General features: G+C 39.6%; 1 protein-coding gene across 2 annotated transcripts; it reads right to left on the reverse strand.

Moving 5' to 3' along the window:
• Positions 1-6615: 6615 nt before the first annotated feature.
• Positions 6616-55417, reverse strand: EFEMP1 (EGF containing fibulin extracellular matrix protein 1). Of its 2 annotated transcripts, XM_051615559.1 has the most exons (12): positions 55282-55417; positions 54878-54968; positions 54696-54783; positions 51695-51743; positions 51256-51516; positions 19183-19305; positions 15712-15831; positions 13258-13377; positions 11679-11798; positions 10041-10164; positions 9716-9911; positions 6616-7853 (listed from the first exon to the last, which is right to left on the reverse strand). In XM_051615559.1, the coding sequence occupies exons 3-12, from the start codon at positions 54774-54776 to the stop codon at positions 7695-7697; spliced, it is 1353 nt and encodes a 450-aa protein (XP_051471519.1). In that variant the 5' UTR covers positions 54777-54783; positions 54878-54968; positions 55282-55417; the 3' UTR covers positions 6616-7694. The 2 variants fall into 2 exon arrangements, with proteins under 2 accessions (XP_051471519.1, XP_051471517.1); XM_051615557.1 differs by lacking the exon at positions 54878-54968 and having other exon boundaries at positions 55282-55358.
• Between the last annotated feature and the right edge of the window lie 16672 nt (positions 55418-72089).

Below are 72089 nucleotides of genomic sequence, written 5' to 3' on the forward strand. Positions count from 1 at the left end.
GTGCCAACAAGCTGCCAGCTTAGAGATGTGTTTTAATTACCTTGGTACCTTGCAGGCAGGTGGATTTGAGTGAAATTATGTGGGTACTGGCTGTCTCATTGTTTTGTTAGATCTCAGCATGGCATGTATGTATCATACATTTGTAACAAGTATGTGTGCATAATATTTCAGGAGACCTTTATTTTCATTGACCGGCATGGTGTGCATGTGGTGCCTTTCTAGAATTTCTTTATGCTCATATGCAAACAGCCTTTGTGCAAAGTACAAGTTGAAGCTTCACAAGATTTTCACTGTGGTCTCTTAATCCCTGCCAACTCCAGAAATGGGGGGGAAAAAAAATCATAAACTGAGCAAGGAAACGTATTTCTGAAAAATATTTACTTGTGATAGAACTGGGCAACTTTCAGCCTGGTGTGATGGACATTGCAGCAGCAGTAATGCCTCTACTGTATAGCCTGGGGAAAAAAGGGTTGTTTGAGAGGGGCAGCTTCCTGATAAGAGTGGGAAGCTGAACCCTAGTCAGTTTGCTCAGAGGTGGAGTGGAATCTCAAAATGTGATGCTCTTGCAAAGGTTTCCCTGTGGTTTGTCTGATGTTTCCCAGTACGAGTGGGGAAAATTATGCAGGAGGCTGGCTTGCAGTAAGACGTAAGCATTTGTCAGCTTGATGTGCTCTGTGTTCACAGAAAACAGCAGCAACTGTGGCCTTTTGTGATAGATTAGAAGAAACTGCTGCTTGATTGTCCATGAAATTTTAGTGCTTTATTGGAGATGTTCACTGTATAATTTAGGTCTTCCTTCTTCAGCATACCAGAGCAAAAGCAGAAATCTTCTGATCCCATGAAAGTTTCATGTTACTATTTTCATCCTTGTGATTTGGTTTTTAGTACAAAATCACCAGCCTTGCAGTGAGCACTCGGCATGTTGCTTCACGTTTTCCACTGCCTACCCACCTTTGCCAGTTTTTAAAGCTCTCTCTCATGGAAAAAAACAGCCCTACTAAATAGCAGAGGGTAGTCTTTAGAATTATCCAGGGTTGCAAAATTGTCAGAACTTGGTTCATTATGGGAGGAGACAGCAGAAAACACAAACTTCAGTCTCAGGCTTTGAATCAGGGTCAATTCATGTCTAGTAAGTGTGTCCAGAAACGGCGTTCCTAGAAACACCATTATTTGCAATGATCTGGTTCCTGCTACCTTCCCCCACACAGTGCCTTTAAACTGGACAGAAGTTAATTTTTTTCTCCGTTGAAGCTGCTGTTTTTCCATGCATTTGCTGCTCATAGAGTTTGCTTTCATGCTTTTGTGGCCACTGCTGAGCTGGGTGCAATGGTGTAATTTTCAGTTTTTAGGCATTTGGCATGGTAACACACTGCTGATGGCAGAGCTTCTGGCAAGGGTGTGTAACAGCTTTGGAGCTGCTAACAGCAAACTGCAAATGCTTCCCCTGTGCCCACAGGTGCCAGGAGAAGAGGTCCTGTCCAGGAGAGACATGTATTTTAAGGCTCTCAGGAGGCTTTTCTGTGAATTTGTTCAGTTGTTTTTCAGGCTGATCTGAGCTTTAACTTTGCCAACATCCTGCTGTCAGTGGTAACCAGAGGAATGGGACCCAAAGTGCATGCTGTCTTTGAGATGTAGTGGATTTACACGACTGTGTAAAGGTTTGGCTTCGTTCCCTGCTCCATCCCCAGTTATTCCTGATGCTGGATTTGCTTTCTGGAGCAGTAGTTTCCTTTGAATGGTCTGTCATGACCATTTTCCTCCATGACACTTTCCTCCTGAGAGGTAATGGTCAATTGATAGGCCTGTGCTGTTCAAATGAAGCTGGCGTAACTTTTCCTCCATGTGCATCTCTTTACATTTATCCCCTTTGCTTTTATTTGGCATTTTTTGCTCAGTATTTGGAGCACTGTAAAGGCCATGCTTTCCAGAGGATGTTCACCTGAACAACTGGATATTATTAGCAAGACTTGCTGTTCCCCCTCTTCTGTCCATGTCTTATTTTGGGGCAAATCCTTTGATGCATTGCCTGTAAGAACAGCTTTGGCATAGTCGTATTGCCAAATTCCTCTTCCAGGAACGCGATAGAAAGTTTCACTTTATTTTTCTGCCATGGCATTATCCTTTTTGCTCATTCCCCTCATGTGTGGGTCACCCCTTGGCCCTGTCAGCCTCCTGGGAGAGCTGCTTCTGCTGTGATTGGAAGAGGTTTAATTTGCTAGTCCGGGCGTTTGCAAGTTGCTCCTTTGGCCTGCCTTGTTTGTTTTTACGTGTGACCTTTCAGATCTCAGGAACATTTCTATTTTCCTCACTTGTATACATCTTCAGCTTCTCAGAGGATGACTTACTGATTTTAATAATGCCTTTTACCCTGCTGTTTTGGTATGTTGGCTTCCCCTCTGCAGCCCTTACTCTGAGCTTCCAAAATCTGTTTGTTTTCCTAGTTTCCATGCCGCCTGCAAGAATTTAGCTCTTTTGACTTCCCACTTGGGTGTTTGTTGTATATATTCTGTATAGAAAACATTCCTATATATTGCATACAGATACACCAGAAACACTGAGTGCAAGAAGAAAATGTGACCCTCAAGAGGAGGTGGTCACAGGTTCACATGTTTCTGGAGTGGCAGCAGCAGGATTTAGACTTATGTTGTCTGTGTAACTTTAGTGATCATGATTTCAGAGTTTAACAGCATAAATGTTACTTTTGTCAACCCAGCTGGCAGGCTGCTAAATTTGAAAGCTGTTCTGTATGCCTGTTTGGGTGTATGGATGGGGATGGTGTGTGCCTTTGCATATGGATTTTTTGTAGACCAGGACTGCAGAGGCTTTAGGAATTATCGTCTTCTTGGGGGAAGAAGGAAAAAAAAAAAGAATATTTCATTAAAGCTATGCAGTAAAGTGCACCAGAGCATGTGTTTGCAGGGCAGGAGCTGCTGAAGTGCTTCACTGAGAGCTGCACTTTTCACTTTCAAAGGTGTGATATGAAGCATGTTAGTGGGAATATCCCCTGTTTGAATACATAAGTATTGTGTGGTTATGCAGAAATGTAAAAAAAATTATATTAAAATAAAAAACTACTAATTATCCAGTTGTATTACTGTGAGGGAGCAGAGATGCAGAAGGCTGGTGGCCCTTCTCGGACTGTTGGCATTCTGGATCAGAAAGTGAAATAAACTCTCAAGTGAGAGCAGAAGCAGCACGTGACAGAGCGTAGCCACATTTACAAACAAAACCTGGAGCTCACCTTAGTGTTGTATTTTGATTTTCAGGAAGCTTTGCTGTGTCTTTTCTGAGATACCAGAGAATAAATCAGGGGAAGTGTGTAATACTGCTTTGTCATACTGTTGTGACACAGTATGCAGGCACAGTTTGCATGTTTTTTGCTGAGCAAACAAGCACAATAAATGGGAAGCATTAAAAAGTTAACTTTGAAATCACTTAATTTAAGAAAAATTACTTGCTTGATGTACATAATCTATATCAATATAAAATTAGGCTATTATTTTCCCATGCAAAAATGGCAAAAGCCCTTGTACTTTCCTTCAAATTTGCTTTGGCAACTAGAAGCCAACCCCATTTTATTAAAGAGCTCTCTTTCCTCCTAATGTATACAGAAATGTTTGCAGTATAAACATCTTAACTAGACATCTGCTTTTCCCCAGATATAAAACACAGTTAACTTTTGGCCCTCTTTCTGCTCACTGGGGCTGATAACTTTTTTTTCTGCTGGCCAGATGAAATAAGATTGGTTTTTGTACCAGATGCAGCACAGTTCGGTTTTGCATTACGCAGGTGTTCCCCCAGCTGGGAAGTGTGGAAACGTGCCATTTTGCTGAGATGATGGTGAGGTTTAGAAATGTGAGGGCGTTAAAAATAATTCTCCCTGTTAACAGTGGGCTTTGTCCCTGGTGGGCTCCATATGCCGAACAGCTGACTGGGGCAGCAGCTGTTCTATATTTTAATAGGAGAGTTATAAAGTTAGAAACATGGATGATCATTCAAAACATAAGCAACTCTTTGCAGTCATGGAAACGGGATTCAACAATAAACTTGCATTTGTGAGCTTTCCAAACAAAATAATCCCACTGCACTGTGTTCAGGTGGTCTTAGGGAAGTGAATGAACTTGCATTTCTATTTCCTCAAGTTCTGTTTACTCAAAGTCCTATTTTTTAATTTCATTATTTTTTTCTCCCTGTTTTCTGTTTCTGAGAAGATAATTAAACTTTGCATATGATTCTCATTTAGATTCTTCTCCAACAGTGACAGAGATTTATATGAGAAACTTTCCTGGAGTGTTATTGATAGGATATAGCAAAGGCTGGGCAAACACTTTGCTGTCGTATAATTTCTTGGGATTTCAGTGTCCCTTTTAAACCAAGTAGCTTTTAAAACTCTTGCTGCATGTTTGCTGCAGCTCTGTATCCTTTGCAAGGAACATCCAAAGTCCTGCTTTCCTGGAGAATCAGATGAACCTGCAGGTTTCTCTCTAACAGCACACAGGTTTCCTGGCACAGCATGGTGTACAAAAGCTTTTCCTTCTTCAGGCTCTGAACCATCTTCTCATTCTGATGACAGGCTTCTTTTGGAAACTCTTACACTCAATCACATACCCCACCCCTATCCAAAACAATACCAACCACCTCCTTCCCGATTCTGCACAGTTTCTGTAGTCCCTGACTTGTCTTTCTTTTGTTTTGGTTTGGAGGGGCTGCTGTTATTTCAGCTCCCCACTTCTATAAAAGCACTGTGATTAATGTCATGCTCGGAGAGTGGTGCCCAAACCCAAGGACTGTGTTTAGATCTCAGCCAGCATGTTGGCTGGATCTGTGCTCCTGGGCTGGATGATAACCTCTGGCTTCGCTGCTGTGGCCTGTAAGTGGTCTTATGTAGGCCTGAATATTGCAAACAGATAGGGAGCAGGGTGGTTGGCAGGTCAGTTTGTGTGAAAAAATAGGTTAAACGGAGAATCTGAGCACAATGAGATGTGGGGGAGTGAGCAGGCTGAATATGGGGTAAGCACGTGTATGAGCCACACCTGCCTCTTCTGTTTGTGTCATTTGATAAGTATATTGATGTTATTTTTCACTGTATATAAAGATGAATTTCTGACAATTGTCAGATGGTTTAAAAGGAAGTAATGATGTGATGTCAGGTCATCACTTACACAACAGCACACACACAAAGTGATGTTAGATGATTTAAAAGGAAGATTTAAAAGTACTGGTGACAAAATTGGTGTAAATATTGGCAGAGCATGAAGGTAGAATAAATCCGTGGGGCAGAGGCTGGCAGTTTGTGGATGATTTGTGCCTGGTTAATTCACTGCAGGCACCTGCCTGGTGCCCTGTAAGTCACAGGACTAAAGGAGACAAAGGCACTTCAGCCTCCTCTGGACACCTATCGAGAGAACTGCCCATTTTAAACCTAAAAACAACAAAATGAATTGTTTCTTGGAACAGGCAATACTGAGTTACAGGATTTGAGAAGTTTAAAGCTGGTGTAAAAGCCCATTGTTGATGCTGGGGATAGAGGTGGATGCTTGAGGGTCAGCACAGCTTGTTTGTGAGGACAGTCTGTGTAGAGAAAAAAATGTGAGTTGACAAATTAAATATGGAGTGTGTGCTGCTTGCCACAAGAGTTGCAGGGAGGAGGTGTTCTGCTCAGTACATGTGCGGGATGAGGAGCTGCCTTTCAAACCAAGCAGATTTGTAGCGATGATGAATGGGGAGGAATCCCTCTGGGGAGAGGAAGGAGCTTCCTGCAAGCCAAATCTGTATATCAGGGTTTTCACCATGGAAAACACCAGTTAAATCCCTCTACAAAGCAACTGGGGTTGTGTTGGTGAGCTCCTCTCTGCAGAGAGGGATGCAGGCTATCCCACAGCTCCAGGGCCCCAGGCAAAGAAAATGTGACCCAGAGCCAGCACTATTTCTTTGGCCTTTGCCACAGCCATGTGCTCTGACCCTTTTGGCAGATAAAGTATTTGCTTAAAGCCACAAATGACTGCCTGAAGGAATGATCATTGGATAATAGGGTCCTGCTCTGCAATTTCTCTGAGCATGGGGTGTATGTCACCCTACCCCAGAGCGGTTGTGGCCTGTTCTACATTACATTCTGGAGCCAATTTCTTGCTGTCTTGCCGCGCACGACCTCTGGATGCCAAGTTCTCCATCCATGCTTGCTGCTTCTTTAGGCACATCCCCTGAGAACAATTGCTGAGCGTGACTGTCATAATAAATACGAGACTGTGGGCCTGCACCAAAAAAGGGTTGTTTTTTTTGAGTGTGTAATGTATGCATTATTCACAAATATTTTTTATATAAAATTACTTTTGAGTGGAAAAGAGGCTCTTTCTTGCACATCAGCAACTAACCAGTGATGTGTGTATGTTGGTATATTCTTCCTTTTTTAATGTCAGCAAAACTAAAACTCAGTGTGTCATATGTTTGTCCTGCTACAAAGGAATTGTGTTTTTAGTCTTCCATGAGCTAATATTGTACAGACCAAGATCTGGGTCATTCTGACTCAGCCGAACTTGATGGGGCTTTGCTGACTCCCAAGTAGCTGACAATTCAGTTCTCTAATGCAGCTAATAAACTACCTCAAAAAAGACTGAATACCATATGATAGGAGATCTTTATTAAAAATTTTGTACATCAAAGGATTAACTGCTACATTTTAAACAAGAAATAAGATTTTACATATTACAAAAGATGTTATTAGTTCTTGAATTAGAAAGAAGTTCTATGAACACTGTACATGATACATCTGAGTTGTACGAGCAGAAATAGGACTGACTGAGTGCCTGAAAACAGTATAACTTAGTAAGCAAAAGCACTCAATTCTTAGTATACAACATAATATTTCTGGAAAAATAACATGTTAACTTCTTTCTGAAAATGCTGTATCCCTCTAACGAGTAACTACCAACAGTGTTCTCAGGAGCAAGCACAGACACATGTACCCTGGGTGGTGATTTTCCATTTGGAGTTTCTTTCATTGTTGGAGAAATTTTCTTCCTATGGCCTATTTTTCTTGGAGACAATGTGATTCCGTGGTATGGTTAACACTATCTGCATATAAAAACCCAATGCAAAACATTTCTTACAATGTAACTTTACCTCCAACCCAGATTATAAAAACCAACTGATAGCACATAAATGTCTACAGAAATAGATTTTTATTGACTGTTATCTTTTGTTACAGAGTAGTTAAAAAGAAGAAATATATCTTAGCTTATCAGATAACCATTACTTTGTGTATCATTCATACTATATAATTTTTTCGTTTTGAGATTGTCAGTGTAGCTGCATTAGAATTTAAAAGAAAAACAACACAGAAGATCACCTTTTAATTGCATGACCTATTTGGCTAGGAAGGGTGTGTGAAGTTTTACAGGATAGTATGAACATACAGTTCTCATACGAAAGTGTAGTATGTATCTAGTCCAAGAAAGGTAATAAAAAAGATTTAAATCTTTATACAGAAAGTGACAATGCCCATGTTATACTATGGAACACATCTACTAATTTTGAATTACAGGTGTAACGTGTGGATTAAAGATATCAATTTACTAAACAAATCTTAAAAAAAAAAAAAAAAAAGAGAGCAAAATCTATAAATAAAATAGTAAGTGCTTCTTTAAGATAATATTCTTTGGCTGCTTTAAGTGCCAGTGAAGGGTTACTGAAAACCACTAAAATGCGTAAGGTCCCACTATTATTGTTAATCTTAACACGGAGCTCGTACGGTAATTCAAGCTGTTGACTGTTAGCATCTCCAGATCCACAATGTGTTCCCTCGGGCCTGAGAGTGACTTCACCAGTACAAGCATCGCACTGACAGCACTTGTTTGCTGAAAGAACAACAAAGAAGTTTAATTTGGTCAAATCTAAAACGATTCCCTTGTTGCACAAACAGAGTTTGTGTTACGACCCTTAAAAATGCTCTGTCTCAGCACAGATACACAATGCAAGTGTTCTTTGAACACTTTTAAGTGGTCATGACTAATCTCACACCTGGCTTTGCTGCAGGGAAAACTCTACCTGACTGGGGCTCAGAGGAATAAACTGCACTGCAAAATCTGTTCCTGGTTATGCTGACTCTTCTGAAGGATGTGAAAAGTGGTAATCTATCCCAGGTTGGTCTTTGCTTTTTATCCCCATCTATCAGCTTTTAAAATATATGGAGAATAAGTAAAACAAGAAAGAACTAATGTCTTTAACAGTGATACAGCTTGCTCAATGGAGAGAAACTCTAAGTCCAACTTGTGGCTCATACTCCAGAAGAAGTCATGCTCCCCTTGTAAACACTCGGTATTTTTGCAGCTGGTGTGGCTATTGCCATCTCCAGCCTGTACTGCTCTTTTCCCAGTCTGGGATCATGGTGCTGGGGAATGCTGACAGGCCTCGCCATGCCGCTAGTTTGTGAAACACCTTTGTAACTTACAAATGATAATGAAAGGGTAAACTCCATCTCTCCCTTCATCTACTGCAGCAAATGTTTTTCTCACCATGTCAAATGAGCACAGTATGCAGATGAATCCAATCCATCTGCTGTATCTGAGACCCAGCTCAGACTTTTCCTAAAACAATAGGAATAACTTCTAAGTAAGCCTTTGTTTACTGCAGCCGCTTGGCAGGAATAAACACGTGCTTCCTTATTTAAGGCCTGCAGTTCCTTGTCAGGTGGCAACAGAACACTGGAATTGTTAGTCTGAAAGTCAGACCAAAGGCTAGACTGGGTTCTAACCCAACCTAGAGTTGCAGTGATCTCGTTCTGTTTTCAGCAAGTAACTGTTTGCATTTTGGGGGTAGATATGGGGTTTTGATATGCAATAAATCCAGGGAAAAGCACTGGATTATAGGTTATACCAGAACAACTGAGACACAGATGAGTAAGTCCTTGTTTCCACCTTGGGGAAAGATGGTGTAAATAGGCAATGTCACATCTTGGTACACTTTTTGGACGTGTTATCAAAACTCCTTATCTTCAGATTTGAGGCAAAATAAACAAAAATGAAAATTAATACATTTCTGATTTTTTTTTTTTTTTGGGTGCTGATTCTATTTACTGAGCATAAAGCCACATATGAAGCAAAAAGGATTTCCCAGGAATCTGTAAAATTGCAAGTGTCCAAGAAAATCGGATTTCTTCCCAAAACCATTTTAAAAAGCAGATGTTATAGATACTTTCATTCATCTGCATCTACTTGAATGCATTATACCAACAGGAAATACTGCTGTTGTAAGTCATCTGAACTTTCATAGCTTTCTGAAATAGTTGCAGCATGCAGGGAAAATAAAGGTTTAAGTATGTCTCAACACAAAACCTCTGCAAGCTGGCCTGAATTTAGCACTCTAGAAATCAGTGCCCCATCCCAAGCTATTATTCTTTACTTTTTTCACAAAAAATAGAAATTTAATGAAAGTAATTGTAAAAGGAATCTTTTTATAATTCTCTCCTGAATACATATATATGGGGTGTTGGTAGAGAGCGTGAAAAGCATAGAGGTATCTCATTGGTATCTGATGTGGATGTCACAGGATTGCTAAATATTCAGGATTGACACTTGTGTTCATTTGAGAGAAACAGTTTGATTCTCAGTTTAGAGTTTTCAGGTAGAGACGTGAAAGGCTTTGTAAAGCTGGGAAACCAAGCACATTTAATAAGGCAGTATTAAAACGCTGCTGAACTCTGGGATGGTGTGATACTCACTCTCAGGTAAAATTCTCCATTTTCATTTCCAGACTTGATCCGGAATGTGTTAATAGTATTAGGGTAGATAGTGGTTGCCTGAATCTGGAAGATGTCGGAGGGCACTGTTCTGTCTGAACGGATGCTCATGTATTTGTACACCACAGAGTAAGGCAGCTCCCGGCAAATGGCATTTGAAACAGGACAGACACAGCGGCTGAAAAACAGAGGTGGATGAAACTGGGTTAGCTGGAAACCATTGGTACTTGCTTTCTGTTGCATTTGATTATGTTGTTTGTTGGGGATGATCCTAAAAAAAAAAAACCCACAACAATTTTTCCCTTACTTCTCAGATGTAAGGACATAGGGCTCTTGACAAGGATTCCTTGGGTAACAGCGAAATCCTCCGTGGTAATTCCAGCAAATTTCATCCTCTCTGCATTCATTAGTAGTCTCACACTCATTTATATCTAGGAGGAAGAAAAAGGGACTCTGTCAAAGGAGATGGAAATGAGTTTGCTAGAAAAACAAGCACAATTCCCCCAAAACAACAACAACAACAACAAAAAAGCCACCTGTTTATCTGTGGAAACCCAACAGGTTTTTGTGTTCTTTACCTGCTGAGGCCTGGCTATAAGGGATTTTTCTATGCAGAAATGGAAAAAAAAGTGTTTATTGAGTGTTAATTAAGTCTGAAGATTTATTTAGATGACAAATACAATGTATTAATCATATGTCATGCAACTGTAGAAATACTGTTTTCTAATTAGCAAAGAGTGGTTTTATACCAGAAGGTTTCTTGTAGACAAAAGAAAAAGGTTTTGAGAAGGAATTTTGATTTCCTGCCTTTTGCAGGTTCTCATTTTTAATTGCCAGAGTTTCACAATCTAACTAAAATGCTTAGTTAATGGCTACATTTTAACTAAAATAGCTTTGAAAAGAATAACAAAGATTTGTTTATTCTGCAAAGCCGAGCATCCTTTTTTTTTCTTTTTTTTTTTTTTTTTCCCCTGAGAAAATAACCCTGAATGGAGGTGAGGACTGTCAGACTTGTGCTATATTAATGCTCTATTATCCTCTTAGTGCCAGAACCCCATTAATATCTACCTTCATGGTCTCCTGAAATTAACACAGTCATAGAAAGGGTTTATTCAAATGTAATCTCTTGGAAGGCACAAACAGATTTTTAGATGGTCAAACTACCCCGCAATGTTCACTATCAGTTGCTATTCTTAAGAAGGGAAATAAATTAATCTGAATTTTATAAAAAGTATTAATAAAAGTTAGTTATTTCCTCATCCCTTTGGGCAATAATTAGTACACCTATTGATTTATAAAAATAATTACTGTTAAATTGGTTTCTGGGTTACCTAAGGTTCTTTCACTTACTATATTATTCTGCAATATTCTCTAATAAGATGCAGAGACATTTAGCACCAGTGAGGAAAAAACCCACAAACTTAAAAACTCTGGCATTCGGTTGCACCTGATCAGAACATTTATTTTCTAGACACAAATTATCTAAGCTGATCAAGTCTTGCATTTTTTTCCTCTTGCTATCAGAAGAACCTTATCTCTCATTTCTACCATGGCTGGATTTAAGAACCTCTATAAAATGAAACATGATATAAAGCCATGCCTAGTGTCTGGCAAAGCTGATTTTTTTCAGAGGTATTTATCTCTGAAACCTAGACCTACTACCTAGATGTTTAAGACAACTTTTACCTAAGGGTTGCGAAAACCTGAAACCTTGTCCTAGGAATCTGAAGGACTTAAGAGTCTGAGCAGAAGGATTAAAAAATGAATTAATACAAGATTATACAATTAATGATCAAATGCTTTATCAACATCTCTTTTGCACACATAATGGTAATCCTGTCATGAAATATAAACACCTAGATAGCAAGTGTTCTTAGTCTGGCCCGAAATGGTGGTGTTGATAATGCAGCTGTGTTAATGAAAATGCTAAGATGAAGGCACTTACCTTGACATGTTCTTCCTCCTACTACCTGGTATCCTTCAGGGCAAACACATGAGAATTTTCCTGGTTCGTTGACACACTGATACTGACATATGTAACTTGAGGTTCTGCATTCATCAGTGTCTGGAGAGAGCAAAAGAGCTTAAAGGTATTGTTTTTTACAGAACTAAGTATAAGCTAAATGCTAGTTCTAACAGGAAAAAAAGAGATTGTTTCTATTGTGAAAGTTGTCACAAAACTGAAATTTACTGCTTAACACCTCAAAGCTGCCCACAGAAGAGATAGTTCTACTTGCATTTTATCAATAATCTTCCAAAATGAGAATTTTCAATATGAGGAAGCAAAAGCAAAATTAGACTTTAGAACAGGTTTGGGAAAATAACTCTTGAAGGAATTTATATTTTCAGTATTCCAGAATGTGATTACTTTCTGTCATGAACTGACAGCGTCAGTCTTATGTGGGGGGAGAAGGGCCGTTCTCCGCACTTTCACAAAAAACACAGATGTGAGATTAGTTAGTAAAGCAAAAATACTGCCTTTGTGTTTGTACCCTGACCTAATGAAGTCGCTCTTTGGGAAAGAGGGTAAGGCTTGTTTTTGTCTATAAATAATACTCAGTATAAACCATTCTCTTTTGCTTTTTTAATCCTTGTGTAACCATCAGCCCCTTGCTAGAGAAGTGTTGAGTGAAACACAATTTAACAGCGTATGCCATTAACCAGAAATTAAATTAAACCTATGGAAACTAGGGAATGGCTTGGAAAACAGTCTAGCTCCCTCCTACTACCTCTGAGGCTTGAGCCCAGTGCTTGGTTTTGTCAGGGATGTCCTTGGAGGCTGCATACTTGCTGCTCCCTGTTCTGTTTGCTTGCAAGTAGGATTAGTTTAAGAAGCTTGGAGAGGGAGCATCTGTAATAGCTCTGCTGGCTTGTTTAGGAGGGCAGTGGTAAACCAAAAAGACTTCTTTGGCTCGAAGACTGGCAGAAAGGATATGGGCTTTAAGGGTGAGATCATCATGTGTCCAAAAGGAGATTAGAGGACCCCTGTGGAGACTCTGGCAGAGGAAATAAAGTGTTGATTGTATAATCATCAGGAGACATGCTGTTTGTATACACAGGCTTAAAAGCACAATTGTCGCTTCCTTAAAATAAAAAATTTGAGGTTTTCTTTCCAGAGGAGCCTAACAACACACAAAATTGCACTTGTTTTTGGTTTGCATTCCTTTCCGATTCATTTAATGGTCATCAGCATTAGACCACACACAATTCAAGTGAGTCTGTGAAATAAGTATTTCAGGAGCCTTACTTTTCCCAGCAGTGATCTGAAATGCGGGAATATCTGTCCTATTTTGTGCTGTTAGATCCCTATATCTATATGTACTTGAATGCAGCTGCAGCTACTAAGGTGTGTATTAGCAATCACATTTGCAACATAAAAAAAGTCTCAAGGGTTTTGTCTACAAACTGCACCCACAGTGTAGCTCCACTTGAATTATATCCCTTAGTTCACAGACCAAGGGGAATACTTCTGGGAAAATAATAATAATAAAAAAATAGTTCTTCCAAGACAAAAAATTGCTTACCTTCACAGTTGATTCTGTCACTGCTTAACTCAAATCCTGGATTACACTGACAGATGAAAGAACCCAGTATATTGTAACACTGTTGTGCACACGGGTTATTGGCATCACATTCGTTTATGTCTGAAAGGAAAAATTACCAATCTTTATCTTGTGTAGCTGGTAATTAGGCTGATTAAGTGGATTAGTTCTTAGTCTGAGTCTGTTGCTTAGTAGAAGCTCAGGTGACTACATCAATACAGATCTGCAGTCACTGGAGTTAATGTCAGATCTATGCTTTACATTCCATGTAGAAAGAGTACTTTTCCAGGAATGAGAGTTATTCTAATGTGTGATGAATTCCTCTAAAAATGTTTAGCGTGGCTATTAAACTACACATTCCAGCCTCTTTTTTTTCAGGTATGAAATGCCAAGTCTCTATAAATAATTGATATAAAGAACACATACTGATAAGACCTCTTGGCATGCAGTGGTTAAGATTTATTTGAGCTATTTATTACTCTTAAAATTTGTTCTTTTAAATTCCATTACAATTATAACATGAGCCTTTGAGGCTGTAGAATTTTTCAGTGCTGTAAGGCCTAGACCATATTGGGGGAAGGTATGTTTCTGTGTTAGATTTTTTTCATGATATGCCTATCCTAAGTACACATGTGAGAACACTGTGGTATGAGAAGAGAAGCAATTTGTAATGAGAAGTTTATATAGCTGTAATCACCTCTGGAATCTATAACTTGGTATTCATAAGCTGTTGACTAACTGCTGATCCTCTGTCATTCACTCTGTAGATTTTAGTGTATTTTCCCCTGTAATCCTCCCCTGCATATTTTCCATTCATATTTTTGTGTATCAGATACAACCATTAATAGAGAGCTGCATTTGAAAAAAAAATCTTGAGTTCATGGCTTTTGCAAATGCTTGTAACTGTCAGCAACACTCAGGCATTTACAGATACAGTGGACAAAGCTGACCAAGATCAGGCATTCACAAAAACTCAACCGATGAGGAGGGTATTAATTCTCTATATGATAAACCTCCTAGTCCTGAAAATGAATAGCAATAGGGGAAAACTGATTACAAAGTTTTTTCTTCTCCTTTTAGTTAATTTCTGGCAACAGTGCAAAGAATGTACATCATTACAATGCTACCAGAAGGAATAAAAAAGCTAGCCAAAGCTACAATTCCGTTTGTTTTCCTTTCAAGAAATATTGACCCACTTTCAATCTATGCAAATGTTGCAACACAAATGTAACCAGTACAGCTGTCAAGTGTCACTTCTGCCAGATGACTGCTGCAGATGTGCAAGTCAGTGTTGTTGCAGCAACCATTCATTTACAAACTTTCTTCAACTTTCTTTCTTCTTTCCCGGTGGGAGAATGCCTTATTAGGCTGGGAGGCCAGCAAGTCAGGGAAAGGGGAGTTTTGGTGAAGGACCTAGCAAACTTGGAGTTACCATGGATTTGTGAGTGTAACTGAAAGAATACACCTTGCCTTTGGGCCCTCGGAAGGGTCAGAGAATTAACAACTTGTCACATGGTTATATTGTGTCCATGTGTTATTTTTTATCCTATAATTTGGTAAAAAACAAATTCAGTGCTATGTGATGTGCCATAGTTGGTAAGACAGGCAATGCTTGGAAGTAGTGGCAGAAGCTGGAAACCCAGATTGATTTACATGTATATAAATAGGTATACAATGTAGACTTTATCAATCTAAATTACAGCCATAAAGAACTTCTGACCATCTTCACCACCAATCTCTTTTTTTAATGGCCATTCTCTCTACACTTCAGCCTAGTTACCTTTCTGTTATCACTCCATCTAATTATTTTACAACAGAACTTATGACTTCAAAGTTAGCATTCTGAAAGTTTTACTGCATGACTTCCCTTAGTGTTTTACTTCTAGAGGGTCACTTTTCATGACCCTCATTTTAATTTTTAATATTATTTTTAGATATTCAAATGTGACATTTATAGATGCTTTCTTTCCTCACCACTTTTAGCACATGCTGAGGATAATTAACTGCAGAGGTATAGTATTGTTTCCCCTGGTTTCCAGCCTTTATGTTGCATGAACTGGGAATAACATCATGAAAGCCAGTGATAATACAAAGCAATCTGCCAGAACTGGAAGAATAATTAAATCTAATATTAATTAATGAAGATAAACCTCCAGGGTTACAGCTGCCAAACTAGATGCTCCTCAGAAACCTGCTATGCCAACAAAATAACAGGTTTTCAATTAGGTTCCAATTTCCTCTCTAACCCTCTTGTACTTCTCAGATCACTTGCAGGAGAGCCTCTCAATACAGCAACTGGTATGTCTTACTGGTTGGTATTTATTTCCTTTAAGTTGGGATGAATATATTTAAACTTCAGCCATGACAAGTCACGTATTACTATCTGTCTCTGTACTGAGTGAGCTTATGGTTAAGAACCTGCAGAGAATTTCTTACCTACACAGGTGTGGTTGTTGGATGCTAACTGGAAACCAGCATTGCACTGGCAGTAGTAGGATCCAGGAGTGTTGACGCAGCGGTGGTGGCAGTAGGGAGGCAGGGTGCATTCGTCGATGTCTGAGTTACCAAAAAAGAGAAATTAGTTAAACTGGAATCATGGCAGTTCACTGTTGCACCCAAAGAAACTGTAGAATCAACTACACTTGATTAAAAGCAGGAAAAACAAGCTTATATGAGCCAGGTACTGCTTCTATGGACATAAAAAAAAAAATAAAATTACTTTTCCTTTAAGTAACTTTTGTAAAAATCTGTTTTATGCTGATTTCCTTTCAGCCACTGAGATACTGAGATCAATATATATTCCAACTTCATTTTGGTTTTAGTTCCACAGTACTGCTTAGTCTTGTTTATTTTGTATAGGTAAAACCCATAGTGTTTTGTTCTGCTTTTCAACCAAGACTTCTCCTCATGGGGCACAACACAGTGAATGTGACTTGTAGCTCTTGTTTTTTAAAAAACTTGCATGCAGAACTCTTAGCACGTACTAAATCTTTTCAGCTTTTTAAGAGTCCAAATTTTCTGTGCAAGTACAGGGGAACTGCAAGGATTGAAGATTAATGGGCCTGAAAAGGAAACAGGTGGCTGTACTTCCGCAGGGATCCCCTAGATACTGTCTCCCTTCCCCAGGGGCTGCCCTTGCTCCCGCTCCCCTCCCTGCCTCCCTGCATACCTTTCCATACAGCAGCACTAGCACCTTCTGGCTGTGCTCTCTGCTGCCAAGGAAGGGATCGGACTGGCTGTGGTTGGTGCTAGCTCAGGCAGTATTAACTTTCCCCAGGCTCTCCTTGCATATTAGCCCTGGTTTTGAGGTGGAGCAGGCTGCCTTTCCAAGTTTCAGCATTCCTAATGTGCATTGGAGCAGGGTTTTCACCTGCCAACCACACAAAATGTGCAACAGCCCACTCGTTTACCTCGCTGCGTTTTAAAAGGTTCCCTTGCATTACGGAGGAGATCCTGCCTCTGTTTTAATCTAAAAAGCATATCTTGTTGTATTATGCCACGATGCTGATCGTGCGTGTATGTGCAGCAGCCGTCGTTAGTTGTGGCCTGCTTGAGCTTGGTGAAGAAATCCATGCTCTGTTCTGTACATGTACACAATGTGAGATTTCAAAGGCTCAACGCTCAGACAAATAGGACTAGTTTTCCCTGGAACAAAGAAAGGCACTTCCCATATCCATGCCAGATCTTGAGTTTCCTACCTCCAGCTGTTTCCACCATAGATGTGTTTAAAAAGAGCCCAAGACTTTTTTTTTTTTTTTAAATAATGAGGAAAGTGTTTGTTTTAATATCAAGTGAAAAAATAATCTTTAAAAGTTAACGCTTTCTTTGTCAAATTTGCAGTCACTGTTTGGGGCTAAACTTTGCAGTGGAGTGTTTTGGATAGTTCTGAATGAAAAGGCTTATGCTGGAAAATTCCTGGCTATCCGCACAGTAGCGATTGTCGCTCTAACTCTTTATTGCAGAGAGAAATTTGGAAGTAGAAATGGAATAAATTAGGAGGCGCATTAGATCTATTCCATCCTTGACTTTTACAGGACTAAGCTCTTACAAACTGGTGTTTAAAGATCTGATTATACAATATAGAACTATGAGCAGTGCTTTGCTGCTTAGGCACTGTGTTTATGCACATAAATGCTTTCAGGATCTGACTCTTAACTCAGTGAGAGTTTTCCCTGCAGGATTAGGCACATGAGCTCCATGCACATCTAAGGGCTAATCATTATCTAATCAATTTGGTCAAATCTTTTCTTTGAAGTAATGCTGGAAAATAATTATAGAATCATAGTCGTGCAGATTGGAAAAGACCTATAAACTCACCCAGTCCACCTTTTAATTCATTCTATCTGCAGTCCTGTGTTTCAGAAAAGACTAATTTAGCAATATGTGAACAAGCAAAATTAAAAAAATCAAAACCAAGAAAATGATTAGTGAATTAATTTAAAATCAATCAGTTGTTAGAAATGAGTCCTTTTCTCCCTTGACCTTGAAGCCAAAATAGTCTGGAAAAATTTCTTTCAAATTTGAGAAACATTTCCTCCCATATGGAGAACCTCTATCAAGATGTGGCCTCAAGAACATTTTCTGGCCAAGTTGTTATAAAATCCCCAAAGACAGGCTTTATTCTGAAATGCTGACAGTACTAAGTGTAGGGATGTACTTATAATTTAGGTCAGTGTGTAATATGTAACACAGGTGTTATTCTTGGTTTTGACCTAAATAAGAGAAAGAAATGTCACTTTCCAGACATTTTAATGCATAGAATTAGTTGCATAAATGAATTCACATGTAGATACAAGGGTATATCATTCTGCTGCTTTTCTTTTGGGTGCTTTAATATGTGACTCGCAGGTAGTACCATAAGTCTTGACATTAAAAGTGCTATTACATAGCAGTAATATACTTTACCTGCTCTAAAAAAATCTAGATAAACCCCAGACTAAAAAACCAAAACAAACAGAAACCCAAAAAAACACAATGTCAAAACTATTCCTCTACCTACATTCCAAACTGCTCATCCTACTCTTGCACAGAAAACTGAGAAAAAACAGTTACATCTGTGTTTATGTCACTTTTTCAGTTCAGGGCCTGATCCGCATCTTTTGATAAAGAAATGAGAGTCCTTGGCTCCAAATCCTAAAGAAAGAGCCATGCCCAGAATTTTAATTCAGTATAGATATGTCATGAAATTTCCTCAGTTTCCTTCCCGCTCTTGTTAGGCAGTGACTACCTATAGCCTCTGCAAGGCTTTTTGAAAGAGATTACAAAAATAAAATAAATCCTTAAACACTTTCCCATAATGCCCCCAAAAGAGGATGGAACAGGAAAGATGCAGTGGTTACACTGCACTTGGATTGAATTTAATGCTGTACTTCTATAGGTCCCAAAGGTGCTGATAGTTTATCTTGGCACAAAGAATAAAGTGGTTTAGAAGTTGCAAATATCATATACCTGTATTCAGAGTTTTCATCTCTCTCATTTATACTTATAAAAGTGAGTAGTGAGACAGTGTGCATGAGGGCTCAGCAGGGCAGGAACTGGGGCTGTGTGAAGGTCCTGCTTTGTCTTGCAGAGCTAGAGTGAAGTCTCACCGAGGTCAGTGGAAAGACAGGCTGTAGTTGCTGCTATAGTAGACTTATAACTGGGGCATTAGGCAATGCCCCAATACAAACAATAAACACAATGGTAACTATTAGGAAAATTAATTTTGGGAAGTTCAACTCCCAAGTGTTGATTATACTTCAAAGTTTCTAGTTCCATGTTGTAGTGATTAACTGTTGTGATAAAGTGATTACTCCATTGCATTTCAAAGTCTTACAGCTATTTCACAGTACACATACCTCTATAATCAATATCAAGTTTGAAACTGTAGGTAGTGAAATAAAATCTTTAGTCTGGAGCAACACTTACCGATGCATTGGTCCCCTCGTTTCTGATAGCCTGGAGGACACTGGCAGCTGAAGGACCCTCTTAAATTGACACATACTTGGTCAGCTCTACAGTTATGGGTTCCAGTTGCACATTCATCTATATCTGTATTTAAAAAAGCAAATGCAGTTATTAGTCATCAAGCTTACTTAAAATATTTAGCCTGTTGAAATGCTTTAGCCATCTTGAAGCTACCTGTAAGTGAAGGCAGCAAAGTTAAAATATACTCCAAAGATGTCATCTCAATGTTTATTCCCTTTGGAGGACATAAAATGTTAGCATATTATTTCTATTCTAATATACTGAATTTGGAAATATTTTCAGATATAGTTATTTTAAACCATTAGACACTTATTTGTGAAATACCATTAATATTTTGTACTTATTACTAAAAAAACTTTCTGTAAACTTCTTGCAACTTTATAATATTTTTATCATATTTCAATAATTTGACTTCTGGTTGGTTTTTTGTTTGTTTGTTTGTTTGTTTTCCCCCATGCTGGTTGTTTGCTGTGTGCTGAATTACTCTGGAATATTTCAGCAAACATAGTTCAGCCCTTTCTCAAGAATGAGATGAGTTAGAAATATGTTGGTTTGCTAATACCAAAATGACTCTGGTGATGTCTCTTGTACAGTTCCCGTGCTCCATACTTTGGACAGGGACTTGGAACTTGGTATGTGGTGGCCTTCTCATCAGAAAGATATCTGCCTCTTGTCATTCCCATGAAAATTCCCCTAATTCAGTCAATCTGTTAAAGTCATTGGAAACAGCTTGTGTATGTTTGTATTTGCACAGTATACCTAAAAATGCAAATAACAGACCAATACTTTTCAGTGTAATTCAGGCAGCTTTTTGGTCACACTAAAAGCAGGTTTATACAAGTATAAAAACATCATTTTGCTTTTGCCTGTTCATTATAACTGCTGGAGGTACTTAATTATAATTAAACTGCATGTGCTGACAAATAGGTTGCTTAAAATGGAATTACAATTTGCTTTCTCATCTGAACATCCAAAATGTTGGAAAGCTTTTTATGGCAACCTGACACAGTACAGTGAAAGGACTTTTTAATTTTGGCACTGTACACAGTTTGGAGACTCTAGGCTGAATAAACAAATTCCTTAAAACTTATGATCTCTAGTTTACAAATCTCAGCTGACCTCTCTATTTGTATAGGCACTGGGGACGTTAGAACATCACCAGTGGCAGATTCTGGGTGGTGCTTTGGAAAAAATGATGGATTCTTTCTCATAGCAAATGAAAACAATTTTGACCACAAGATTCAACAAAAAATAAACCATCAACAGTTTGAACTAATTCTCAACGTTTGCCCTTTCCCCAAACGTCCAAATATTTTATGTATATATCTTCTCTTTATCTGACAGGAAAAACGATGTCATTTCATGTTAGCCTGGTCTTTGCCTTTCTGGATAGTATCAGGGCAAAAGCTGCTGTGTTGATGCAGGACTCACTGCCTGCATTGTTCTGCACTGAGAGCTGAAGCACAACCTCAGGTGTAAAGACTGTCAGGGACTGTAGCTGGCTGCTTCATACCAACCCAACACATCATCAAATGCTTGAGCCAAATCATGGTGGAGTTCAATGCAAGTCTTTGCAGGAAGTTCACTGGGCTTTGCATGTACTCCTAGTTTCTACAAAAGTTGAAAACAAAATGGCTATAATGGTCATGTAGTTAAAATCCCTTTTGTTGCAGAGCCTGTTGGAATGAAGAAAGTTAATTTCTATGGAATAATAAACTACTTCAGCTCAAATGAAGCAAACTAGATTGACATATGCACTCAGGGTCTTTGATTTTTCCCAATAGTAACCTGAGTTTGAAAGAAAAACAATTATTTAAAAGTAGTGTTTGACTGCTAGCTGCTGCCTCATTTGACTGCTAGCTGCTGCCTCTGTCATAGCCCAGAAGATCTGTGTTTGTAAGAACAACCTGTTTGCCAGACTTGTTTCAAGGAATACCTTTAGAGCTCTCCTAAGCTTCTTACTCAAGTGATGATCCTGAACTGGGCTTGATAGTGGCTGTGACTTTATATCCTCTCTGTCTTCAGCATGTCAAGAAAACGTCTATCAGCGTGTGGCACACTCTTGGTGGACTTAAAAGAGCTTTGTCAGTGGTGTTACTCTCCGTGACCACAGTGATTTTTGGTAATTTGACTGGTTTTGCTGGATGGCTTTTGTTGAGCTGTGAGTCCCTAGGCAAGCTAAAGAAACAGATACAAGGATTGAAGTATTGATGGGAGTTCTTCAAAAACTCCAATTATTTTTTTTCCTTTTTGGTGGACATTAATGAACTGCCTAGGGTGGGAGGTGGACAGGAGAGCAGCCTCTAGCCTTCCCTGGGGAAAAGCAGTAGGTTGCTGTACCTGGAGCAGTTCTGCTCACATCTGCTCAGAGAAATCAATAATGTTAGAGGAAGGCTGATGGCCTGAAGATCATATTTAAGCTTTAAGGAAAATACTGTGGGAGGAGAACACCAGGCAGCTAGAAAGGTTTCAGTGCTGGAACATTCAGTTCTGAAACCTGTAGTAGTGCAATAGTTGCAGATATGTCAGCTCTTGTGACTGACACATAAGGGTGAGGAAGTGAGCGGAAGATTTCAGTGCTGAAAGCAATGAATTCCAAATGGGAATTGCATTGGTGTGATACCAGAGGCAGCCCAGCCCTTGTGAAGGATGGAAGGATGCACTGGTGGTGCTTGCAATGTGATGTTGCTGCACAGATCTCTGCATCAATGCCTTTGCTGAGTGAGACCCAAAGAGAAGTCCAGTTATGTCCCCTTGATATGGAAATCAGTGACTCCTAGGCCTGCATTCAATTATTCTAAGAACTTATTTTTCCAGTTTAAATCAGACTTATCTAATCCATTAGATTTCTAGTTTGTCATAGCACAGCTTGTTAATCACAGGGAACTTGCACAGTGCCTTCTGATTCCGTGACAGTGATCTGGAAGCTGCATCAATTCCTGCTTTTAGTCTGTATCAAATGCAGGAATACAGGGATGAGATGGTGGTTATATAAAGCACATGTTTCTCCTTAAATGCTATCATCTCATTCCAGTTGACCTTTCTTGACAAAAATCCCTGGATTTAAGTGTGAACAGTTAACGAGGGTATTGGGAATCTGTCCTTTTGGTTTCTGCCTACTGCAGACTCCCATGACCAGACTGATTTGGTATCTGAAGACAGCAACCTGGGGCAAGGGTGTGATAGGAACTCCTACAGGAACATCACAGAGCTCACCAACTTTAATCCTAAGAGCAAGATAAATTTGTCTGACCTTTCCTCTCCAGCACAAATGTTTAATAATGCGTGTTACGTGCATGTGTATTTATAATAATTAAAAAAAATTTAAAAAGACACTCCACTGCACACACTTGTCTCTCTGGGGAGAGGGTGAGAGAACAAACATGTGACAGATGTTTGTCATGTTGCTTAATGCACTACTGGAAAGCACTCAAGATACCACAGTGATGAGTGCAGTATAAGAAACAGATCTAGAAATAAAATAATGGGCTTTTACAAGCTCATTCTTGAGCATCTTTCCTCTGCATCCTCCTTTCCAAATTTAGTGTCATCATGATAAAGTTTGTTTTCATAAGTGTTGCAGCAACTGATGCTACAGCTGAAGCTTCTACCTTAAACAAGTATCTTGTAAGTGATACCTAAAACCACCCTCAACTCATTCCTCATTAACTTTGTTGAAATTTCATTTCCAGACGTTACACATACATTTGTTCACCGAGGTAAGCAATTTAAATTACACTGGTAACCAGTAATGAAAATTATCTTCTCTTTTAACATTACCCTTGCTTTTTTATTTGTATTTTACAGTCTCATCTTGCATTTTAAATGCTATGCACTACAGAGAATCAAGAGCTGTAAGTTTGCATTAAATTGTTAAACAACTTGAATGGTATTTGATTATTGATGCATGCAACCTGTAAAATATTGATTAACTCTTAAACTCACTGCATCTCTGAGTCTGATCTAAGATGTTAGTCAGATTTTTATTTCCAGTTATTCTCTGGTTAGTTACAGACTGTGTAGCTGGAAAATTTCCTTTGAAATAGCCTGGGTGTCTCTAACAATCCTTTTGCAGATTGATCATACTTCAAAATGCAGCCGGGTTTCCTTCAGTTTCTGGATCATTGTAATAATTGAACCCAGATAATTACATAGTCATTCAATAGGCCACTCAAAATCAAACTTATGGGATTTACTTGTACTTTATTTGTACTTAAGTAGTTTAAAAATCTAACAAAATTTGTATAATGTGTTTGGATTGAGTATCTTGATTTCCTTATGTTGCTTATAGGTGTTATGTCCAGAACACTACAATGACAGAATATGGCAGTTTCAAAGCTAAATACTTGGGGGAGTGCAAAACACAGACCTCAGGTTCTCTGAACAGTCTGAATTTAGATCCATCAAGCACCGTGACACAGCCTTTAGTGTCATATTCTGTTTTTCCCACAGGCTTGTGCACAGTCAAACCTTGCCATACCCAAAATGTGTTAGGTGGTGTGGTTCTCTATCAAGTTGCAATGATTACTGCTATATAAAAACCTTACACTGATGTAAAGAGGCAGAGTCAATAGAGAAAGGGGGAAGGAACATAAGAATTAAGGACACTGGTCTCTACATTAAATTCCATGTAAGCCACACTGCTCTTTCAGAAATGTTTATGGAAGTCCTCAACTGTACTGTGGTAAATATGGCCATCAAACCCCAAGACTCATCCTAATGTAAATACAATCTTTTGCAGCCATCTCCAGGGTTATTGTAGAAAGTATCTTGTAAGTGATACCTAAAAACATTCTCAGCTCATTCCTATAATTCGTAATGATAATTATCTGCAGGTTAAGATTATGCTCTGATTTGCAGAGGCTACTGTTGGAAGTTTGCAGGGTGCTACAGAAATAATGTGAGAATCATGGAGGGCAGCAGAGCTTGCTCCTGTATTCCTTCAAGTATATAAATCAACTTGCATTTCATAGTTCTAATTCCACAAGCCTCACTAATAACTATACCCAATGATTCCCTCATTTTCCAAAAATGTACCCACACTCCCTCCTGAAGTGATTTACACAATTATGTCCTTCCATTGCTGACTTTGGCAGCCTGCTCTATATTTCAACCACCAGCATGTACAAAAATTTTGCCTGACCTGCTTTTAGCTGTAGATTTCTCTAAATCTACTGCATGGTTCCCTGTTTTAAAGCTAGTTAATTTTTCTGCTTCTCTAGTGCAACCCATTCTGCCAGGCTCTTATCTACATCCATAAAATTCTTTCCTACTCTCTTTTTCTGAGCTACAAACCTGGCTCCATTCCCTTCATGCTGTGACTCATTTTCCCCAAACCCCCTGACTCATGCTGCCTGTTCACTTATGCAACAACTTAATCTCTGTATTTTTCTTTGTATCATTATGAGAAGTACAAAAATTCATAAGATGCATTTCACCAGTGCTGCAAACCTTTGTAGAAAAAAAAATGCAATCCACACCTCTCCTTCATCTTATTTAAGCCACCTAAACCTTTCTACTCTAGCTCATTCCTGTATGTTGCACTCAGAGCTGGAGAACTGTATTCTCACCTAATTCATCTATGTCTTACTCCTGGGACTGAAGTGCTCAGCTTCTTGCTGCTCACTGAATCTCAACATATTGCAATTTACTACAGCATCTTCAGGCTTTTCTTTTTTGTGTATATATTCATCTGTTCAAACAAGTTACAAAATGTTTGCAGGTTGCCTTCTCTATTCTGGTCTGTAGCAATCTTGTAAGCGGAGTCATTCCACCAGATCAGTAAGAGGGCTCTTAAAATGACATGATGGGATTCAAATTCTTATTTCTGCCCTCACTGAGCAGCACCAATGGACCAGCTTCTGAATGCTTTATAAAAATCTAAACCCAGAATGATTCCACTGATGTCAGTATTGCATTTGTCATTGACTCCAGATAAGCTGTTCTTCATTTGTTTTGAAAGTAAACGATAAATATTTTAGTTAATCCGTTTAAATTTTTTGAGTGCTCAGTGTGAGTGAGATGAGAAAATGACTTCTTGTATTTTTCTAATAGATTCATCTGAACTGAAAACACTGCCTCCCACGTAAGCAATGGCACCAGAGAGTCTGATATCAGACATACAATCATCTTTACAGTACTGCAGGTATCATGGACAGTTTACTTTAATATTCTGTAAGACCCTTCACTTTCTGTCCACTTCATTAGCTTCCCTTCTGTCTCTAAGACATTTTATGTTAGTGTTTTTCAGAAATAACCAGCTGAAGGTAAAATGCTTGAAGAAATTAGACCACCATAATTCTTCCATGAGTATGGGCTTACTTTATTTTACCAAATTAAGTATTCTGTCCCTTATTTATGTTTCTTACATTGTTCTTGCAACTGCAGCCAAGCTCACTGCTATGTCGTTTCCTGGATCCTCCCTGATCCTTTCTTACACATAGGAACAACATTAGCAACCTCCAAATTCCCTGGTTCCCTCCCCAGCCTTAGCAAGCTATCAACAATTTCTGTCAAAGGCTTTTTCTATTTCCCTTGCTACTTCCTTCAACATTTGGGATGTTATTCATCTGGGCTGGATGCCCAGACAACTTTTAACTCGTTGGTGTTGGGAGGCTGCGCTTTGCGGTGGTAAATACCAGCAGAAAATCAGTTATATAATATCAGGTCAGTAGGTACCAAAAGACTAAATATTTGGAGAAATTTCTCACTTCTGGAGTGGCAAAACCTGTTAATACAGAGAGCTGCATTCCCAACAGTGCAGTCACGATCCAGCAGTGCCATGAGGTAGCGTCTATGATTCTGTACAAGTCCAAAGCAGCCCATAAACTCCCTCTTTACTGCTGGGTTTTTTCTTTCCCTTTTAAATTCTCCTTTGAGCCTTTCATGTTAAGTATATTGGACTGATTGCCCTGGTAACAAGTTTTCACAGTTGAGCAAAGGTAACCTGCACAAATGCTTGTTTGCACAGGAAAAATATATGTAAGAGCCAAGACCTACATTTAAGCAAATACGTGAGGTAGGATGTTTAAATTAATGAGATTTTCGTGAAAAACAGCACGACTTCTTTTGGTGTGCCGAAACATTTCCCCTCTCAAAATTGAGAGTACAGCAAAGCAAGCTCCTTGTAGCTTTAGTCTTTTAGTACTCCTGGGCATCATGGCATGACAAAAAAAAGTAGTGCAAAGTATCAATGCAGAAAATTATACAAAAAAAAAAGTGAATGCAGTGCAACCTAGAGTTCCTCGTGTGATTTCTGCATTTAAACTGCTAAACTGTTAGAAAATACTATGAGTTTGGGAAAGGTACCCAACTACAGTGATTTCATGATTCTGAAGGTACAGGAAAAGCATCCTTCTTCTATCTTCTCAGCAGAGCTAACAAGGGATCAAGCTGTAATAATCAAGTCTGGACTGCAGTACTTTGTCACAATTATGTATTGTCTTTGGTATGTCCAAATTGAATTGACTTATCACATAGAATAGCTAAATAAAGGAGTACACCATAGCTTTCAGCACTAGAACATCTCCCACATGTTTGTTTGGGAGTGGCAGGCAGCTGAAAAGGGGGAAAAAAAAATGAATGAAGCTTTGAATTGATGCATTACTTCCTTTCTCCTCCATTCTGCCTCCATCTGTGATGCTACCTTCCTTCCCCAGTGGATGCCAGGCAGCCTGTAAATCACACTGCAAAAGGTAAAGGGCTTCTAATGCTGAGATTTTATTTATTCTTTTTTTTACTTTGAAGACTGAGATGCCACACGCAACTGAACATGCTTTTTTTCTATCCTGTGTCTTAACACAAGACAATATTTACAATCATTACATTCAGGAGAGCATTTCAGTTGTGACATGTCTTCTGCTCCTACACCTTCTGCACAGTAACTGACTGTGCTGTTAATGGTGAGTTAAGAAGCCTAAAAACAACTACTCTGTATTACAAATGTCTCTATTTTGTGCTCTGTAATTTTCCAGGACCCCACCAGGATAAGCCATGTCAACACCGCTTAGAGAAATGTGTTCTGATTTAAAAAATATACTTTGCTATCAAATAAAAACCACAGTGAATTAAATGAATGTGACACACAAAACACTGTTCAAGTATACAGTAATTAAAATGATTATTACAAATAGAAGTGGTGTGGCAAACATGACAACAACAAAAACTATTCCCAAAAGACATTTAACTATAGTGTTTTCTATCCAATGTTATTCAACATGTATTCTTACAACAAGAATATTGATATTAATATGTCTTTGCATTTAAGTTTCTCTAAGGGAAGACTACTTTTTTCCCCAACAGAAGACCACAAAGTTAACTATTAGACCTCCTGTTCATCAAAAAGAAAAATATTCCATGGTTTTGATTGATCTATATTAATTTAAAATTTGTATTTTTTGTTTTATTTCTGGTGGTGCCATAAATGAAGCCACACTTGCTTTCTAGTTACAATCCAATAACACAGTGCAATGTATCTGCAAGTCTCAGAGTGCTTCAAAATGTGAGTTGTCATAATGGCAAACTTTTGGACTTAAATTGCAATAGCTTATTTTTACTTCCAGTGGAGTATTTCCTGCTGTTGCTTTCTTGTGACTTTATGCTAGAGGTCTAACAACTTGTGCTTTTTGGTTCATGCCTGCCTAAGTGAGGATCACCCACCCATGATGACCAATACACTTGGACTATGCTCAAAAACAACAAGGGTGGATTAAACTATTCCATTATTGCAGATGAAAGAGTTCTCCCCGACATCTGGCATATCATCTTCAAAACTGATATGGAACATTTCCATAAATTCAGCTTAACATTGTTTTTGAGAATGTTCCGAAGTATTTTTAACATGAAGAAATAGCATGCAAACTAATTTCCTATTTGAAAGTAAATGTCTTGTTCTTATTTCTAATTCACCCAATTATTAAAAAAAAGGAATAATAATAAAAAAAAAAGAAATAGATGTTCACTTAACTTAAAGCATACTGTTTTGTTTATTTAAGTTAATGGAAAACCTAGTCAGTGTTTGATGTAAAGCTGCCCCCTTGCTTGAAAGAAAACCAAACAACTGGTTATGAATTATGAATATCTCCTAATAGTTTCCAGAATTATCTGAAGGATGTATTTTTTTTTCTTAATTACGTACACTTAAAAGTTCCAAGTTCCCTATTCATTTCCATTTTGTTTATTTCTCTCCTTGGAAACCTCATAAGCATTTTCCTTTAGCTAGGCTTGACTGGACAAAATATTACTGCTACAACCTGTAATATTAGGGAAATAAAGGCCTGAAAGCACATTGTGGTTTTTAATTAGGAAGTTGAAGAACCACTCATTAAATCGTTGCAAGCCTTTTCACATCACTTAGGCTGGCAGCTTCTGGGTTCCTGCAAAGGAAAACACAAATTTCTACCTAAAAATTGTGCTTCAGAGCACATTTTGAAAATCAGCCTTTATTCTGAGACAACACAGAAAACAGAGAAAAAGAAAGAAAAATCTTGCTTTTCTTTTATGTTGGTACATCTTCAACTGTTTTTGTCCTAACCAGACTGTTCCTCTCTTGAGGAACCAGTGTCTCCTTACGGTGAGGGAGGCATCTCCACCTGGGAGCTGCTGGCAAAGGTACTGCCATGGGGGATGCAGGCTGGTGGAAACCTGGTCTGCCTGTGTGGCACTACCATAGTCTGTGTCTCCTGGCAGTCAAGGCAGCTGGTTATCCCCCAAGCAAAACCCAGACAGCAAGCAAACTGATGCTCTGAGCACAAACTATGTGAGAACCAACACTACCCTGCAATACAATAGTCTGAATGTTTTTTTTTTTTTTAGGGTAGTGAATGCACAGCTCAGCCATGCATGTTTTGCTAGCTTAAGAAACAAAAGACCTGAAGATGTAGGGGACTTAAGGCACTTAAAATATTTTATATAAGGAACTAATTTCCTCAATAAAAGCTTATTCTCCTTCAGCCTTTGCAGGCTGAATGAGCTGTTTTAGGAATTAAAACTGTAGTTCCCAAGCTGAGAACATTTAAGTTCAACTCAAGTTCAATAACAACCATCAGAAAGAGAAGGCTTATCTAAATGATGATATTGTTTTTAGCACTAATCATCCTATCTGTTGGCAGTACCAACATGCTACAATCTCCAGAGCTCCCTACGTAAATAAGCAGATTCCTGATGCTGTTCCAACTTCAGAAATGCCTTTGAAGGCATTATTTAGTTATGAATTTTTCCTACATGGTTATGTGATACTTTTAGCATGTTGCTGTATGTACCCACAGATGCCTTGTTTTGAAAAAAATGTAACTAAAACTTATTTACTTTCAAAGAATACTTGGTGGGCATTTGTCTGTATTCTGATGAAATAAAAAAATGAAATGGTTAAAAGAAATTCACTTTCATGCCTTCTACAACTTTTGAATGATAGAACAATAAAAACAAATTATGGAAATAGTACTTTAAAAAGACACATCAGTTGACTTGGTCCAAAATACACTCTAGGGATGGGAGGGGATGGGAAGAGCCAAGATAGAAAAAACACAATGTTCAGGTTGCACGGTTCAAGTAAAGTGAAGTGGATGTGCAAAAGTTAAGATTCCTGTGACTATGCTACAAACAAGTAGTATTAAGTGGTACTAAAAAACCCATCAGGAGCAGTATCTTGTACGTTTTTGGGGTTTTTGCCTTAAGCTGGCTCTCCATTTGAACATAAGTGGAAATTCCAGTTTTCCATGTAATTCTGAACATGAAGAAGGCTTAAAATGAAGTTTTAAAAATTATTTGTTTGAAAGAGAATAGACACAAGAGGCAAAGACAGGCAGGATCAAAAGGGGCAGAGGCACCAGAGAAAAAGAAATCTATTCTTTGGGGAGGAGAGAGGCAGGGGGCGGAAAAAAAAAGCAGTATGAATATTTATGAAGGAAGAAAAAGGAACATCAAAGTTAAAAAGATATATAATGATAGAGGTGACTAAGTGGAAGCTAAAGAAAAGAATGGGGGAAAAGGCAAAATTACATACATCAGAGCCCTACTAATATAGCTGCTTTCCACTTACAGAAATCGTGTTCATTAAGCACTTTATCAGTCAAGACTAGCAGTGTGATCTGGTTAGATCACCAAGGTGTTTTCCATGCTCACTTGTTGACTGGAGAACTGGTAAGCAAAAGTACCTGCAAATATCTGTATTTTGCTGCTGTTTTTCTGATTTACAGTATAACTGGAGCTGTGAGAAGAACATCTAAACAGCAAGTTCAGAGGTGGTGCAATGCACCCTGTGTAGCCCAGAAGAACGTGTCCTGCTGGGGCTGCACATGCCTGGGACATGGTGAGAGCAAGACATGAGCCCAAGGGAGGTGATGGTGAGCTGTGGGCAAGGGGGGGATGGACAAGAAGGGTGACTGGAATAAGCTGAGGGTGTGCAGCCTACTGAAGAGTGTAAGCTGGAGCGGTGCTTGGGAAGTATTTGCTGTTCTTTCAAAAACCTGACAAAAAAAATCTTAAAACTGAAAATTATTATTATTTTTGGCCCCAAGCTAAGATTTTTCTGGGGTTTAGCCACATTTTTTCTGTGTTCGGGAACAAAAAAGAAAAAAAAAAGACACTGAAAAAATACTTTGTTCTTTCAATGAGCCAGTAATAAATAAAAACTAACATTTTAAAAACCAGAAGTTTCCTTGGGAAGAGAGAGCTATTTTTTCTTCCAAAATTACTTTGCCTTAAAATTGTGATCAACTCTGCTCTCAGGCTAAGGATCTGACTTCGCAGCTGCTTTAAGCAATCAAGTAGAAGTAGCATTTGGGACAGGTTTTCTCTCTCTCTCTCTCTTTTTTTTTTTCCTGGTCTTTGGCTGGGAAACTACATGGGTTTGCCTCAGAATAGATGCTGTGCTACCATAATCCTGGCACTTTTCACTGAAATTGAGCTTTCAGCAGTGTTTCCTGGAGTAAGTAGAATACTCCTGAAGTCTGCTTGCAGGGCTGTTGGGATGTTGAAATGGAGCAACCTGCTTTTGTTTGCCTGAGCATGTGATTTCTAAAATTTCTTTTTAATACCTTGTGATCTTCACAGTCTTCTGGCGAAGCTTAAAAGGTTAGTTTGAGAAGGGAGTGGCTATCATTTGTTTAGAAAATAAATAGAAAAAAGTAGGCCAAATACCAGTAAAGTTCCAGTTTTAAAATATTAAACTAACACACAACATTGCTGGCCTGAAAAGGTCACATGAAGTGGGAGAAAGGATGTATTTAGAATGATTGCCAGGCAGGACGTGGGATCTCTCACTGACTTGGAACTAGATACTTCAGCTCTATTTGCTATTAGTGCTGTTTCTAATGCTCCTCATTTGCTAAGATCTTAAGTTTGACAAGATCCATGCTTTATTTTCCAGTATTTACATGTTATTAAGCAAGTGTGTAAATCCATTTAGAGAGTAACTAAGGCCTACACTGCTTCCTTTTTTTCTGCTTCATCTTTGGTTAGTAGGCAGGATGCTCAGAAACCTGGGAAAATGGAAGTTTTGAGGGGTTTTCCTTTGGGGTGTTCTATCAGATAACAAGGTTATTTGTAACATGTTTCAACTTGCTAAATATGGTGGAGCAGGGCCAACTGCTTCCAAATTTGTCAGAAAGAGTGAAGAAAGAAATGACTACTTACACTACAATGGAGCTGTTTCAATTTATTTGGAAGAAATATGAAGATTTAATGAAAATGTAAGCATCCCTTTCTCTGGTCTGACTTGAGGGCACTTGGCTAGCATAAAGCAGAAGACTTAATGCAGCAGCTAAATAATTGCTGCCACATCATCTACGCACATCATTATCACTGCTGGATGAGATGAAAGGTATTTACAAATGAGAGTCTGCCAGGAGAACACAGTCAGCACAAGCTTGATCTAGCTCCAGCTGTAATCAATAGGAGCCTTCAACTAAACTAGAGCTTGAAGAGCAAACTAACATCTTTTTGAAACTCATTAAACTTCAAATTTTGCAAAATTAAAGCTGGAGCTCATCAGAAGTGAGACACAGAGGAATTCAGTGCCTAACAAAGCCCCTTGTTTTACTCCACACATTGCCTGATGTTCTTCAAAATGATACTTTTCACTCTGACAGCCAAAGCCCTCATTTTTCTTTCTCCTCCTTACATCTCCCACTTTTACTTTCCTCCTGTTTTTCTTTCTCTATTCCTCCGGGTTCTGCCCTTCTAATTTTTCAAGGCAGAGAATGCGCCTTGTTTGTGAAGAGCAAAGCGAGTTTATGGCACCCTATTAATTATATTTATGAATCATATCTAAGTGAATTTTTCCCATAGCCCAAAGGTGGCTGTTTGCCCAAAGGCACAGCTCTCGGTGCCTCTGTTTTCTATTTATAAGGTGTATTTTCATTTACATCAGAAGCTGAGGGAAGGACTTCTGCTTGATATCACTTCTGCCAAATGAAACCCACAGAGCAGCTGTGGCCAAAGGAACTCTGCACAAAAGTGGTCTGGGCTCTGTAATTTTGTTCATGTGGGTGCATGGTAGTATAGGTTAGTTGCCAATAAAAACAATCTAAAATAGATACAGCACTGTGCAAGTCTTGAGATGATCTTAAAATGTACAGAATGCAGGTAAGTGAGCACTGGGAGAGAAACACGCTTTGTCAAAACAGGGTTTGGTGAGACAAATCTGCTTTTGCAAGACAGTCATGAAAGGAGAAGTTCCTCTGAGAACCCTTTCTACTCCATGCAAGTTGATGGAACTCCTGAAATAGTACTTTACAACTGAATTAAGGAAAACTGTTGTTTCTGAAACTCCTTGTGGTTTTGACAGAGTGTGGAAGCTCCCCAGAATGTGAGGATGTTAAGTAGGCAATACAGCCAAGGATGCTGAGGAATTAACCATTTCAGTCTTCGAGGGTTACACTAGTATTAGCAATTGCTCAGTGTCAGGCAAGTCTTTTGGTCCTGGGTCATGGGCAGGCATTGAAAAGCACCAGCAGCACTGAGTCTGGGATGCTCGGAGAAGGAGATCTACTGTGGGACAACTCTTAGTACAGATGCTCATTCAAACCAGGCTTTTTGCCTCTAGAGACCTGGAGGAATAAATAAGAATTGGCTTTGTAGCTAACATGGGGAAGGGAAGGAAGAGGTCCTGACAGATTAACTGGTCAAATTTTTGTAATACTTTGTGGCATGAGATGTTTCTTCTGCTCCTAGCTCCAGAGAAAGATAGATGAGTGGGAAGCTTTAGCCATCCTTCCTGAAAAGGCAGCATCAAGGCCCTTCCTAATCGTCATATATATAAATATATATATATATTTTTTTTAGAAGGTATTTTCCTTGGTTTTCAGTGTATTCCATTCCCACTTTAAAAGGCATAATATCCCAGATTTTTACTTTCTTGCCAATTGAGTGTATGAGCTAATTGCCAAGGACATGCACCCTGTCTGCATCTCGACATTTGTGAGGGATGTCCAGAACATTATCAGTACATTGTTCAGGACAACTCTTTCATTGCCTGGTTGTCTCTAGCTCTAAGTAGACAATCATATATATTTGATTAAAATCTAATCTAGCCTTTCCATCACCATTGCAGAGGTTAACTAATGAGCACAAGCCTACAAGGGAACACAAGGGCCTCATATGCTGTTGAATTCAGGCCAACATTGGTTGGTCAGAATGAATTTTGCTCATAAATTCTTGCAGGATGGGAGATTTCTCAATTTAGACTTCCATCAAAGCTATTGGAAAAAACTGTCAATCACACTCAACCATTTCATAGCTGTCTTTTCTTTCTGCCTCTTCTTTCTGCCTCAAATGCCTTCCAGATGGATTTAATTCCGGTGTGACTGATCGTCCACTTGGCTTCACAGCTGTGCACTTCAGGGGTGAAGTCCATGCCATGCTTGTTCATATGCTGGATGGCTAAAAAAAAGGACTAGTAGCTCTTTCTTCAGAGAAGTGCTATCTCCCAGTCAGGGATGAGACAAGAAATTAATCTTAGGGAGACTAACTATATCAAAGTAATGAATGCCAAGAGCAAACAGAATTAAAAGGTAAAGCAAAGAGATATGCACCTAAGCATTAGTAAAATGGCCTATTTATAGTGGAGGAAAAGTAAACATCTACAAGCACATTAGTTTCTTACCAACATGATAAGGGGGAGAATTCTGAACTGAAAGTGTTTTAAAGTAAGAGTTTTTTTAAAATTTTACCGATCCTACTATTATTTATGCTATTTATGCTACTATGACTTTGGTTAGCTTGAATAACCCAAACCACTGTTTGCAACATTAAGCTTTCTCTCAGGTTAATGAACTTCAAATTTATTGTGTAAGCTGAAGAGGTCTGATGTAGTACTTGTATTTCTCTGTGCTGCTAGCTTACAGAGTGCTCATCATGGATAAAGATTCCTCTGTTCTGCTGATATACAAACTCTGAACCGAAAGACAAGGTCACTTTCCAGCAAACTACAGACTAAGAGAGCAGAGTGGAGGATTTCAAATTATAGCAAGAACCAGTCTGGTAGGTAATGATATTTGTGGCCTGTAAAGATTTTTGAAAGCTTTTGCAAAGTACAAGATTTCCAGACAGGGACTACTGAAGATGAGGGAAGTTTTTTAACAGACTATAAACATTTAGGCTTAAGTAGCTCAAAAGCTTCCATATATAGTCCCTAATCAACAACACTGACTTAGAGGCTGGTTTTAATTAGTCAGATACTACCAATAAATATGCAGAACACTAGTGAAAGACCAATGACAAGATTGGTTTTGATCTGTATCTAAACTTACTTAGGATCTAGCAGACTATTAGTATTCTTTGGAGATTTCACAGACAGGCGAAAAGATCAATATGAAAGAAAAGAGACTTGATGTCTCAGATAATAAAAATATAGGGTCATCTGAACTGATTTAAAAGTTTCAAAAACAGCTCAGAGGCATGAAAACTAAGTCATGAAAGTTCTTGTATCCTATTAATTTCAAAAGGACTGGGAAGTGTTTGGTGTGTTTTAGGATCAGGTCCAAATGATTTTTAAGGAGTTAGGTCTCATTTTCAATGAAAGGAAAATAAAAAGGAAGCAAAGCATAATAGATAAGTAATGGCTGAATACAAATTAAAACCAGAAATATTTTCAAAGCAAAGAACAATGATCTCTTATCTACAGAACATCCAGTAAATAGGTTAATTCTGCATATTGACCTAAAACTCTTGGGCTTGATTTATTATTACTCTTTTTTGTCCAGTAGTAGAGAGCAAAGCTTCTTGAGCCAGAAAACAAATCTGAGTTGTTCATGGAAAGAACTCTCTGTGAACATAGAGCTACGTGTCATTCTGTCTCAAACCAGTCATGTCCAGTGCATCATTCTGCTCCTCATAATGAAGAAAATGTTTCTGATTTTTTTTCAGATCATACACATTTTGCAATTCAGTTTCTAGAAAGGATAAGATTTTACAGAGAGGACACTGAGGAGGCAATTATTTTAGTCAAGCCAGGCATCACTTCCTACAGGAGTGGCATGAAGTATCTAGTTAGTAAGAGTGACGATTTTTTTTTTCATCTGGCACTGTGAACTGTTCACAATCCTATTTAGAGTCACCATAAATCACAAACTGCGAAGTATCTAGTTTCCTAAAGGAGCAGCTTTATTTCATTAACATTTTGAAACTCACATTGCGATGTTGCTAATTGTATAGTAATTTATCCAGGATCACAGTGTGAATTGCTGTTTTCAGTCAGTTTTTGGCACTTGTTGCTAGTGTGAGTAAAGGAAAAAAGAAGAAGAGAGAATAAAGAATTAAGTACACACAAAAATTACATGAAGAGCATCCAAAAGGGACAAGCCAGGATACTCAGCAGAATTATCTGAAAACCATGTCCCAGCAATGTAACTGCAAGCTGAGTAAACAGCACCGTTCCTTCAGATCAAGGCTACTCCCTCCTATACTTTGAAGCATTTCCTACCCACCCGTGAATAGGACTGGGCTGTGCTTGGTATTGCAGGCTTGCTCTGGCAAGTTTTTTAAGTGAGATATTTTAAAATAAAAGTTCCTAGCAACAAGGTGAAGGACTAATTCAGGACAGCATTCCTATTCAGGACAGCATTAAGTAATTGTGTAAATTTAGGCATGTGCAAGGATGTCAGTGAAATTGCTGGGATCCAAATGTGCTTTAAATGCTGGAACACAACTAAATGTGTCTTAATATGACACCTTAAGGTACAAACAGTGGCTTTGTTTATTAAAATCAGTATTGATATACTTTCAGTACTTTAAGAAGTTCGGTGGGCACTAGCTATGAATAAATCTTTGCATTTTTTGAGAGCTTTGCACATTAAGTAGCATAGACACATTTTTTCCTGGTTTGCAGATACACATTTCACCTCAATTCAAGAGAGATATCAAGGTGCTGGAGCGAGTACAGAGGAGGGCAATGAAGCTGGTGAAAGGCCCAGAGAATAAATCTTATAAGGAGCACTTGAAGGAGCTGGGAATGTTTAGTTTGAGGAAGAGGAGGCTGAGGGGAGACCTCATCAGTCTCTACAACTACCTGAAAGGTTGTTGTAGAGAGGTTGGTGCTGATCTCTTTCCACAGGTAATCAGTGACAGGGAATGGCTTCAAGCTGCAACAGGGAGGTTTAGACTGGACATTAGGAAACATTTATTCACAGAAAGAGTGGTCAGACACTGGAACAGGCTGCCCAGGGAGGTGGTGGAGTTACCATCCCTGGATGTGTTTAAGGGTCATTTGGATGTGGTGTTGGTGGATATGGTTTAGGGGAGAGCTTTGTAGAGTAGGGATGATGGTTGGACTTGGTGATCCCAAGGGTCTTTTCCAACCTGAATGGTTCTAGGATTCTATGATTGGTATTACTTTTTTTATGGGGTTTTTTTGTTTGTTTGTTTTGTTTTGTTTTATTTTACAGATTGAAACTAGAAAAACTGCAGAGATTCACTTATAGCAAGAGTTGGGCCATGATATGCTGGGAAAGAAATTCAGCTTCTCACTACCTAGTCTGCTTCCTGTGAAAATGTTTTCAAACCCAGGGCTGCCCCAGAAGTGTGTTACTTTCCCTTAGGGAAAGCACTTCCTCACCTTTACTTTTTATAAAAAAAATTCCAATTTTTCCTATAAATACAGCACAGTTCTATTAAAAATTTAATCATGAAAAATCCAATAGAAAATAGTCTTAATGGTAGGTAAAACCCAAGAATGTGTATTTTTAAATTTTGTAGAAGAAAGTAAGAGTCAAGAAGGAATGCAAGCCAAATGTTTAAAAGTATGATGGAAGGTTTTCTTAGGTGAGATTTTTCACTGAGGAACTTTCCCTGGTGACTGTCACTCTCTCTGTGTCACAAAGGAAATAATAAATAATTCTAAATAGTTTGATAAGTAAAACTGAGGGACCAATGCAAACCAGCTAGAAGTGTAACGAAAAATTAAGGGAAAGGGTGGGAAAGAGAATGCATTGTTCACATATCTGTTTTGCCTGTCTCTATCAATCTAGGGTGAATTGAAAGGAGGGGTTCTGACTTGATCTAAGAAAAAACCTTCTTCACCACTAGGGCAGTCAGGAAGTGGAACAGGTTGTCCGGAAAGGTTGTGTGTTCTCCATCCACAGGGGTTTTCAAGACCTGACTGGATAAACCTTCCTGGCCTGAGGGTCTGATGAACCTCATCTGATCTCAAAGCTGACCCTGCTGTGAGTAGGATGTTGGACTAGAGACCTCCTGAGATTCCTTCTCACCTGAATTTTTCTTTGATGCTGTAAATATAATCTAAGCTATTAACCAGAATGGAGACCTGTACTATCTTACTTCCCTCTGAGCTTTTATAGATAGTGTTCTTCAGGCAGTAGTTAAGTGAGGTTTCTGATGAAAACATTTATGGAGGCTGAGTCACAAAACTTTTTTTTTTTTTAATGCAACCTAAGCACCAAGCTAAATAAATTCAGGACAGCTGTGAACTGAGGGGAAAAAAAAACCTCTAAGGAAGCCATTTGGTCATCACTTGGCTAAACTGTGAGATTAGTGCTAAGAATAGTTTAACAACGGGACATAAGCATTTAATTTTTCAAATTAAGGACAAATGATAGGAATGGAAAAACCTTCATATTATCATTCCAGTTTTTAAGGGCTGTTGTCTACACAGCCCATCCCAATAGCTTCCCAATGGGACAGTAATGCTGTCTTGACTCTGGATGTGTGTGACAGAGATGGTTCAGTAACTTTTTGTCCTAAAGCTGGAGTGCGTGTTGGTGCATTGTGTGAGCTTCTGCGGTGCTCTGCAAAGATGGGCTTGAGTTGATCCAGGCAGATCCTGTGGCTGTCCTGCTTGGAATGTTAAGACCAAATTAAAAAAACATTTTTTTGTGTTGCCTTTTTGCTGTTTTTCATATTTTTAGACACTTAGGATCGTTCTTTCTGGCTGAAACCCCTGAGTGGCCATTCAGTCAGTGAAAATCCCAATTGGTCCCTTTGGTCTCCTTAATATTTTACTTTCAGCCTACTGATCATAGCTGTCGTAGGAGTGTGACTCCACCCTGAGGACAAGGCGCTGTGAAATGGCTCCTTAGCCCCTGTTTGGTCACAGATGAGGCATGTGTATGGAGCCCCCGGGGCTCCCACAGCATCTATGAGCCAGAATTTGCTGAGGCCAGTTTTTGGCTAGGTTGGACATGATAGATACTAAAACAAAGAATGAAATGCAAAGGATGATATAAGCTGCTGCTGCTTTTGTCCCAGATACAACGCTAAACACAGCAATAGCGGTGTGTAAAGCATGTGCTTGTTAAGGTATGCAAATGCGTGCACCAGTAAGGTCTTCAGAGAAGGACAGACTTCCTTCTACATACATATGTTGTTCAGAAGAATGGAGCCTGAGTAAGGCTCCTGAAAGCTGTGGCAGAACAAAATTATGTCACTGAATTTCAGGATTGCATGCTTTTCCCTACAAAACTAAACTGTGATTCCTATGATGAAAATATTCTGATAATACCTGGTTTATTTCTGATACAGAAATGTCTCAATTGCATTTGACAGCTGATACTCAGATCAGACTATTTATACAGCTCTTTGTCAGAATTACAGAAAATTCTGTCTGAATTTCCCAGTGGTTTTAATTTTCAACAAAACTATACTGGTTTGTACTCTCTGTAAGAACTTGGAACCTTCTGCAGCTTGTAAGGCAGGGCATTATGATGCTGAACATCTGATGTCCACCAGACCAGTTAAAGCTCTGGAGGACATGCTCAATTCACCAAATGCACAAAGATGGAAAAATATAACAGACTAGGCTTTCTCAAATTGGGCAGCATGAGATACCTCAGAAGGGTACAGATACTGCAAATCCATTTGCCAACAATTAACCTCAACCTGATATTCTCTAATAATTAAATATTGCCTTAAATATATAAATTAGGTTTGTTATTCCTTTCAAAAGTTGCTCTTTTTCCACTTCTGGTCTTATTGTATAATATGTCCTGACCTTTGTTTAATTAAGTTCTTAAATTGCTGGCCTCGCTCCTGTCCCATAGCAGTGAGTTCAGGGAGTGTTTCCTCTTCTGGGGTCCTCTGCCTGTACCACCTTTTGGTGCCAGAAACCAAGTTTTAAATTGTTGTTTCACAGTGGGAAACTGCAGTTTCAAATCTACTTTTTTCAACCCCTTAATTATTTCTGTATGTTTTTGCCAGGCTTATCTCTCTGTTGTCAAAATCTCTCTTCATCCCCTAACTGTTGATTTCTCCTGCTGTGAGCTGCTCCTATTTTGCAATATTCCCCTTGGAAGGAGCTGAGCAGCCTTGCAAACAGCCCCAACTCCTTACGTGCTGTTTGATAGGTAAGAAAATGGAGCAAGTGAACTGTTTCTGCATCCCGAGCAGCCGCTTCTCTGCGAGCTGGGGAATCCCCCAGGAAGCTTTCACCAGGGTGGAGAAAGTGGAGACAAGATCAAGCCTAGTGCTCTAAAGCTGTGCTTAGGGGAAGAGGCCGAGGGTGTTCGAGGGTGTTGCTGGGTGGATCTCCTTGGCTAGTTTCTGGTTTTGGCTTTATTACATGGCTGTGCTTTCAAATTATTTCAAAGGTGCCTGGAGCCTTATAAATCTGCATACATAGTAAGGAAGAGATTCTCTTAACGGTGAATACTGAAATTTGAGTGTAATCATAATGGAGAGAACATTTGGATTTAAATACATAATGAAGCAATCTTTTAATAATAATATATTCTAGAAATGGATAAATTTCCCTTTTATAGGCACATAGAGCCACAGTTTCTGATAGAGGAACACTTTATCACGGAACACACAGAAAAACACAGCCCCTTACCCAAAATAATTATTTTCCACTTATGAATGTATTTTCTGGATTGTCTAAATAATGGTCAAATGGTGTTTATGATGGGCAATATGAGTGGTTTTCTCCTGCACCCAGCTTCTGCAGTGCACAACCCTTATCAGGAGAATGGTTACAACTCTCTTCCAACTCAGGCTCATTTGAGCTGTAATGCTCTCCGGCTCCTGCAAACCCCAGCAGCCCAAGAGGGACTCAACCAGTACAATGTTGTTGACTTAAGCCTCTTGTTTTTATCTGCCTCTACAGTGCCTTCTACAGTAGGTATAATAAATGCCAGGCCTCAAAATACTGGCAGTATCTTAGGGTCTTGCAACCATCTTGAATTTCTTTTCTACTCAAGTAACATACAAGGAGTGAGCTGGATAGAGAATCTGCCTTGATCCTTGAAATTAAGCCAGATAAGATGGAGGAAGATCTAGATGCAGAGTAAATACAACCAGAATTACTTCAGATAAGAGTATGTTGTTGTTGTTTTTTTTTTTTCCCTCAGGAAACGGGAATGACTTAGGGATCCTGCACACTTTCCTGATTCAATATCAAATGACTTCTGAGAGGGATAAAGTATCTTCCATAGTCTACAGGGGCAGATCATTGTGTGCTCCAAAGCACTGCTTATTTCTGATGTGATTATGCACTAACTGCAACGCTGCCTATTGAAACACCATGGCTTTTAACTAGCCTTATGTGTGACAGGCAATACTTTGTTCTATCTGGTTGACCTTTATAATTTAAAAGCTATGTGGAGGACTTGCTCCTGATAAGAAAGTCCCTCAAGAACAAATGCATCTACTGAGAAAGTGCTTTAAACACTATGAGATATAAAAGTACAGGAAAGATCTGGTAATGCAGGTAGAAGCCAAAATGCTTTCCAAATTGATGTAGAACTCAGTAAGTGTTTTTTTGAAAGCATTGACAAAGATTTTTTTTTTTCTTGAAATGATGCTGTCTTTATCAACTTTGATGAACCTTCTCCAAACACTGAAATGTATTTGTTGCTTCTAAATGTGTATTTACTCTTTTCTAATGCAGCCCAGATACCCAAAATTCTCCACAGAGCAAGTCTAGATAAGAAAGTGATTGCTTTTTCTCTCTGATCAAGACAGTCTTATAAGCTAGGTGAAGTAACCTAAAAACATTTCTGTTCACTTTGCCATGTTTTATTCCTTTTCTGTGTGCAAGTCTGTGATTACATGTTAGCTTACTGGCAACCCCTATAAAACCATACAGAAGACTGTTACCTGTCAAAAATCCTCGCATTTTCCAATTTTAACTACTTCTGTTAGAATAAGCAATTGCTAGAGTACTGATAAGGATTTCTTTTAAAATTGTTACTACTAAGAGACATGTGGTAACTGATTCTTCATATTACTGTTTTTTCTGGCATCATTGTATTTTTTCATCCCATATGGTATCTTATATTTTCCCCCTGGATTTCTTTAACACTTGTGAATTTTAACTATTGAAAATGAAACTTCTAAATCTTTGTATAAACACCAGTTTTACACAGCAATCTGACAGCAAAGTTTTTCTATTGGTGCAAGTTACAGCTGGTAGTGGAATTGAGGTGTCAATAGTACCAAAGTAGATGAGATATTTATTTACTTGGAGGCCAGCAGAAGGCCACTTCTCCTTTATAAAGACCATCTTTTTGAAAGAAAAGATGTCTGGGTAGACAGTGACCAATTCCTTTGACAACTCAGGCTGACGATTTTGCTTGTGCTAATGGACAAGAAACCTAAACATTACTGAAGCCATTCAGAATTGCAACTTTAAAATCACTGTACTTTCCACTGCTTTTACTATCTATAGAGGTTTGATTGCACACATTATGACCGGCTACCTGTTAACAGAAATCCCACCTGTGCAGGCATATGTTCTGTTTGTACTCAGGAAACTACATAGAACATCTGTTCAGGCATGGACTAAACATGCTCAAGTGCAATGTCAGATTCGCTTATATCATATCATACTGGGTCATGCGTTAGAATAGAAGTTTACTCCAGATTAAATTCAGCTTGTAAAAGAAAGCTCAGCCACGTGTCCTTCTTTTCAGATCTGTCTGAAATGGGCTTAAATCATGCCTAGATATGTCCACTCAAAGGCAAGTATTTTTCTAAATCAGAGTTTAATAAAGACAGATTCAGGCCTTCCCAAAGCAAACATATCTTCTTAGGAGATACACCTTCATACACCAAATTTTACATAATCCTATTTCAGAATTATACTTATTTCTGTGATTAGCCATCTATGACTATCACCACTATCCCTGTCCAAACAAGTACCATTTTTCCCACCTCCTGAAAATTAATGCTTTGTCAGTAAGAAATGAAAATAACAAAGCTGTGTAAAAAAACCCAAACAACAAACAAAAAACCCACCTCCAAAATAACAAAACAGCCCCTCACCTTCTAACTGCAGAATAGCTATGGGACATTTTTTAGTTAGGTGAAGTTACTTAATAAGTTACTTAGTAGCAGCATCAGATAAGGGTCTACTGAATAGCTAGTTCTAAAAATGCCTAATGAAGAATTTGGGATACATTATGCCAGAAAAAATCTAATTCATTTCTGAGCCTCGAGGACTTTTTCTTAGCACTGTAACTTACAAAAGTGTGTGTAACACATTTTCTTTTCTTAGTAACTTTTTTCAGCTTCAAAGCTACAGGCTTTACCATATAATTATACATAACAAAGATTAGACATTCTCCACTATACTTGCAACAGAACCAACTTTTAACATTATTTCACATCAACAAATAAAACACAAATGTGAATGAGCATAAAAGGCATTTTATAATAACTACATGAATGCTAAACTACTTCATAGCTCTGTAATTGGCAAACCCCTCCTGTATTTTTAGTAAAGTTAAAATGCAAATGAAAGAAGGTAAAAGCAGGACTCTTGTGCATTTAGTGTGTTCTTTCAGGTTACGTTTTGCTGCATGCTGAATTATCACAAATAGCTTTCTCTCCAAAACTACTGTTTTCTGGCTGCTATGAAAACAAAACTTAGCAAATTAAATATGAAAACAGATATTTAATCTGTTTTATCCATGAAACTTACATAGCCAATTACCTATTCCATGTCACATGCAGAGAGAAGAGATTTTACAAGGAAAACTCAGATCTTTTGACCTTGTGGATAGAAGCAACTGAACTTTATAACAGGTATGTGGCAAACCTCCTCTTGATAAGAATGTTTCAGCCAAAAGAATGCTTAAATCTTGTATGAGTTATTATAGTACATGCATAAATTATGATAGTCCAGGAAAAAAAATGCTCAAAAAGCATCAGAGAGAGAAAATGAGAATGAATACTTTTGAAGTATAATGAAAGCAGATGGCCAAGCTCAACTTGTATAAAACCTATGAATAAAAAGCAAAAGTTCTTACTCAGTTAACACACAGACAGAACAAAGGGATTGCCATGACTAAGTGCTGTACAAGAACAGTTGACTGTACCACAAAACACGCAGAATGTTTAAGAGGCAACCTGGTAAGGTGAACTCAAAAATTACTCTCATTGTGGTTTCCACCAGACCAGAAATATCTCGCTAGTATCACTCTATAACACTGTTCTCGATGATAGGAAGATGGCAAAGTAGCAAGCCTAAGCAACACACTGAATTAATTCAAGTAATGGTGGAGACTGGTCTGCTTGGCTATAATGCAGCAGTTATTTTTCCTTAGTAAAGGATATGCAAAGGAACACAGGCATCTCTAGGTGGTACAGGGAAGAATCAAACAGACCACTTCTGTATTTGCGGGAAGCTTTGTTCTTCCTTTAGGACTCTTTTGGCACACACAGAAAGGAAAAGAGAAACAGTAGCTATCATCTTCCTTTGCCAGCATGAAAAAGAGGTGAAGAAAATAACTTGGAAATAGAATAAAATAAGGAAAGTAACAGTCTGAGCTTCAGCTCTTGAACTAGTTTTCCAGCCTGCTAAATTAGCATCCCATCATTGGAGATGCTTGACAAATGTCTTGGACCTTTAAAAAGTGTGTGTCTGTAATGCTGAGATCCTTTAGAAATGTTCTAGGGTTAGAAAAGGTGACTCGGCAACCCAAACGTCAAAAATAAAAATAAAACATATATAAGAGTATTTCCATTATATACTAAGTAATGTGAAGCAGGAATCAGGTTTGAAAACAGAGAAAAAGAAGTGTTGGTTAAGAGAAAGCTACCTTGAATAAAAATTGGAGAAAGAAGGAACATGCAACATTTTGCAGCAGGCTAAAGTACCATAATGCAGTAGTCTGGGATGAAATAACTGCAGACCTGCTCAAAGCAAGCACAGTGAGAACACTGCTATAATCCTTCCATGGAAGTATGGGAAAAGCGGAAACAGTATCACTATAAAATTATCCAGGAAGGGTGCTAAAAGTAGCTGCCAGGATCCCTTCACACTGTTGTTACTGCTAGGGAAACATTCTGTAGTGCTGCAAAGCTGCAGACCACAATTCATGGACAGTAGGTTTTGAAACTGGGAACAAAAGCCAGCCTGTACTCTCACAAGTCATGTTTTATGCTACCTGATGCTACTTAATGCAACAAATGACAGTTATAATTCCTTGCAGGCTTTACTGACCTTTAAGATGCTTGTGTCCAAGTGTTTGCAATGGCTACAGGGAATTCCTTGATGAGATAAATAAATACTCTGCCTTTTAATGGGGTGACAAGTATACTGGGATGCCCAATAAGGATCAGACATAAGCACATTCTTCCCCTTTGCTATCTGGTGTTATTCCTGGTTGCATTATAAAAAAGACCTCCAGCTTAGACAGTGAAGGTCTGAGGGAGGACAGATGGCTGGAGGTTTGGACTTTCTGCAGGCCATGTGCCTTCTGAATACATTTGCAATGTTTTGTCTGTCAAAACATCAGCCTCCTCAGAGCTACTAAGCAAACAGCCTTTAAAATAAAAAAATCAAACCTGAAAGAATGACAATTCTGGCTACTGTATGATCCCATTTTTCTTGAATAAGCCAAGAGAACTGCTAATGAGTTTACCTGAACTTGAAGTCTAGTGCTTGTCTGCACAATCACAATTCAAGAAGCTAAGGTAAATATGACTTTCAGAAGCTTGCCTAAATTTAAGCCACTTAGCGTGATTAGCATATGGTATGAATCTTTTGCTGCACTGTATGGAGCATATTCCTGCAGGGGTCAGAGTAATGGAAAAGCAGCAACTAAGTAAAGGAAGTGAAGCAGCTGCTAGTATTTATGCTGGTGATGGATGTTCACAGTAAAATGGTCAGACAGAACAGAGAGTATCTATCCAAGGTCTTGACATGACACTTGCAGCTGTGCAAATAGCACAGATGGGAACTTGATTTAGAGTGGCCGAAGTTTCAAAATGCCCAAAACCAGGTCCTCAGGCCCTCAAAACAAGAGTTTTTTTGTGACCTTCCCTCTGGTCCCTCAAGGCTATTGAAGACATGCTCCAGAAAGGGCTCCTTGCAGCAAAATGCAGTTGTTTCACAGATAAACAGCCTGAACCATTGGTTCAGAATGGGCTGATGAAAGATGATCTCTGCATGATGTACCCAAATTTACAATAAATTAATTGGCATTTTTGAACACTCAGTATGGAGAGCTGCAAAAACGTTAGCTTGTATCCTTCTGTGGACTCTCTTAGACCTGCAAAATTCCTATGGCTTTTCCAAGTAATTAGTATTCAAATAGTATGTGTAACCAGGCCAGTCTCTTAAGGTGGCTACTACTGGCAATGAGTATTCTCCACTTTCTGAAGCACTGCAGCAAATGTATTTTGGAACTGTGCCTGAGTCAGCATTTTGATGAACTAATGGCATCCTAAAACAGATAACTAGACCTTATTTTTCCTGCCACAGTTGCTATCCTCAAAGTAAACAGGTCTTGCGTTGTTAAGAACAAATCTGGAACTAAACTTGTCACAATCCAGGCTCTTTTAAAAGTAGCCCTGAAAGCATTTTTTTAAGTACTCCTTAAATACAAGAAATGGGAAAATTTGGGATGATGCACTCTCCTAACTACAGGCAGTATTTTACAAAAGGTTCTCCAAAACATTTCTGGGGCCAGCCTAAAAAGCTATTACAGGTTTATTTTAGGTTATGTCTGTATTAGCAAATAGTGTGGACTCATAGGTAAGCAGATCAGAAGTTGGGAGGCTCCAGTGTCCCAGTACATGCATTTCTCAGGGTTTCTGGGCTCTCTTTCACCTGGTCCTGAAGCCTGAACACTCAGTGTTTGTGGTGTATTAGCAGCACTCCTGTCATGCACTTCAAGTTTAGTTTCATCTGAAGGGGAGCTGGTTTGCCTGTTCCAAGGCCGCTCCATGCAGCAAATCAAAGTGGGGTGAGTGGAGCTCATTAGGAGCTGCCTTTCAGGAGTGCAGGCTGCATCCCAGCCAAAATGTCCATGTGGGGGACCCTGCCAGAGGCACAGCCTCACTCCTCAGCATGAACAGGTTCTGCAGAGAGCTCAGTGCACCTGCACTTACCCCACTTCTATGTGCTTTATAGGCTAGTTGCATATCCCTGATATATATACATATATAAAAATAATGTAAAGTGGTTTCTGTATGGAAAACCAAAAACCATTAACTGCTCCCCCATGTCTCTCCCTCCCCATTAAAAAAAAAAGGAATCTAGAGATGCAAAATTGAGGCTTGACTTACTTCCACTAAATTAACTTCTTGAGGTAAAAAGCCTAGATTAAGCATGGCAACTTACTTTGAAAAGTACCAGAAAATTTAGCAAAAAACCCCCTAACTTCTATCAATGAAGAAATCCCTAAAATGATTCTGCAGGGGAAAAACAACCACAGGACAGAAAACAAGTTCATTTATTTTCTCCCCCAATCAGAGAAAAAAAACCCCAACAACCAACATCCACGAAATCCAGGCAGAGCTATCCATAAAAAGTGTGCCTCTTTTCCATGTAAGAAAGTATTGACATCTTTTACTACAGTCTGTCTCCCCCCTATATTTTACAGCCACAGTAGCAAACAGGGTTATAAAGTCACTGGAGAAAATACAGAAAGCTAGTCTAGCTGAGGATCAAAAAAAGTTTGCTTGTACTGCCAGCATGATAGGAAGGCAAGAAAAAGTTATTTTTCCTTATTAAGTTTACAGGTAATTTGGTACCTTGCTTAGCCTTTTTTCATCCAAGTGTCATTAACATTCTAGGAAAAGCTAGCTGTTTCTTGCAGACTAGATTTGACAAAATTGAATTAATTGGGTGATTTTCTTTTGACTTCAATAGAAGCAGACTCAAATCACAGGGAGCCTAACAGCAGTAGAAGTGCAGTTGAGTCCTGTATGCAGGCAACACAGTGCAGCTATTTTTGCTTTACCCAAATTGAGTGATACTCTCACAATGATAGGTCAGAACATCCCAGTGGCTTCCTGAAAGTGCTGGTAGCTACCACATATGGGGATCTACCTCAGTGACCAACTCAGCAGCCCTTTGAGTTAAAGGCAAATTTAGAAGCAACAGTGAAGTGTGGACTAGATAGAGACATAGACAATTAGCTGAATTAATAAACTCAGACTTTAAGTGTTTTAAGTTGAAACACAAACCTCAGTGGTCTGTACATATTCTGTGTAAGAGATCTTCCTCCAGAAAATACTCTCCTCATCTTTTCATCTGCTTTGGGGGTTCCTGGCACTTCCTGCCCATGTACAGTATCTTAAGAATTTCTCAGTACATTTTTGCAACCCACACTTATAACATCAATACAATTATACAAGAACACGTTTCTGTTCACTAGGAGGGACAAAGATGATGTGTATCATAGGAAACTGCAACCATTTCCATGGGGTTGTCTTCTGCAAGGCAATATGCTTTGTTATCAAGCTGCCATCAGGGCTATTAGTCTCTCATAGATAACCACATTAACTGCAGACAGAAAACCCTCAACACTGATCAATATCGCAGTTGTCATTTGTTTTCTTCAGGTCAGAAGTTAAGAAGTTATTAAATACCTTTTGGAACTCAGGCATATAAGCCATGTTTTGGTGGATTAAGCAACACAGGGTATCATGCGCCGCCATTAATGTTTCTCATTCTTGTCCATAGAAGTAGGATCTGGCCACGCTGCATTGTGCTTTACCTAACAAAGCTCAGCATGTCACTGAAGCCTCTGGAAATCCAACAGGGCTAGTGCCATTTCTACACGTTTATTCCAAGGAGGGAAACCAACATCGGTGTGTTTGGCCCATCATACCCTCACTATTCAATGTTTAAAAAGGGAGTGGACATTTGTATTAAAAGAGAAGGCCCCTCATACTCCAGTATGATGTCAGTAATGCAGGTCCTCAGAGCATGTTATTGTTTTAAACAGAGGTCTCCACACTTCTACATTAGTTATAAAATACTTAGTGCTGCTGGACTGGAAGGAAAATGTCATACATCTGCAAACAATTAGAAGGAGCTGGACTTCATATTTGATTTACTAAACAATAAAACAAGCTTAAGTGTGACTATATGTGTAAGTTACACTCCCTAGGAGCCTCAAGCAGTTATCATAGCAAAGTCTTTTAACCATAATTAAATAAATCCACAGTGGGACCATTGCTGATCAGGATTATCTTTTATAAGATACTTTCAACAGTGAAAAAGCAAGAAGATCATGAATTTGAATGCATGCTTTAAGTGCTCCAGAAGTATTTTATCCTTTCTTTCAAGCACACTGTCCAATACCCTTTTTCCAGCTGGCATTCATTCAGTACAATACACTTCAGCTTTCAATCACTAGTACTTCCATGCTTTCTTCATTTAGATTTGAAATTTTGGCATGAGGAATTTAGTAGCGAAACTCTTAATTCAGTCAAGCCCAAGATTTCACCATAGTTTGTGTGTCTCCTAGTTTAAAAGTTCTGGTACTATAACAACAGTTAGTTGTTGTTATAAATTAACCAAAGATTTGTGAATTGAATATAAATATTTAGTGGCAAGCTTCAGGAAGCCAGAGCATGGAGTAAAATAATGCTAATGTATCATCACCAATCTTCTCCTAAACAAAACAAAAACCTCGACCAGCTGTCAGTCTCTGCATGAACTCTTAACTCTCAACCTTCATTTGGAATATAAAGTATTGGAACTACACACTGTTCAACTTTCCCACACTATCCCTGATTTATCCACCTAAAGCCATGGCTACAAAAGTGATGTTCCTGTTTGGAAATTTTCTAGCATTGGTTGTGTTTTTTTTTTTTTAATCAAACAAAAATGTTACATGCTAAAGTTGAAGCAGTTTATTGCAATTCACCAGCAAAGATGAGTGCCAGCCACAATAACGCAGCATCACCTGAAGGAGGGAGTGCTGGATCAAAGACAGGAGCCTGCTATTCCATTCCTGGTTCTGCTGCTACTTTGCTAAGTAAAACTAAGGAAAAAAAATAATTTGCCATCCTTGACATTGACTTTCCATTGATAACCCTAAGTGAGCACTGAGGGTTAAGGGGATTATGGTACTGACCTCCTGTGGTACGTTCTTTACTTGACATTCTTTAATTGCAGTGACAGATATGTTGAACATTAACAGATAAGCTAGAAATGCAACTCTGAGGCTTTGCCTACAAAAATAACTTCTCCAGCCTCCATGATTACTATGCTTCAGAATGACAGGGAATTTACTTACTAGTGATAAATAATGTTCTGAGTACATGGATACCAGGGAGAAAGGAACTACCACTGTATATTACAGCTTGCCCTGATTATAGTCACTCAAGTACTATTTTATATGATTATACTGTTACAGGCCACAAAGTGGAAAAGATGAACCATGGGGTCAAGTTTTGCCCTCTGTTTGCATGGATATCCTACTAACATGCTTGGAAGCCAAGTTTGTGAACAAGGAGTAGAATATATTTTTATGAAAGAAAACAAAACACTGGATGAAGCATTTGTTACTTCAGCAAGTATAAGAGTAAACTATTTATATAAAATAATAAATGAAATGGTCTTAGTTTACAGTAGTGCTTGAGAGTCTGGTTCCTGAATGCCTACAATTAACATTGCTAATACCCTGAGAATTTGGGCACTGTGTGTGGCATTTGTACACTCAGATGAAAGCTCTTCATTGCCATAGTTTCAAAGACTGACTAGACTATGACTGGAGGGAAGCTGGCAGGGTCTGCATAGGACTACTTCCATAGAGATCAGAAGAGCACAAGCTGTTCAGATGTTTGGTTGCTGCTACTTGGGAAATATTCCTCATACATAGTAAGAACACTGGATTCTTCTGCATTACAGTCTGGTCTAAGCAAAAGTTCATATGGTAGTTATTTTTTGTTCCATTCAGCATTCACTTACTGAAAATACATAGTTTTGCAAAATTTTAGACACTGTCTATGACTTGCTGTGTTGCCTATTTTTTTTTTTTTTTTAAGCACTGCCTCTCCTGGACATACTTATTACAAAATGTTTGACTAAAGGTGCTTACTTGCATTAAGGGTATTCTGAGAATCTACAGACACCAGAACCAATTCTACTCCTTAGCCTGAAATGGATGGAACAGAATGTATGGCTGAAACAAACTGCAAGTTCTGTTACCTTGAACAATAACAACATGCATGTATTTTATTTACAGACTTAAAGTGTGTAGGTGCAACAATATATTCTAGTAAATGCAAGAGTTCCGAGCTGTCATCTTCCAGGCATTAGATTTGTTATCACATACACTCCAATTATACTGAAAGGAAAACAAAGGGCAGCTTGCTTACCTTGGCACACATTGTGATCACTTTGCTCATACCCAGCTGCACACTGAATTTGATGAGTTGGGTTTGGAGGAGCACGCTGAGGGTCAGCTGGAGTCCGTCGAATGACATTGTTTCGACCACTAGTGGATTCAGCTGCTGGTTCTTCTCGCTCATTTACAATAATTTGCGCTGTTCTAGGTAGACAGAGGTATCCTCCATAGTGGTTAACACATTTCATTCCACCTTTACATGCATCTGGGACTATTTCACATTCATCAATATCTGTGGTTAGCAACAACACAAGTCATGCTTTTAACAGTCAAACCTTCTGCAACAGCCATTAATACAAATAACACAATGAGACATGCAAGCACACCTCCTTGTTCACAGCAGGGGTGTGGAGTGATAACAGTTAAAGAATACCAATGACAGGTCTGTCTTTGAAAATTATTTACTGTACCTTTGCACCGTTGCCTAACAGGATCCCATTCATAGCCATCTGTGCATTGCTACAGAGAAAAAAATAAATTGACTATTAGGCTACTCAGGATTCTTTTGGAAAAATAATCAAGCATATTTCAATGAACTTGAGGTTTGACACTACGGGAAATGAAATGTTTGCACACCTTGGGAAGTTAGAAAAATGGCCATGGGCACAGCATTGCTGTGCAGGAACAACAACAAGTATATACAGAAAGAGCCTCTATCTCAGGAAGTTCCTAAGATACTGTTTGCTGTGGGTATGCAAGTTTTATTTGGGCTGGAGAATGAAGTGAGAAAAGCATCGCTTTCTCCTTGCCTTGCTCCAAGACACTGTTTTAAAGCATCTGTCACTGCCTGAATCTGAGCATAAATGAACCTCTGGACTGATTCAGCTGACCAGTATGAAAATCTTCTTATGAAACGAAGCAATTTTGATCTTGTTCACTGTCTTCCAATAGGTGAATGACTTTCATTTGTAGGGTCGGTTTCCCAGAGGGACTGATTTGGTCCCTATGCCCCTCTACTCTATCCTGTCTCCCATCAGCATGCTAGCAATGGGGAAGGATCCCGTGACAGCTGGAAATTCATTCACATGCTTTTTTAATCACATGACACCAGGAATTGCAATCTAGGAAGAACAATTTATATTGAGGGACATACAATAATGGTTAGAGTTTATACCAGCAGGACTACTTATATAAATACTTTGCAAAATTTAAACAAGACTATACTCAGCAACTATTCACATCAACACAGACTACTAACTTCAGGAAGAATTTTAAATATTCTGCCCTGCAGTTAGGTAGGCATCTTCATTATTCCTCTGCCCAAAAGCATTAAACTGTCTGGAGGGCAGTAATTTTAAACCGCAGGCAACAGTTACAGAAACTGATTAGCAAAGTATCACAGTGCTACCAACTGCAACAGACATATTTTAACGATAAATGAGTCAATTGAGCTGTACTGTGTAGGTGCATATGCATGCTATGCTGCTTAGGATATTACTTTAATGACCCTATAGAAAAAAAGAATTGAGTTGGCTAATGTAATTAGTCACAGTGAAATAGGCTAATTCTTGTTGCAACTCCTCTGCTGCAGAAGTGACAAATACAAGTGACAAATTTGACCTTCCTATGCCGAGATCCACTTGTTCCATGGACTATGCTCAAATTCTTTTGAGGAACTTGTTACTAATGGACACTGACTCAGCATTAGGATTGAAAATATTTTCTTCACTTGCAGGTGACAGCAGCCATCTGCCAAGTGTAGCAGCGAGTTGTAATCTGGAGACTTTCTCTTCCAAAGGGGTAAGTGGACAGTAAATTGTATTAGAATTCTCAATCTCTAAAGGAATGACTACATGCTGAGTTGACAACACCAAAGTTACTGTAGCTATGAAAACACAAACCCAAAGGAAAACAGCTAATTCATGCATTTACTGGATCACCCAATTCCTGTTAATGCACAACAGGAGTACTGTCTATTTAGCTGTAAGGAGCCAAGTCCATTTATTACTGCAGCTGAAGGCATTTTTACAATAGAGGAGGATTTGGCCCTAAATGAATACAACGTAAGCATGAGAAACAGTAGCATCCTAAGAGCAAAACTTCCAAAAGCTAAGTTTTTTTGTTAAGTAGTTCTACATGATTAGAGTCTAGCGATCATTGAAGCAGCTAAATGCTAAGACATCTTTGAAAATAGAGCGTAGGAACTATTGTATATGAATGACAGAAATTTTCCACTGGTATAAAGAGAGCTATCTAGGCTTATAAGAACATACTGCCTAAATTTATTTTTAAATAACATGTGATAAATGCAGAAAAGGAGGGGGGCGGGATCCGCATGTTAGTCTGGATTTTCAAAAGGTAGTTAGATCTTCCATTTCCCCTCACATAGAGAGACTTAAAAAAAAAAAAAAATCACAGAAGCCTCTGTGATTGGGAAGTACTCCCAACCTTCAAAAATCTATTGCTTCTAAAGCCCAGTGTTAATGTATTTTATGAGTGACTTCTGATGCTCACTTGAGGCTTCTTTGGGCCCTGTCTTATACAAGAAGGTCCAACTCTGCAATATTTACTCGCTTGAGCCATCCCACTGACTTCAGTGGGATTACTTGTATAAGGCACAATCTCAGTCTTTGGCTGTGGTTCTCTAACTTTTTGCATGTGTGCAGAATTTTCTGCTTGTGTGGCATTGCGCTAATGTCTGTACACATATCCAGAGGTCCACCCATATGAAGCAAGTTGCAGGGATTACAACTGTAATCAGATGTGAAAATGCGGGTTTTTCCCCAGCCCAAGCCAATATAATTGCCACTCCTTCTATGACATACATTATACAAGCCAAAGACTGAGCAGAAGCAGATTAAAAAAAAAAAAAAGAGCAAACACAAACAACAAACAAAAAGGCCTTTACATTTCTTACCCTGTCACTTGGTTACAAGCAGAACCTATTTCTGCTATTCTTGTATAATTTTATCAAGCCACCCAAAACAACTGCTCAAAACCACCCCATGATCACTCCAGGACTTAAGATGCTTCATTAAGAGCACTGACTTTATAAGTACTTACATATTTTTAAAAAAACAGCTTGAGACATCCAAAAGAAAACAACAAAGAATGTTTGACTTAATTATCTGTCAAATTCCATATATTTCAAATGAAGGTCCTAGGGATCCTGTCTTTATGAAAATGGATTAGAAAATATTAACAACTCATAATTCTGTTCAGCTCGTCGAGCTGAGGACACAGACAAGCTTTTCAGAACAGTCAGTTGTGGCACATTCTGCTCAATCTTGTCAACTTCAACTTTAAAAGACTGTTCTAGTGCAGGAGCAGCTCGTTTTATGGTTAACATTTGAACTCACAGAACTTTGCGTCGCACGCCGTACACTAGCAAGAAATTGGGGGTTTCTTAAGGGTCGTTTAGAAAAGAATCCCTACGAAGCAGTAATCACCTCCAACTCTATCAAACCTTACCGTGTACGTTATGGTTTCCTCAGTTTCCTGCGAATGCACTGTAATAAGAATGAGAGCAGCCAAGAACATAGCTGTCAACATGGTGAGCCTGGAAAGAAAAGAGAAACAAATCAAAAGGGAGTGTTTTTAGCTGGAGGACGTGGGGTCAGCGCCGCCGGGAGCGGCTCCTGCCCAGCCCCTACCTGGACGAAGCGGCCGGGACGCTGCCCCTTTGCTCCTGCACCCGGAGGGGGAGGTTCCGTGGCTGCCGCAGCCCGTCCCGCTTCTGTCCAGCTGGGGGGAGAGCCGGGGGAAAAGCAGTAGGTCAGAGGAGTTTAAAATAACACGCCGCTTCACGCCACGCCGGACTGGAAGCGGCGCGGGGCAGGGAGGCAGGCGGCGCGACCAGCACGTTCTGGGGTGGCAAAGGCGCTTCTCGGTCAGACTCTCACCCTCCGACAGCAAAGCGGGCGGAAAGGGGAGAGCCGGGAGGGGGAGAAGGCAGCGCCGGGCCGGGCTGCGCTGCCGCTGGGCACCTGCCGGGCTCGGGGGGCCGCCCTGCCCTGCCCTGCCCTGCCCTGCCCTGCCCCGCTGAGCGGGCTCCTACCTGCGACGGCGCCGGTGCAGGCGGCGGCAGCTCCCGGGGCGCGCTGCCGCGGTGCCCCGTCCGTCCGTCCGTCCGTCCGTCCGTCCGTCCGTCCGCCGGCTCTGCTGCGGTGCCGGCGCTCGCTCGCTCTCCTTCTACCCCCCCGTCTCCGCCGGCCTTCGGCTAAATAGAACCGGCCCCGGCTCCTACCGGGCCCCCGGACGCCCTCTACCGACCCCGAGGCGGCCGGAGCCGCCGGCGCGCCGGGCGGGGCGGGGCGGGCACGGCCCTCGGCCGCTCCCGCAGGCGGGGCAGGTGCGGCGCCGCCGCCATCTTGCGCGGTGAGGGGCCGGGGCGGTGCGTTCCCCGGCGGCGGCCGCAGGGGAGGCCGTGGCCAAGGAAGGCACCTCGGGGATCTGCTGGAGGAGGCAGGTGGGAAGGGACACGGGATCCTCCCGCCATCCTGGCCCGGGGAAGCTGCGAGGGGAAGGCTGCCGCGCCCTGCAAGAGCCGCTCCCGCACACCAGCCGTGGCGGCCCCGGGTGCCTGGGCGAGGGTCACCGGCGCTGGAGCAGCTGATGCCGCTGCGACAGGGCATGGCTGCCATCCTTCTGGGCTCTCTTCTGGGTGCTGCGTGTCAGGCTGCAAGTCTTGGCAGCCAAGGGAGGAGGTCCGCGAGGCCGAGGTGGGAAGGAGGGGAAGACCGAGGCGACGCTTGCTGGATCCCCTCCTGCACGCCGGAGCAGGCCTGCAGCAACCCGCCGGTGCGCGGCGTAGCCCGCACCAGGGCAGGGCTGCGCTCCCGCATGGTAGAAATGAAATGTAGTGTTGATTTTGCATTCTAGTGTTAGAAACGTAGTGTTGGTTTGGTTCACACGTATATATTCTAGTGTTAGGAATATATAGTTTGTTTGAGATATATATTTTAGTGTTAGGAATATAATAGTTTGTTTGAGATAAGTGAGATATCTACACATTCCAGTGACACCTGGAGTGGTTTATGGCCCAAGAAACTGAGGGACTTAATTGGGCTCCATCTGGGGGATCTGAACATGGAGAAGGATTTATGGCCCAAGATAAGGCCGAACAAAGCTGCTTCTATGCTGCTCTTCAGGGCAGGATGACACCAGTAGATTGTTAATTGGGAAGACAGCCAAGGGGGCAAGAAAGGTCAAAATTTTACCTTAAAAGGTAAAAAGTAAACTGCTAGAATGGAATGTGTAAACAGGGGCGGGAAACTTATAGGATAATTTGAAGCATCGGATAGGCTGTAAACCCTGGAGTACCCAGCCAGTGGGGAGACAGGGGAGGGAACTTTGCGTCGGGAATAGGGAATATAAACCGTTATTCACCTTGCTATAGGTGTGCCTACTTGCTTAGGTCACCCGTTCTTGCAAGGATGTAAATAAACTGTGCTTCGCTGAAGGATCGGTGTGGCCCTGCTCATTGGCGCGACAAACGTTTCTCACGCGCAGCACCGAGGCACGGCTGGGGTCTTGCTCCACGACAAACAAATCTCACTGTCTTCTTACCCGAGCTTTGGATGAAGTGGCTCGAACCAGACGCTGGGCTTGCCCCTTGGAGCGCGTGGGCGAAAGCCTGCGCACAAATACGTATTTATTTGTTTATTTACGCTCAATTGTGACTTCACAAGCGATAGTATGGAGGGTTTATCTGGCTAGGCAAGCTATTTGGAATGCAGAATAACATGACTGATGTGTTTTCTTGCCCATTCTGAATTCAGTAAATAAAAACTGCAAGGTTCATAGGGGCATGCCTGTTCCTTTAGACACCACCTAACTTCAGCAATCGCTACTTGCCTACCCAGTGAGAAAGCCACTGGACTGAAGGGAGGATGAGCAGGCGACACACAGGTTTAGAAGCTCTCCCAGGTGGTGTGGTTATGGTGAGGAACAGTGTGCAAGGGAACTCTTTCAACAGAGGGATAAGCTGGATCTTTATTTAGTTTTTTACATCCTTAATGTCAACCATGAAGGATCTGGAGAACTTCAGATCTACTGGAAAACATGATGCAAGGTTGCAGACCTCTGGCATTGCTAGCCTAGCGAATAGCTCTCCTAGATAGTCCCTTAAATTCTTAACATTGCATTAGATTTGATTTTATGTAGAGCATCAGTTCTCTTTTGAGTGGCCATACAGTACACATTAATTTTGTCTCTGAACCAAGTATTTTGTTTTCTTATCTGTTTTAGAAACAGCAAGTTTCAGAATACGTTTAGCTGCAACAGCGTGTCACCTATTTTTCCTTTTCTTTTAGGTAGCTGTGAGAGAAGGCAGGATTTTTCCTCTCACTGCAATTTCAGTGCTTACAGGCAAGCGGGACTCTTAAAAATGTAGGGCTTAGAGTGCACATATCTCACTGGTAATTAAAGTACAGAAGCAAGCAATACCAAGGTGTAATACAGAAAATGTAGCTTGACTGTATTTTTAAGACGTTTTGCATGTACTTTCATGTGCCAGCCTATTTTACAAGCTATCTTTTGACACCTACTCTCACACTTTAAAGAAGATTCCCTGAAAGCCTGTATGTAATTTTTTAGAAATACACCTTGCCTCTAAGTTATTGACTCCTGGTAGTGTAAACTGGATTCATATTTGTGACGTGCCTCTTAATGTATTTTGAAATTTTACTGTTTCATGCTTACAGAAAGCAGTAGACTTTTGTAACCTAATGTGTGCAAAATAGTAACATCAGTTGCTTCTATCTACTGGCTTGAATGCATTGTCATATCTGTCATGCAAAAATAACTCAAATTAACTTGTTTGATTCTGGATTAGGTAACAATTTCAAAAAGTTTTGCTCTGGTCTACTACTTAGAGAAACGTTACCTGTGTCACAGAACTGCAATTGGTTGTTTTCACTCTAGAAAAAGCAAAGCAGAGAACATAAACATCATTTTGGAGGATGTATGAACACTGGCAGGGCACAGATCCTATACTTGGCTTCATACAGTGCTATATATTTGCTGAAATGCCATATTCTGCCAAGGATAGTTCTCCATCCTTTAAATGGAAGTAGTAGACTCGGCTCATGGTTTTGTAGTTCTGGTATTTCCTACTGAGGCAAATGGAAATTTGCCTGGTGTAGGCTAGCAGGATTCAGACTCTTGAGGAGAGTGTGAGGTATGTGACTGAGCTGCTCAGCAGTAGGACGACTTATTTACATATCTGAAATATCTGAAGGCGTCATGTAAGAAGTGGTCAAACCATCTATTCTTTCTCGCTGACAGTACGACATGGTGTTGCTGAGGCCAGCCCCATACAACACTCACTGACAGTGCTTCCTATTGAAGCAGCCCTGGGAAGCTGGCCCCTAAGTATTTGCTTCTGGCTCCTTCTGAGAATGGTGCACCCTATTTCCTACTGCTTTACTGAACCCTTTGTCACATCCCAGTTTTTTGCTGTCTCTAAAAACCACTGTTTGCATACATTCTTTAACGCTAATGTGTTTACAACTTCAAACATTAACATTTTTTCTTCCTGGCAGGGCTTCTTGCCACCCCCCATTGTCCTCAAAAACCCAAGGATAGGTAGGCAGGCTGAAGAAAGACTGTGTGTGGTCAAAATGTCACTGCACTCCAGCTAATTCTGGCTGCTAGAATTGTCCCTGGGGGCAATAGACAGCTGGACATAATTTAGAGCAGGCTGAGATTGATACTAGAGGCTAGCCTGAAAATGAGCAAAACAAAATTACAGTTTAATCTCTTCTACTCCCAGATCTGACCCCCTTTTCCTGTTTCAAACATAGCTCACTAGAACAGAAAATCAACCACATAGTGAATTTAAGCAACTTGTATTTGTTAGCTAGGGGACTATCAGTGTCAATTTAGGATGATTTCTTTTCCCGAGCATGTCATATCAAGTAACTCTGGAGTTGTCTAAACTAAGAGCTGGAGTGGTGGAGATGTTATTTTCATGTTGGACTCACAGGAATTTTAGAACATAAATTATTTTGATAACATGGCAGGCTGCCTTTCTGCCACACTGCCTGCAAATGTCAAAATTTTTTCTTAATTTCAACTTGGAAATGACATAGTGTTGGTGAAGGATAAATTGTGAAGAATGATGTGTCTGAATTTATTGCTGATTAAATGTGACAAATGTTGAACTTATATTTGAGGTAAGATTTTACAAGTTTATTTATCTTCAAGGGAGGTATTGTGAACATATTGCATGTGGCGTGAGGTGTTACTTTACTGCAAACTTAATTTGAAAGAACTGTGTTAGCAAATTACTCTCATTTTTCATAGAAAGCTGACAGTGACAGGTAAAACTGTGTCATAACAGTTTGTGATCATAAATGCTGAAATTACAAAAAGTTAATGTGGACCAAAATGTCAGTAGTAAAGGAAAGAAAACATGTTCTGTTCTTTTTCCTAGGCCTCCCATTAAAAATAAAAATACATTTCTTGTTGTTACTTATTTGCTGCTTTGTATTACAGACGTGACAGATGATACAAACACGTAAACTCCTGCCTCATAATTCTTGCTGTTTAGTGTGGAAAAAAGCATGAGAATTTGATTACAAAATATAGTAACATAGAATTTCAGCCTTTATTTTGCTAAAATTATCTCCTGTGTGAGAGATCTTGCATGAGTCTTGTGTCAAGGCCTTTGGCTACCAATGCTGTGAGGATATGGAAGTATAATGTTGTTGCTGTTTTGTATTTTTGTATTTGTATGTGGTTTGCATGCAATTTACTTCTCTCTGCAATTTATAGGAATGTGATCTTACATTTTCTATGCTCCTGTAAACTCCAGCAGAAATTTGAATGCCCAGAAGTATGTTTGAATTCTCACCAGATTCCTTTGACAGTGAAAGAAAATGTGAGTGAGAGAGGACAAGCGTCTCCTTAGAGGATCTCCGTCTTTTTCATTAGGACAGTTGTACAGCCGTAATAAATTAGAAAGCTGAAGGGCTTGAGGAGTGTGGGTACTTTTCTGGTACAGCTGAAAGCAACAGGTGAAATGAGGATGTGATAGTGTGAGGGAAGGAGGAAGCCATTTTACTTTCCATGTTCACCACCTCTTGTGTCTTGCAGAATCAGTAGTTTTCATGACTGTGAAGCACTCCTGTTGATACTTAGATGGGAGGTTAATTTCAGGCCTCCCTTTGAATGAGAGAATAGGTTTAGAGATGCTGTTTCAGTGTTTTCAAGTGCACAGCTTTGAGGCCCAGCTTAACAAAAGTTTACTTGCAATCCCAGAATATCTGTTTTTATAGATTAACTATACAGGTAAAGACTATTTAATATGGAAAGAATTTCAGTTGTGACAGATTTGGGCTTAAATTGCACCGCTCTTTCTGTGAAGGTTTAATTTTTTAATTTTATATTTAAGCAATTTTATCTGGAGCTTGATTGGCCTTCCTATCTTTTGCTTGCATGGGCATTTCTAACTAATTAAATCCTTTTTTTTCCCTGGCTAGCATCTCTTTTGCCATTGATCTCTCTACTAGTGATTTTCCTTCTGTTTTTCTTTTTCTCATGCCAGATAAGAGAAACAGCAGACTGGGAAACATGCGTCAGTGTAGATATGTGGCTTTCTGACACTGGAGTCATCATTCCTTCTTTCATTTTTCTGCAAGCAGGAGTTTAAGTTTGATCCTGTACTGGTTTTCAAGCAGTTTGATAAAAATGAGAATTGCCTAGAACCTTTTCACAGAACTACAACCCATCTGAGGAACAGACAACCTACAAGATACTAGCAGGAATATATAATTTTCCTCTGATGAAGCTACGTTGGAGCGGTTCCTTGCTCTGGCTAAAAGGCAAAATAGAAATGCCAGAATTCAGATCCAGTATTGCCCCGAATATGTTCGAGACAGTTTTCATCCCTGGTTTAGGCTTTGTGTGACCCGTTTAATCTATTTCTTGGGCCACTCTCTGTCTGTGAAATGAAGAAAATACGTGATGCTTGTACAGGGAAGTGGGGTGAATGTATTTACTGGCATGTCTAAGATTTCCAAAGACACTCAATTCTCTTAGATACTCAGCTTACTTTTCAACTCAGTGGAATTTGGATGCTTTTCTATGAGCTATGATAGGGCCTGCTTTGGGCACCTCACCACTGACTCAACTGGAAGCAAAAGCAGGCAGAACTTCATCTACTGAAATGTTCATGTGTCAGAGAAAAATGAGTATGGATGAGTAAAAACTATGTGTCTTCTCTTTATCTTTCCTCCATATAGGCAATCCATTTCCTCATTCTCTGAGGTTTCTTTTTTTGTCCTGTAGTCTTTTTCATTTCTGAGAAAGGTGAATGTGAGCTGATTGGAATAGAATCATATATGTATGACTAGGATGGATTTCTAACTGGCATGTCAACTTCAGCAGGCTAATCAAGCTGTTAATGAGCCCTATTTTTATTTTTTGCATTTTTCCAGTATTGTATTTAGCTCCAGATTTCTTTTGAACTATTTTGAATAATTCAACTTTTTTTTTTTTTTTTTTTTTTTTTTTGTCCTCAGTCAAGAGGGCATAGAGTATTTCTAACTTTCAGAAAGTTCTAAGCACCTTCAGTGCAGGCATTCATACTGGAAAACCTTAGCCTAATGCTTTCTGCAGGACCCCATGGACCTAGAGTGGAATGTGACAGTGTTGTGATCTCTCAGCACAACAAAAATGAGACACCTCAGAAATGCTGTAGTGGAAGAGGACCTTACAATAACAGATTTGGGGGGCAGAGGTTTTGATAATGACTCTTCTTCTTTTTAGAATTCATAAACATCAGGATCAGCAGATATTTTAAACAATAATTTGGTTTCATAAGCATCTTCTGAACTCGTGAGTTTGCTTTTCTTTTCTTTACCTTTTGAGAAAAAGTTGTTAATACTAGAAAAGCAGCAGCATTTCTTACTTGTATCGTGTGTGGGTGAACTTGGCAAACACCCTGCCCAGTTAACCTGTTAATTATTAATAATAATTAATTAATAATAGAGACACAACTTTTCTGTTGAAAATCTGCATGTTAATACTAAAGGATATATATTAATTCCCCATAATATTTAATTTACTTAGTCCTAGTCTGTATGCTCTCATGCAGAAAGCAGAAGAAAATAAGAGTGGGGATCTTCCTCTCTGTGAGATTCAAGGGGTTATCCTCTCACCTCTCTTTGCTGGTACCTGAGGTTGAAAGGCATAAAAATTCTGGAAAAGGCTGGAAGATGATACAACTGAAAGCTGGCACAGAGAAGTCCATATCCCTGTACTCTCCCAAAACATGCTCTGTAGGAGTTTAACCACATCAGGGAAAAACTCAGTTCTGGAGTGAGACAGAGTGGGAACACCACTGCTCTAAGTCATTGAGGTATCCCTTCCAAGTGGCTGCAGAACAGTACCAAATATTTAGTCTGTGTAATAAACTAACACAGAACTTACAATATATACTAGTTTGAAATTAAGTGTAACATGATAATTCTTTTTTTATTCATCAGTTCAAGTTCTTGTTCCCTGGAAGGCCAAAGCCCATACAAATTAATTCCTCCTCATTCAGGCCTTACCATGCTTTAAGAGCTATTAAAATTCAGAAGACTGCTAATGCCCAGTGATAAAGGCCCAAACTAAACCGATGAATGCAAAGAAAACCAAATATCCCCCTCTGCCCCATCCAGAGCAGTGTAGTGTAGTTTGGTTAAATTGCTTATGTCCCTCAGAAACTTCAGAGCTCTGTTTTGCCAACAATAGTCTCAGTGTGTAAGGGGCTCTGGGCCTCTTTGGCACCACAGCTGCAGGTTGTAAATGTGGTTCTGGAGATTAAGATATTCAAGTGTCCCTCTGTGGAGGCTGCAGAACAACGCCTGAGGTATTGCCCCCTGCATCCCAGGCAGCCTGGTAGTTCCCAGGGTGGCCAGGTGACTGCACAGAGCACACTTCAAGAGGTTCCCACATTGGGTTTAGTTCTCAGAAATGATACTTCTGCCATTTCCTGCATTAGCCAGGGAGTGTTTGGGATGCTGTGCTTCCTTTTCCTGCAGAAGGCTCCCTAAAGATGGTTTAAGTGGTTTTCTAAGCATGAATCCAGTGTAGATAAGATAAAGGATAGGTACACGCTTTAAGAAGAGCACTGGATACTTTGTGCAGACCAAATTACAGCTGGAGCACCACTCTGTTCTGTCTTTTCATGCAGTCATGAAATAATAACAAACATAGAAGGGGCATTTGGAAAAAAGTCACTTGCATAATTTCAAGGAGGGAAATTTATTTACCTGGATCCTACTCAGTGTCTTACTAGTACTTCCAGACTTGTTATTTATTTTCTTTTATCCCATTTTATATAGAAAAAGTTTTTGCTTTGCAGCTTCCTGACTTTTGGAAAACTGTTTGACAGCACTTTAAACAATGAACTGTGGTTGCAGAAATTTTCACTTCTAGAAGCAATAATTAGAGCGTGTAAAAATGTTAGGCCTTGGTCATTTATGCTCATGTTCATCAATCATTTTTCAAATGTGTATCTCTAAGAGAGAAAAGGCTTTTATCACATAAATTCAAGCTTTACAAGAAAACACTAGAGCAGAAAAAGCATAATTGATGGAGCTTGCCTGTGCTTTTCTCAAACCAGAAGAGTGCTTTTGGTTCAGCGTTTTGTCAGCAAATTGTGGCTGAGTTATTAATTGCCTGTCTCACTTATTAAGTACCTGGAATTTATAAATCTTTCAGGAAGGCATTTAGTATAGAAATCTCTGAATGTTACTGGAGCTCCTGACTGGTATCTCTTAAGTAAGGTGTGGACAATAAGAAACACGTCATCTTGAAGAGGAATGAATTAAGCCTGTTGAAATTGTTTGTTTGGTTGTGTGATTGTAAAATAGCTTTTTTGGCATGTGTTGCTTTAGGACCAAGGGTCATAATCTTTCTCCCCCTCGCACTGGAGTTGCATTGACACTCCTGTGGTCCCAGAGCAGTGAGTTAGAAGCCTGTTCCTTTTTTGTGAGTAATTATGCATAACAGCTTTTGGGGACAATTCTTGTAGCTGCTGCTAGCTGGTGAATTCATTGCTGCTTTAAAGGGGAGGGCACAAAAACAAGGGAGGTGACTTTGTCCTCAAGACTGCAGCACTGCAGTTATTAAGAAGGACCTTTCCTTATTTTTCCCATGCTTTTCTTAAGTCCCTTTCATTATGCTGATTCAAAAGAAGATTAGCCAAAAGTAAAAAAGAGAAAAAAAAACGTGACTACTGGACCGTGATGTGATTCAGGGCAGTCATTGCTTAGGGCTGTTTTCAGGAAACTAAAAATTCCTGGACTTAGCATTACCTGAGAAGCAGCTCTCACCCGCTGTGGAAATAACATATAACTGGTGTGTGTGTGTGCATGTGTGTGATCTTGCATTATATCACAAGGTCAGTGAAAACTCAGGGCAGGGAGGGTTCAGAGGAACAGGCAATGTACTCTGGACTTGGGACAGTTGTCATCCAAGTACTCAAGACTACTCTGCCACTGTGTCCTGATCTCATCTGCAGGGACAGGTTTTACTATAAAGAAGGGAGTTCTTTGTGCTTAATACAATCTGTTCACTTAGAAAGTCTACACAGATTTAATTCTGTCTGTTTTAATTATGGTTTTGTGATGACAGCACCTAAATTTTATGAGTAGAACTGAATGAAAATGAGAAGTTTTCTTTAAAAAAATATAAAATAATCCTCTAAATGGGTGAAAACTTTTTAAGGAGAAGAATGTAAAACAGTCTTAGCAGGTATTCTTCCTATAGCTTCCTGCCTTCTACCAAAGATTTTCCTTTCTTTTTAATTGCTAGAAGATTTTATAAGAGGGTATTTAATTATGTTCCAAAGGTAGTGGGTTGAGTGGTTTTACAACATTCCTTTAGAGCTAATAATGATTCACAGTTAACAGTCACATAACATTCCTTTTAGAACAAAAGTATATAAAAAATACTTCGATGTAGAAAATCACAACTTATGTTTGTGGCACAGGATGGAATTACTCCAGATTCTTGCCACACTTCATCCAATTAACTTCAGTTTTCACCTCCAACATGGCTGTCATTATTTATTAAAAGCCTTCTATAATGCAGGAAATGTATTTGTGATGTAGGCCTGAAGCGCAGCAAGGTGTCATGTGTAAAAATTGGCCCCTGTGGGCTGGGTTTAAATTGCTAGAACACACATTGTGTAAGTCATATTTAGCATACTTAGGTGAAGTGGTAAGGATAGTATCTCCTTTACAGCAGAACAAATATTCACTTGGGGTGGATTAACAGTCTCTCAATTTTAGAAGTTGTTGGGTTTTTTTTCCAAGTGTGCATCTTAGGAAGGTAAATAGGAGCTATTACAATACTTTATTTGGACTCAGAAGACCCTTTTTCACCACACTTGCCTTTTCAGAATGATTTCCAAGTGTCAGGCAAAGAATATTACAGAGACACAGAAAAAAGTGGAATGGATTTATTTGCAGTAATCTTTATTAGAGAAAAGGTCTTGACTTCCCTCCTTCATTTTGCAGGAGGAAATGAAGATAACATACATTTCCTTTAAAAAAAAGCATGCTTGGTTTTCATCTACCTCGAGATCTGAATGAAACCTATATTCCCACTTGGCAATCTGTGACACAGCATACCTTTTGGGACAGGCTGTGTAAGAGATTAATAATCTTGCGAATTTTTAAACAGCAGTAATAGATTATTTAACAACTATTAAGCATCCTCAGTAATTTTACTAAGTTGAGTTTAAAAGAATGTGAATGGTTTAAGTAAATTACAGGATAATGCTAAATAGAGATGTTTGCTCCCAGTTTAACTTGTAGTTCTCAAGCTATCAGTTGTTTACTGGTCTAGACCAATGAAGTGCTAAAAGCTAAATACTGTGAAATGTTAAACTTTGATGAAAGATATGAAGAAAGAAACTGTTTCTTTTGCCAACACTGTGGTCAACAGCAGTGCCCTGACCTGATTACTTAAGCTGATGTTTTTCCTAAATCTGTCATGAATCAGTAATTATCAAGTTTTGCAATACTCAATGATTCTCTTGTGAATAGCAAAAAGATTTGTTATTGTAGGTTGGTATTTTCTAAAAACAAGTGTTCAACTCTTGCATCTGCAAGCTCTATACAGTATGTTTTGCGCTTTTTTTTTTTTGCCTGGAGAACTGTGGAATGTCACAACAAATCTCCTGAAGAGTTTCACAAAATGTGAGGAAAATTCAATCTGGCCTAATCTGGAAGTGACCCCTCTGATGTCTTTTAAAATAAACTTTTTTGTCAGTGTGTTTTTCCATTCATGGTTGGAATATATCCAATACAAGTATTCAGTTGTAGGGCTTCTAATAGGAAAAGGAGCATGTACAACATGTTATTATTATTAGTGGGGTATTCTAATAGTAATTTAATATGGTAGGTCGCAGATAATTTTCCCTTTTCCCTTGCACCAAGTGCCATGTGGCATCATGAAGTGTGTTGTGGGTGGGGTCAGAAGAGGGGCTATGTCCATAAATGAGGCTGGAAATTCAATCCATGCTTCCCTTGATTATGGTGGCATAATGCTAACAGCTGGCTATGAAGCCCCAGTAAAACTTGCAGCTCCTGGTGGAGTTTTCTGAGAAATGAGGGACCAAAAATAGGGGAACTTCTTAGGGAGAGGTAATGAGGGATGCAGTAATATGATGCATTGTCTGTTGATTCATTTAGAAATAAAAGGATGGGATGACAAAGCCTCTGTGGGTCTTATTTGCACATATATATACTTTCGGTTTCTGTCCCTGCAAATCTGTGGCTAGAGTCCTGTGGTAATCAAACTTGCTTCAAGCTACATGTGAAGTTACTGTGCATCCTGCCATTCCCTGAAGCTTGTATGAGAACTGCAGCTGAGTTTGAGGTAAATGGGAGTGTGCTCCACATGTGGCTGAGCTCCTGGGATCTGCTTGGCAGCAGTCCTTAGTTGGCTGGTGGGTGAGCCTTAGAGAGGAGACTGTACAGGCAAGCAAATCTAAATGGGAATGTTGGTTTGAGGGCATGGTCTAACATTGGTGGAGATTTATCCAGATGACAGAAGAGTTGATAGGGAAGAAAAAAAAAAAAAAAAAAAGACAAAACGGAGGAAATTTGAACCAGCCAGTTCTTTTCTGGTCAAAATTGCTTAAAATAGATTTGTGGTTTTATGTAAAGGTGCACATTAAAAGAATGCTGACCTTTAAAAACATGGTTTTCAATTAATTGCCATTGTTGCTGTTTAAAGCATATGGATTTACAAGCAGCAGAACATACCATAAGCTGATGAGATTGGGATTGTATCATGGAAACAAACAGCCCCTGGCAAAATAAAGAAGTATTTCTTCACTTCTTGACTGGTGCTCTTCATTAAACAGTCAACTCAGCAGAGTTCCTTCTGCAATCTGCAAACAGGGATACTGTGTCTCTCTCAAAGGTAAATGCATGATAAACCAGTGAATGAAATGTAACCATTGTGTTTTGCTTTAAAATAAAGAAGGCTTTTATAAGATTCTGGAGGTCAAGTTGTATGTTGTGGATCCATTCTGTAGGATTGCAATAAAATTAATTCCTCTTGGGAAGAATGAACATCTACAAATATAGAGCTGCCCTCTGGTGGCAAAATGGCAGTATGAGGTATGTTTGTCCCCTGAGTGTTCGCGGTAGTTGAAAAGCAGAATGTGAACAAAAATATGCAAATATTTTTGAAGGGATTCTATAGTTATGGTTCAAATGTCGGACTAGCTGTCGAGAAGATGGAATATTAGACATAGAGCACAGGCATAGTGTCCTCTGGGCAACTGTCTGTCACAATTCTCATACCATATGACATGCAGAATCATAGAATCATAGAATCATAGAATCATAGAATCCTAGGGGTTGGAAGGGACCTCGAAAGATCATCTAGTCCAACCCCCCTGCCAGAGCAGGGTCACCTAGAGTACATCACACAGGAAGGCGTCCAGGCGGGTTTTGAATGTCTCCAGCGAAGGAGACTCCACAACCTCTCTGGGCAGCCTGTTCCAGTGCTCTGTCACTCTCACAGTAAAAAAAATTTTCCTGATATTCATCTTAAACCTCCTATGCTCCAACTTGTATCCATTACTCCTTGTCCTATCACTGGTCATCACTGAAAAAAGCTTAACTCCATCGTCTTGACACTCACCCTTTACATATTTGTAAACATTGATGAGGTCCCCCCTCAGTCTCCTTTTCTCCAAACTAAAGAGACCCAGCTCCCTCAGCCTTTCCTCATAAGGGAGATGTTCCACTCCCTTAATCATCCTTGTGGCTCTGCGCTGGACTCTTTCAAGCACTTCCCTGTCCTTCTTGAACTGAGGGGCCCAGAACTGGACACAATATTCCAGATGTGGCCTCACCAATGCAGAATAGAGGGGGAGGAGAACCTCTCTTGACCTACTAACCACACCCTTTCTAATACACCCCAGGATGCCATTGGCCTTCTTAGCCACAAGGGCACACTGCTGGCTCATGGTCATCCTCCTGTCTACCAGGACCCCCAGGTCCCTTTCACCTACACTGCTCTCCAGCAGGTCAGCCCCCAACCTGTACTGGTGCATGGCGTTTTTCTTCCCCAAATGCAAAACTCTACACTTGCCCATGTTGAACTTCATCAGGTTTTTCCCCGCCCAAGTCTCCAGCCTGTCTAAGTCTCTGAATGGCAGCACAGCCTTCTGGTGTGTCAGCCACTCCTCCCAGCTTGGTGTCATCAGCAAACTTGCTGAAGGTACATTCTGTGCCCTCATCCAGGTCGTTGATGAAGATATTGAACAACACCGGTCCCAGTACCGACCCCTGAGGGACTCCACTAGTCACAGGCCTCCAACTAGATTCTGCCCCAGAAGAGCACTTTCTATCCAGTGCTTATTCAAAAAACTCTCAGTGTATTAAAAAGGTATGAATTTGGAGATTTGCTTCAGCTCATTTGGACAAGAGAGATCTTCTATGAACCTGGTATGTAGATTCATAGCTGAACTATTCTGAAACTGGTGAAATTGATGGCTTGGTTCAAAGGCTATTCTCTGTTGGATGAAGGAACTCTTTCCTAAATGCTACATTAATCGTCTTCACTTGTAGTCTGCACAGTCTTCTGCTCTAGTTCATGAATAAAGGAAACTTCCTGGATGAAATGAGCCAAAATTATGAATCCTCTGAAAAGACTCACCTTAAAAAAAGAAGATAATGTCTTTATAGAGTGCCAGCATATTCTAACAAAGTATATGCAATTAAACTAATTTTCCTCTTGTTTAAACTGTAGTAATAACTACCTCCCCATCCCTCTGAAGTCAATTTACTACTTTAAAATTGCAATAATTTATCTTTAAAAGAGAAAAGAATCAGAGTAAGTTAGATAAGGGATGTATCAAGCTGTTATGCACAGACATTCTGTCCTTTGTGGGGCTTCATTTGTTAACTTGTCAAAACAATTAACTAACCCTCTATGATGCAGTTATTTGTGAAAGCATGTGAGTTTCTGTAATGACCACAAAGGTGTCCTTCCATGTGACATTAGAAAGAGCTAGATTCATTAGTGAGGGTTAAACTTTTCTGTCCTGGTAGAGTATTTTCTAAAGCTGCTGCTGTGTCTTCATATTCTGTGAAAAATATGTTTTCTGTTTCAATTTGATGAAATAGAAATTTGGATCAGATTAATTCAGGGAAAAAAAAACCCAAAGACTTTCCAAGACTAAGAATCTTAAATGCAATGTTTTGTCTTAAGGTTCAGGTTCTGGGAATAACAGTCTCAGATTCACAAAGAGACCACCACAAGGGAATTTGGGAGTGGCTGCATTACTCCAGTGTATTTTTTGAGATGACAATGGAAACGTGTGGAGGGAGAGTGAGACACAGAGGAGAAGGGTAGGAAAGGCTCTTGATGAGAAGTTTCTTTGTGTGTATTAATATCAGTGTGGATAAAAGGGGAAGTAAAGATAACATTGATTGCAAACAGTTTGAATCAATGTTTACTGCCTATGCAGAGTCTCCAAAAGATTAAAACGAGAGGGAAGACTTCTGTGCAGGGAGGTCAGTGTAATGAGCACAGTCTAAGGAGTGTTGATGAATCAGGTGTTCCTTTATCCACGCTTATCGGATACATCTCTCTCCTATTGATGTTTCCTACAGCCTCTTTAGTTTTCCTCTTAATGAATGCAGTGCTTCTCAGAAGGCAAAAATCTATTTTTCTGGGTGCAGAAGTCTTGGCAGAATGGACAGAGCTCTGAGCACATGTTCTGGAAAGCACATGCCTAAATGTATAACCACATAGAGCACATGCAGCTGCGTGAGGGTCTTTCTGTGAGCAGATGCTGGATTCATCTCCATGGGTTCTGTAGAGGCTTCTCTGTGCTAAGCTGTGCAAAGCAGGTTTGGAGAAAGCTGAAAGAATAGGTAGTTCAGTGGGGCTACCCCTTCCCACATGCTGTAAACCAGAGTTACTGAAGATAATGGTGCTCCAGGTTATAGCTTGGATTAGGAGCTAGAAGCTGTCCCTTTTAATGTGGTGTAATGTAGCTGCATAGCTGGCAAGTCAGAGGACAGTGCTGGAGGCTGCAGTCAAAGACCTCTCCAGAAAACCCTGGCCTTTTCTAAGTTGCTGCAAGTGACGCAAAGTCTTCTCTTCCTTGGTGGGCTGATGTTGACTTCTCTCTGTGACTGGTCCCCTCCAAGGGCTACTCTCTGGCTTTTAATGTAAAGTATGGACTTCTTGGCTGTGTTCCATATGTCAGGGTATTCTTTAGCCTGTCCTTAATGTAACTGAATGAAGAGGCTGATTGAAGTTTTGATGCAGGCAAATGCAGATGCTCCACAGAAGCTGCTTAGTGATTTCATAGACACTTAGAGGCAGATATGGGATGGCAACTTCCATGAATAACTGTATCTAGCTAGGGTCAGAGAGCAGCATATCTGTTAATTTGTATGCACTATACTGACATATGTGTAATATCCTTATAATAACAGCCCGAGCCTTGAAAACTTATCAGACTTATGTGCTTAGAAGGTTAGGCTTAAGCATTTGGCAGCTGAAGTAGTACCTATGCTTCATTTGAAGCAACAGTAAGATAATAGTTCGATAATATTTTCTACATCGGACCCTTCATGTGGGGTATATTGTTCCCCACTGCACAATGCAACATATCCAGGAGTAGATGTTGTTTCCCATGCTTTTCCCATCTGTCTCATCACCCATACCCACTTGCCTCCCCAGGATCTGTGTTCCCTCTCTGTTATTGTGGTTCAGTGCTTCTCAATGATGATAGTTAGGAAGACTGGAATATCTCAAACAAAAGAAAACAGTCACCAGAGGAGAAAACAACTGCTTTATGCTTAGGAATGTCTTCTCCTTTCATCAAGCCTTCCAAAACTGCTCTGAAGCTGTAACCTGAAGTAGTTGCTGGCTCCATGGGTGCCTCTTTTATTTTGTGTGAGTTACCTGATACAGATTATATCTTCACCAGACAACCTGTGGAGGTTAATTTGCATGAGAACAACATTTACAGTATCCTTCAGGCATATGGTAGAAGCTGCAGCCATTGAATCTCTAGGGAAGTTTGTATTGTCCTATAGATACCCAGCCAAGGATACAACTTAGATTCCCAGCACAGACGCATTCTCGTTGTGGCATTCCATGGGGAGCATAACCTTTGCAGTGGACCTTACTGCTAGTACCAACAGGGAGAAAACTGTGAGTGTCCTGAGCTGGGATTTGTTTTCTGAAAAGGCTTGGCAAACTGCCACAAACACTAGGTATCTGTCTAACTGAATTTGCAAGTTCCTTCGGCTGCCCCAGGGAGCTTGTAAGTTCCTTGAACCTCATTCCTGCCTGCATGGAAGTTACAAGATGTGACGGCTT

This window comes from Apus apus, chromosome 3 (genome assembly GCF_020740795.1).
Source record: "Apus apus isolate bApuApu2 chromosome 3, bApuApu2.pri.cur, whole genome shotgun sequence".
In the NCBI taxonomy this organism is placed as follows: Eukaryota; Metazoa; Chordata; class Aves; order Apodiformes; family Apodidae; genus Apus; species Apus apus.

What these genes read in the sequence shown, in the direction of transcription:
- EFEMP1 (XM_051615559.1), bottom strand. Translation starts at nt 54,776, where the DNA reads ATGTTGACAGCTATGTTCTTGGCTGCTCTCATTCTTATTACAGTGCAT. An exon ending in AGGAAACCATAACGTACACG is followed by an intron (nt 51,744 to 54,695) that starts GTAAGGTTTGAT and finishes TTTTCTCTGTAG; the next exon opens with CAATGCACAGATGGCTATGA. An exon ending in TGTTAGGCAACGGTGCAAAG is followed by an intron (nt 51,517 to 51,694) that starts GTACAGTAAATA and finishes TGCTAACCACAG; the next exon opens with ATATTGATGAATGTGAAATA.